Raw genomic sequence first — 67,259 nt, 5'->3', positions numbered from 1 at the left:
CACCTGCCGTCACCCTGTCCTTGCTGGGTCAGTGCCCAGGGAGCCAGACCAGCCCCGCTCCTGATGAGCGCCCTGGGCCCTGGGAAGCGGCTCGGCTGAGCCCGGCACACCCTCCCAAGGGCTGAATCCACCCTTGACCGGCCAGCGGGCCGTTACCTGGGACCACACCGTGCACACTCCCTCCTGGAAGTGTTGAGTTCCTCTGGTACTCCTGGCCCCCGCCGGGTGGGGCCTGTGGCCGACCTGGAGCCTCAGTCCTTCAGGAATGGCTCTGGTACCTGTGGCTTTCACTGCAAAGTGAAATTAAACAACCCCAGGCTGCCCTGCCAGCTGGCAAGGGCACTCTCATGGGGAGTAGCCTCTGGGTGCCAAAGGGCCCTCTGGTGCCAGGCTGCTGGGCTGGGCGCACCCCCTGCACGCTCCTCTACCCACTCACCTGCTGGCCACGCCCCTCGCCGCCGCACCTGTGGAGAACGCCGGGCCTGGCAGCCACACGCCGATCTTGCCCGAGGCCAGTACCAGGCAGCCTGCTTGGCTACTCTGCTTCCCTAACCAGCGCAGGAGCACGAGGTGGGGGGGCATGGGAAGGCTGACTGGGGCACCAGGTCAGGTGCGTCCAGGTCACAAGGCCATCCACTGCGTTGGCCACACCCGAAGCCCTGCCGGAGGCTGGCCTGGGTGGGGGCTGGGGGGCAGAGCCCTGCCCTCTGCCATCCGGGCATTAATTCCCAGGGCCCTGGGCTGTCACCAGCCTGCCTCTGCAGAAAGACCCAGGCGCCAGGTTCCCCTCTTACCACTCCCTGCCTCTAAAATGTCCTGCTTTTCCATAATTCAGGACTCACTAAGTCTGGCCAGTCTCCATCTACTCGCATATACATTGAGTGGGCACCTACTGTGTGCGGGGCTCCAGGTCTGCGAGCCCGTGACTGAAGAGGCTCCGTCCTGGCGCGGAGCAAAGGCTCTCGAGGGCAGAGCCCAGCCCACCCAGGCACAAGCAGACGTGTTTTCCTCAAGCCAGCCAGAAGCCCGAGCTGAGGGCCGCCTTCCCTGAGCCCTGGTGGCCTTGTCCCCACACTGCTCAGACACCTTACGGTGCAAATGTGTGGGGCAGGTGCCAACCCCGGGCCTTGTCACCTCAGACACTGACGTCACTGCCTGCTGGGGGCGGCAGGGGTCACTTCCCGGGGCCAGACAGGAAGTCTGCCCAGCGCAGGGAGGGAGGTGCCGCCAGGCCCATCTCCCCGCCGGCTCCATCCCCGGAACCGTGGTCAGTCCCCACCTGCTCCCTCCTGGTCTGCGGGCCAGCCTCAGGCAGCCGGTCCCCAAGTCATGGCCCTGAGGACAGCTGCCAGACCCACATGCTCTGTTGAGGCCCCAGGGTCCAGGATTTGAGGGGCAGGGGGTCTTGGGCCACAGGCCAGGAGTCCCCTTGGACGGCTTGTGGCCGCTGAATGGGGACTGGAGGTCAGGAGTCGGGGGCCGGTGACAAGGGGCTTCCAGCATTCCCCGTCCAAGGGGCAGGGTCACAGGATGGGGAGGACAGGGCTAGAAGAGCAGGCTGTGCAGATACAGGGGCCCGGCAGGAGGACCAGGAGGACCCGAGAGGCTGGCGGGGGTGCCTGGGGTCTCAGAGACGGGCTCAGGCCAGACTCAGAGCAGAGGACACCCCGCCCTGCAGACTCGGGGAGCGGAATCAGAGGCTTCCAGACGCCGCACACCAGAGGAGAGCCTTCTCCGGCAAAACGTCGCAGCAGAGGGTGCTTGGGGCTTGGAGCAGGGCTCCTGGGTTCACCATCTTCCCTCTGGGAACCTTCCCCTCTGACAGCACTCCCCTCCCCCCCTCCCCCCCTCGCAGAGCTGCTTCTGGCCAGCTGGCCCTCACACCCACTCTTCCAGGAGTGGTGAGGAACCCCTAGCCCCCGTGGGCTCCCAATCATGTTCAGTCTTTTGGCCTGGACCGGAAGACCCTCAGACTCCACTCACCACCCCCTCCCTCTCCAGCCACCATCACAACCGGTGCAGGCCTGGACATAAACTGCATGCCAGCTCCAGCCACGTCAGACTCCCTGCAAACCCGAAATGTCAGACAGGGCCTCCCTCTCACCTCTGTTCCTTCTGCCTGGAATGTCCTTCCTGCCTTCATGTGGCAGACTCCTATTCATCCTTCAAAACCCTATTCAAATGGGATGAGCGCTCAGTACAACAACCGTATAATTAACTGTCCCAACCACGATTCTTGAGAGTTAAGAGGGGGCCCATGAGTGCTTATGCTGGGACAATAGACATAAATTGGACTTGTGGCCACCTACCTACCATCCAAAGCTCTGTTTCTACCTCTAATCTGTGCAGATAGTTCCAGGGACTGGGGCACTGGCTGCTGGAGCCTGGGGCTACAAGATTCCTTTCCTGGAATGGACTCCCAGGAAACAGGGCCCCCGGCACAAGCATCTCCACGGACAGCCTTGGTGTTGCCATCCCAGCTTCTGCCCGGGACACTTTGAAACTGCTGAATCAGGAAGATTCCTGCTCCCCACTGACCCTCACAGAAGTCTCAGCAACTCATTGTAACAAAGAGCTGGCTAAGACCAGAGGAATGAGATGCTTTTTCAAGGTCATGCAGATCCAGGAGAGACCCTTCCCCACTGGGATCCTGGCCCCCTTGGTGCCCCATGTATGTTTCTGTCATCTGCATCATGGCAAATGGAAGGTCTTGACGGTACAGCGCCATGTCCCAGCCCTGGTCCCAGACATGACTCACCATAGTTCAAAATCTACAAGCCACAGACCCAAGGGACAAAGTGAGGCAGCATTTTACTTCTTGGCCAGGGAATTTATTCAAGATGTTTTCTTGGGAATGAGCTTCCAATTTTCAAACCAAGATGCTACAAAATTGTGATGCTACAAATTGGATGGGTGGATGGATTGATGGATGGATGGTGAATGGATGGTTAATGGATGGTGGTTGAGTGGTAGAGGGATGGATGGGTGGTTGGGTGTATGGATAGAGGGACGGATGGATGGATAGAGGGATGGATGGGAGGATGGATAAAGTTATAGTAGAGGGATGAGTGGATGGAAGGATGGATGGATGGTTGGATGGATAGATGGTGAGTAGATAGATGATGGATGGCGGATGGTGGAGGGATGGATGGGTGGGTGGAGAGAGGGATAGATGGGTGCATGGGTCAGTATAGGTGTGAGGACAGGTGTCGACATATGAATGACTAGGTGGGTGGATGAGGGGTTTGTGGGCACCTGGAAGGGTGGGTGGGCAGTTGAATGGAGGATTGAACGGATCCTTGATTAGCACTTTCTTTGCCTAAAGGGCTGTAAGTCTGAGTCATGGAGAGTGGCTGGAAAGGTACCCTCCACCCTGTGAGGCTGTGGCTCCGCGCCGCGACTCCCAGGGCCGTACATGCCATGCGGCTTCTCAATCCCCAAATAAGGTGGACAAAGTCCACTCTGGCCGCCCAGGGAGCAGGAAGCCCGGGTGGGGTGGGAGGCCCTGCTGCCGGGGCTGAAGTCAGTTCCTTCTTCTCTAAACAATGGGCCTGGCCTGATCCTTGCCCTCCGCCGCCCTGCCCCACCCAGGCCGCCTCCACCTCGATGGGGTGCTGGGGCCCTCGGAACTGGATGCCGGGGGGCTGGGCGTGGGGCAGAGAGCAGAGAAGCGTCCGGCTGTGGAAAAGGTGCCGTCCCTCCGGGCCGAGGGCCCTGGCCTGGCTCCTGCTGCCCTGGCTGTCCCCGGCTTTCTGCAGGTGTTGGAGGGGGTGCGGGGCTGCCTCCCCCGCCGCGTCCAGAACACCACTCGTTTTCTTCTCTGTGTCTTTTTCCCTCAAGTCACTCATTTCTCTCTCTCGTCCTCTTTCTGTGGCCGCCCCAGCTCCCGCCCCCCTGCCCCTCCCCCACCACGGCCAGTCTGGGCTGTGCCCCTCCCACAGACCACCAGTTGGCAGGAGAGGAGACTGGCCAGTTGAGTAGAGTTCAGGCCCCACCCAGATGCCAGAAGAGGGCGGAGGGCAGGGAGGGGGAAACTGAGTCAGCCCACTGTCCACGGCGTCTGACAGTGTCTCCTACGGTTTTATTACTCAGCTGGGAATCGCCTGGACCTGAGCCGGGGCTGGCAGGGCTGCCCCACCTCGCTGCCCAGGCCACTGCGCCCATGACCCCCAGGAGAGAGGGCCCTACCCCAGGACCCCCTGACCCCTGACCCCCCACTGTCCCTGACCCCCATCCCAATCCAGGCAGAGGCCAAGCCTCCGGTCGGGGTGGGGTCCCGGTGTTGACTAGGTCAGCTGGTCTGGGAGGGTCCAGGACAGGCAGAGTGAGGAGCCCAAGGGCTCCAGCCCCCTCGCTACCTGCCCAGCCCGGAGCGGGTGGGGGTCACAGTGGAGGTACCTTTTCAACCCACTGCTGCTCTGCCAATACTGCCGACCCACAGGCACAGACAGTGCTTCTGGACGGTTGTCAAATCAGTGAGTGAGTGAATGAGTGGATGGAGGATGGAGGACGGATGGATGGATGGTTGGAGGATGGATGATGGATGGACGGATGGATGGATGGAGGATGGAGGATGGATGGATGGATGGATGGAGGATGGAGGATGGATGGAGGATGGATGGATGGAGGATGGAGGATGGATGGATGGAGGATGGAGGATGGATGGATGGATGGATGGAGGATGGAGGACGGATGGATGGATGGATGGAGGATGGATGATGGATGGACGGATGGATGGATGGACGGATGGATGGATGGAGGATGGAGGATGGATGGATGGATGGATGGAGGATGGATGATGGATGGAGGATGGATGGATGGAGGATGGATGATGGGTGGAGGATGGGTGGAGGATGGATGGATGATGGATGGAGGATGGATGGAGGATGGAGGATGGATGGATGACGGATGATGGATGGAGGATGGATGATGGATGGAGGATGGATGGATGGAGGATGGATGATGGGTGGAGGATGGGTGGAGGATGGATGGATGATGGATGGAGGATGGATGGAGGATGGAGGATGGATGGATGACGGATGATGGATGGAGGATGGATGGACGTGTATGATTGGACAGCAGGGCAGACAGACAGAGGCACAGAGGAGCAGCACCCCATCTTTGCCTCCTACACTTGCGCTCTCACACACACACACACGCATGCGTGTGCAGTGGGCCTCCCTGGTCAAGGCCTCCAGAGCGGTCCTTCCTCAGGGCTTTAGTGATCGGGCAGACCCAGCGCCAGGGACCCTGAGCCCCGCCCAGTGGCCTCCGGGTGCCTCCTGCCCCCGGTAGGGAGCCACACGTCCCGCGCACATGGCCTCCCGCACCTGCTAATTCCCTCTGATCCTGGCAACGTCGAGGTGAGGCCGCGGGGACCCCAGGCAGCCCAGAGGGGAAGGGAACCCCAGGCAGGCCTCGCTCCCGGGGCGACTCCATCCAACGCCGGGACCCGGAGAGCCTGAGCTCTGCGGCGACCAGACCCCAAGCAGAAGGGTCTCGGGGTCTGCTCAGCAGCAACCCCAGCCGACATGCGGCTGCAGGCCCAGCCTGTTGCTAGGATTAGCGCTCAGATTAGCCCACCGAGTTTCCAGAACCCCGGGTGTCAGATTCACCAGTGCTATAGAAACCTGGCTGGGCTCGGTGGGCGGGACTGGATCCCGGGGGGCCTCCCCTCCAGGCCCAGCCGCAGCCCCCCTCCAGGAAAGGCAGGGCCCCGGGGCAGGGACCAGGGCTCCCTGGGCCTGAGTTCCCACCCCCAGCCCTGCTGGGCGCCCTCCTCCTCAGCGCTCCTTGCCCAGGGAAGTTTTAGGTTTCCAGAATCAGCTGTTTTCCAGATACTGGAATGAAAACTAATGACCGAATCGTTCTGTGCCTGCAGTGGAAACGCAGAGCACTTTCCTCCGGCCCCCCCCACCCCGACCCCCACTCCTTAATGCAGAAAATATCTGAGCCGATTTACCCTGTGGGCCAAAGTGTACCTTGGAACCTCACTTCCCAGGCCCAGCCCAGGGGCCCCTCCTCAGATCCCCTCTTCCCGCAGCCCCCCTCCCCGCCCGCCTCTGCTCTGGGCAGTGCGTGGGCCAGCCCGGCCGGCCAGGAGTCTGGGGCCTGGGGCCAGCCCTTGCTGGTGAGGCGGCCAGGACGCGGGGCCATCAAGGGGGGAGGCCCTGAGAGTTCCTGCAAACACGGCGAGGCTGGCCCGAAGGGGGTGCCCACACCAGGGCGGCGTGGGCAGAAACAGCAGCCAGGGCCCGACCCCTTCCCCAGGCCACCTGTCCGGGGCCCACACAGCGGCACCATATACCTACCGCCCCCTTTCACTGCCGTCCCAGCGTCTCAGAGGGGCCGGCTCCAGCCCCAAGCCCCTGTGCTGCAGCCCGGCCCTCTGCTCCGTGAGGGCAACCGCATTCCTCCAGGGGCTCGGGACAGGCCTGGGGCTCATCCGTCCTGGGCGCCTCCAGCCCCTCAGCAAATGCCCTCAGCTCCACCTCCGGCGCCCATCTGACCCCAGCCGCAATCACCTGCTCCTCAACACCCCCAGTGCCCCGGCCCCTTTGGTCGGTTGACTCAACATCCAGAGGGCCCTTTGACGCTGAAATCAGACCCTCCACTAGCCCCTGCCTCAGAGAAAAAGGCACATCATCTCAGAGCATTCCAGGCCCTCACCAGTTCCCCGGGGCCTCTGACAGTCTCTGAGCCACCCTCCCTGCCCATGTGGCCTCACCACTCTCCCCCTTCACCACCCCCCAGAGACAACGCGTCGCTGTCACGCAGGACCTTGTACCTGCGCTCCTGCCAGTGCTCAGTCTCTCCCCGGAAGCCCACCTGGGTATTTAGTTGTGGACGGACAGATGGATGGAGGCATGGAGGGAGAGATGGAGGGATGGAAGGAGCGGTGGAGGGGGCGGATGCACGGATGCCTCCTGTCCCAGCCTCTTGGCCCTGACCTCCCACGTCTGTCCTCTCCAGCTCCCTGCTTTTCGGCTGCGCACAACCCTCCCCCACCCCGCCCCGGCTTCTTAACCTCCAGAAGTTACCCACAGGTTGGGTACTTAGAATGTTCTCTTTAACCCCTTCACCCCCACCCACATGCATAGACCCAACCCTTCAAAAGACGCAGACCCACTCTGTCCTGCCGTTTCCCAAACCCTCCAATCCTCCCCCACCTGCACCCCGCGCTCTGCCCCTGCGGTAAAGACCCAGACCCTCATGGAGACGGGGCCTGCCCAGCTCCATGCTCCTGGAGCCCCTTCACCCTCCAAGCCCCACTGCAGGGCTTAGCACATGCTCTTCCCTCTGCCCCAACAGGTCCTAGTTGCCCCGGGCAACGCTGCATCTCCTTACCAGCTCAGGTAAATGGCCAGCGGGATCCTGGCCTGCCACAGGGCCAGGTCCCGGTCCCCTGCTCTCCAGTCTCTCGTTATCACCCGCCGACCCCCCACCCCTGGTTATACTGCAAGCTGCGTGAGCATGGAGTCCTGCTGGTCTCACCCCAGGCTGTGTCCAGCTTCGGAGAGAACCAGGCCTGTGTGGGGTCCACACCGGAGGAGACGGTGTGGATGAGATGGCGGAGGGCGATGCAGCGGGGTCTCCTGACACGTGGGGATCTCGCCTCCCCACGAGGCCAGGGCTCCTTGACTCCGCAGCCCTTTCCTTCCTTCCTTCCTTCCTTCCTCCCTCCCTTCCTTCCTTCCCAAGGAGCATCTCAACCCCTCCACTCTCCCCATCCTCCTGCCCCCGCGGCCCCATCCCCCTCCAGGTCCTGGCCTCCTGTCTCCCTCCCTGGCCCTTCCCGCCCCCAGGCTGAGCCCTCACTCCCCAGCCCAAGCCCACTGCATCCCCTCTGTCCTCCATTGCCTCTCCACCTCCACTGACGCCCCTTCCCCCTCTGCCTCTGTCCAGAGACAGGCTCAGATCTCCCCTACTTGGGAGGAGCCCAAGCCCAGTGCCGGGAGCAGAGTATGCCAGGAGCTCTGTTAGGGAGGCTGTGAGGGTTCTGGGGTGCCCCTGCCCGCTGCGCCCCTCCCTGCTGTCTTGGCCGAGAGGTCCCCCCCTGGTGCCGCCCCTGCTGAGGGCCGTCGAGGCCTTCCCCTCCGGGGCCCACCTGCCATTCGAGGGCCCTTCTCCCCGCGCTGACCGTGGCGTGGGAAGGGTCAGAGCGCTGCTGGGCCCTGCTGACCAGGCAGCCGGACGGAGTGGGCTGCTTCCCTGGCCTCGCTGCCCAGCCTTCCCAGCACTGAGCCAGTCCCGGGCTCCACCGCCCTCCCCGGAGCCCCTGGCCCGGCGCTGCCTGTTGGGCAGAGCGCTTACAAGTGACGCCCGTTATGCAGGGAACGTCATAGGGCCCTGGGGCCAGAGCCGAGCGGGGTCACTTTTTTTATTCAAAAGCAAAACCTAAACCAAGAAAACAAAGTGATTAAGTTTCTCCTCGGAGCGACGGGCCTCGCGAGGACGGGGCCGCCCAGCTCCCTGGCGCTCGACCCTCCGCCACCACCGCGGGAAACGACCGGATTCTGCACACAAACAGGAAGCAGCTGGTTTTCCCCAAACGTGAGGCCTGGGCTGGGTCCCCAGGGCGCGCGCTGCGGAGACGGGGGGCCGGAGCCAGGAGCTGAGCTGGGTGGGCTGCCCACGTCCTCGAGGGAACCGTCAGGAGGGACCCCCTGGGCTCGGTCCTGGGCCAGGGAGACAGGAGGGGGAGGAGGGGGCTCCCGCACGCGTCCCGCCACCACCGCGGGGCTCAGTCACCCCTCGTGAGCCGCCCGAGGGCACGTGAGGTTAAGCGGGGCTCCGTGGGGGCCGGCCGGGGGCAGGGAGGCTGGGCAGATGCTGGACATACCCCGGGAAGGCCTCCTGCGAGCCGGCAGGGGTCCACCCCGACACCCTCGTCCTGCCTGCTGCTCCAAGGCTGGATTCGATCCTGGGCCAGGAAGAGGGGGATCTCCCCCTCCCAGCCCTGGGGTCCTCCCAGGGCCTCTCTGTGGAGTTCTGCTGAGATGAAAAACTGGGAGCGGCCCGAGCAGAAATGTGTGCAGCTGGGAGCACGTGGGCTCGGCCCAGCCCCGAAGGGCGCCACCCCGAGGGAGGCCCCCACCTGATTTGAGGGGGACACCGGGGTGTCCCAGGAGGAAAGCCAGGGTCAGGGGCTGGCAGGCGACTGTCAGCCTTGGGCAGTAGTGAGTTTCCTGTCACGGGAGTATGTAAAGAGAAGTTCACACAGGGAGGCCCCAGGCAGAGTGGACAAAGCAGGCCAGGGTCTGCATGGACCCCCCCGAGAAGCTCCATGGAGACACAGGCTGGGGGCGCCCATGGCGGGGACAACATCGCCGGGACACCTTGCTCACCGTGCAGCGCTCAGAGGGCACTCAGGGGCGGAGGCCGAGGTGGTTCTGATCCGGCCCCTCGTGGGGAGAGGTTCTGAGTGTGGATCAGGGGCCGGTTGCATGGGACTGTGGGCGGTCAGACACACGTCCATGTGTCTGTTACACTTCACCCGAAACTTACAACAAAAAAGACTGCTCAGTCGAGGGATTCGGCCTGAAGGCTCTGGCCGGTCCTGCCGGGACCCGAGAGCCAGTGTCTCATCCAGTGGGCTCTTCCCCAGACAGAGCGAGCTCCTGGGGTGGCCAGGAAGCCCTGAGCTGGGGAGTGGGCTCCCCACTTTTCCTAGCGGGCCAAGGGGCACGACGGCCCCCCCGCCCATGGCTGCACCCCAGCCTGACTCCGCATCTCAGGGTCAGCACGGGGCGGGTCCTCCACACCCTCCCTGGGCCGGAGACCCTGACCCCACCGTGGTGATACTGCGGGGTAAAGGAGGTCCCTCTGAGCCAGGTTTGGGAGACAAGTGTCTTTAAAACAGGGTTAAAGAAGAGGCCAATTTTTCAGGAATGTTCTCAGATAGCAGGGCAGAGCGGGCTTTAGCCCGGCAAGACGTGAGAACACGTCCCAGGGAAACCATAGTTGGGACAGTGCGCCACTGACACCAGGATGGAACCGTCACCCGGTGGGGACAGAACGGATCTGGTGATAGACCCAACTGTTTATACAGGGAGCATTAAAAGCACAGAGAAAAAGAACACCGCAAAGTTACAACGGCATACGACCCACCAAGCCCTTCCGACAAGGGGCCAAAGAGGAATTACCTTCAAAATTGTCTTGCGGTAACTCCCTAGTAATTTGAAGTGAGATTAGATTAAAGAGAAAACCTATATTTATAGGAAAACCTGCACACGGATGTTTACGGCATCTTTTTGCAGAACCGCCAAAACTTGGAAGCAAATAAGATCCCCTTCTGTAGGTGAATTAGATGAATAAAGTGTGGACCATCCAGACGATGGAATATTATTCAGTGATAGAAAGGAGCTATCAGGCCATGAAGAGACACGGAAGAAACGTAAATATATACGACTGAGGGAAAGAAGCCAGTCTGAAAAGGCCACATACTGTATGATTCCAACCACATGACATTCCGGAAAAGGCAGGACTATGGAGGACATTAAAAGGATCAGTGGTTGCCAAGGTTTAGGAGGAGGTGAGGGATGAACAGGCAGAGCACAGAGGGTTTTCAGGGCAGTGAAGCTATTCTGTGTGTTACCGTGATACTGTCACGGTGGGTACATGCCCCTATACATCTGTCTAAACCCATAGAGTGCACGACCCCAAGAGTGAACCCTAATGTGAAGTGTGGACGTCATCACCAATAATGTCTCAAAATTGCTTCATTAATTTTGACCAATGTCCCACCCTAGAGCAAGGTGTGAATGACGGGGCCACTTTGTGTGTGGTGGGGGTGAAGTGGTAAGGGTAACTCCCTGTACATTCTGCAAAATTTTCCCATAACCCTCAACTGGTTCTGTCCTCGTCCGAGGGCTTTCTGTCACCGATCTTTGATACCACTGGCTTCATGGAGCACAGACTGTTCACACGGCCCACCTGTGTGAGCCCTTTGCTCCTATGGTCTCTGTCTTGTGCACAGGGAAACTGAGACATGGCAGGTTTGAACCCAGAGCTGCTCCCCAGCCCAGGCCCTGTGAACTCTGTTCCCCCTTATTCTCTCCTCGGGACCCCTTTATATTCCTAAACATTCTGGAGGATGGCAAAGAGATTTAGTTGATGTAGGGTTGCACCTGCTGAGATTTGCTGTATTAGAAGATCAAACTAACGCATGAAAATGTTCTGAAATATTTACATTTTTAGAAATTTTTAAAAAATTCTAAGTGAATTAAAAGTCACAACAAGAGGGACTTCCCTGGCGGTCCAGTGGTTAAGACTCCACACTCCCACTGCAGGGAACACGGGTTCGATCTTTGGTTGGGGAACTAAGATCCCGCATGCTGCAAGGTGTGGCCAAAAAAAAAAAAAAAAAGTCACAAGATTCTCCATATTAACATAAAGTATATTTTTTAAAAAAAGTAACTAAGCTTTTCTAATCAAAACACATTTAGTGGGAAGAGTGGCATTGTTTCAGGCTTCGAAAATCTCTGCGGCTATGGGGAGAGGAGGGCTGTCACGCGGGCATCTTCATGCGGTCCATCGCAACACAATGTGGTGTTTGGGAAGAAGGAGAGTCATTTGATGGACTTCTCAGATGTGCCTGGGTTTCCTTTATGATACTACACCCAAACTTGACAAGAGGTGGGTTCTTAAAAGTGAGATGCACTGTGGGGTCTGAAACCCCGTCAATGATCTCTCCAGACGCTGTTATGTGAAAACCCATCCATCTAGGAGGCGAAGGAGATGGATAAACAAACGTATCTTGGCACCTGGATTGGGAACCAAAGGAGGATGGGGGTCGGAAACATGGGTGAAATCCAGGTGAAGCCTGGAGCTGGATCAGGGACCTTCGCCGTCTCTTACTTGACACATGTGTAGGGCGATTCGGGAACTCTACCACCTTTGCAATTTGTCTGTTAATCTAAAATTGTTCCAAAATAAAGTTTCTTGGAGGTAAAAACCCACTGGTCTGTCCTGCACGCTCAGAGGACGTTTTCCCGTGCGTGGTCACTGGGAAACGCCAATCTCCGGATTAGGCAGATCTTCCAAGGTCCACGCTCTCCACTGTCGTGAACAAAAACTCACGTTCATGACCATCACCGCCTGGCTCCTCAGGGGCCTTTCAGGATTGCAAGGCTGTCCAGTTCAACGTGGCAGGTGCACGCTTCCCAAAGTTCTGCTTTCTGCTTGAAAGTTCAAATGCGATCACCAACAACAAACGCCACGGGCTGTTTTCCTTGAGGCGACAGGATGGTCCTTCTTCTCCGACAAAGCAGCCAGCACAGGAGTGCCGGTGGCCAGCTGAGTTTGTAACTCAGACCGCCACACAAGGGCCGCTCCTGGATAAGCCGGGTCCTTCCTTGAGCGGCACCACGGCACAGCAGAATATTAAGACACACTCCAGGGTCCAGCTTAGTGGGATTCATCAAGTTGACTGCTTCACCAAGTGCTGCCAGCCTAGGTGCCTCCTCTGACGCTGCCTCTCGGACTGGAGCTCCCCGTGCTGGGAGCCCCTCGCTCCAGCCCCACCCCGGCCCCCAATCCAGGCAAACGTCCCTCTTGTAAAGATTCCTGGTGGAAGAGCAGCCCCGAACCCACCCTCCACCCACCTTCCCCGACTCTCCTTCCTCCCAATTCAATTCTCCTCGGCCTTCAAGGCTTTCTCTGAGCCTCTCCTCTTCCAAGGAGCCCTCCCTGACCGGCCCCACCTAGAGGAACACACTTCCTGGAGCTCCCACGGCCCATCCTTCTCCCCAGTGTGTTCCTGGCTCCCCCCACGTCGGGTGTGGACTTCTCGGGGGCAGAATCCCCCACTCCCCGACGTATCTACCTCCCCCTTGTCCACCCTGAGGTTCCCCGCCCCGCACGCCCGTCGCTGCCCCGTGAGCCCCGACTGCAGGCCTGGCAGCGGCCGGACGCCTTTGGTTCTGGGAATTCTTTTGACCCCCCGGTGAACCGCTGAGAGCAAACACTGGCCTCTGTGCTAATTACAAGCAGAGCGTGGAGGGAGCGTGTGACCCTTGCTGAACAGCCCTGCCCCGCGTCCCTCGGCCCGCGCAACTTCCTAGGATGTCACAGGGAATTAGGCCTGAAATCCCCGCGCGCTGGGAGGGGTTTCCGTGGAACTCATGGTGGGCAGGAGTGACCAGGATTAAGGGGCCTGAGCCCCCTCAGGCTTCCTCTCCCGGGAACCCCCAAGGTCGGGCGGGATGGGTGTCGAGTGCTCCAGGGGCCCTGCCCGAAAGCGGCCCCTCTTCTTCGGCTGTGCCTGGAAACATCTCTTGCCAGCAGGGCCCCGTCGCCCACAGGACGGGGTTCCTAGCCCTCGACACTGAGCTCAGGGCATCTCCCAGACACCCCCGGCCTGCAGGACCCCGCCTGTACGATGCCTCCGGGTCGGGGTACTGGCCCTGGTGGGAGGGCCCTGGTCCAGCTGAGAGAACAGACTTGGCGCTGACCTGGCCCACTCCTTCTTCCAGGCCCAGTGGAGGAGACCTGCCTGTCCCGTGACCCAGGGAAGGGACCCTGGACACAGGGACACGTGCCTCCTTCCCTCTGGGCCCCTCCTCCAAGCTCCTGGAAGTGTTTCTTGGGCCCTGGATCTGGGAGATGTCTGGAGGGACTCCAGGGCACAGAGTGGCTTCCCTAGGCAACCTTGAGTGACCTTGACTTTCCTCACCATCTCCATCTTGTCACCTGGACGACAGGGCTGGTGACCACAGAGTCTGCCTTCCGGGGGTGTTGAGAGGATGCAGGAGGGTGTGTACAGACAGCCCAAGAGCAGCCCTGGCCCCGTGAGCTTTGGAAACATGCCGATAATTCTCACTCTTCACGTGAGGGGTCCAGGAGAGTCTGGGGGTATCCGCAGCAGGTTCTCTTCACCTCTGCACCTGTGGCGGAGACAGTTACTCAGAGCTGGAAGTGAGGCTGCACCCAGCAGGGGCTGGAGATCAGACCCCACACCCCAGCCACACTGGCCCCCAGCTTGCCCTGGGGTGGCGGGGAGACAGCAGCGGGGTCCAGAGCGCTGAAGCAAGCTGAGTCTGGGACTGTCCAGGAGAGACTGGCCCACAAGCGTGTCTTGCCTCAGCCTAAGGAAGCGAGAGGACCTGGGCCTGCCCCTCGGCCTCGGGAGGGAGCCTGGGGACAGTGGGATTGCCAAGACCATGAGCCCCCTTATTCTCCAAAGCCCGTCATCATGTAATCAGCTCATTAAACACCTTGCTAGTTGTCCAGCTCTCCCTCCAGGTGGTGAGCTCCCAGGAGCCAGCCCACCAGTCTACATGGCAATGGCCAGCCTAGGGCCTGACGTTGGGCACTCAGGAACTATCGATGACCATTGACGAGTCTTGACGTTTCTCGGGAGACCATCTGCAAAATGGGGGGAATGCGCTCCACTTTGAGGATTAAATGATAGCACAGATGTACACGGGTGCAGGAAGTTTCCCCAGTTGGTGGAAACTTCCAGGTGAAGGCTGACTTGTAAGTAGTAATTCCGGCCAGAAAAAAGTCACCGCAGGTGTGCAAGGTGAGAGAGATGGGAGTTGCCAGCACCCAGAATGCTGGCTTGGGCAGCTGAGTGGCTGGGACAGCCATTCCCTGAGATGGAGAACCCAGAAGGAAGGCCACATGTGGAACGTGAAGAATTTCGGATGCTACTGGGTAAATGAGCAGACACTGGATCCATGGTCCTGACCTTGGGCAAGTGGAACCAGGATCCATGGTTGAGGGTCTTCAGGATGTATGTGATCACTGAGGCTGTGGGAAGATGCCCTCCCCGAAGGGGAGAAGTCCAAGGAAGGAGAGGAGAAAATGTGCTAAGGTCAGGACAAGGCAACCAACACTTAAGGAAAGGGGGACCGAAAAACCCCCAAAAGATGGACAGGGAAATGACCCCACAGCCACAGCAGCCAAGAGGAAACCATGTCTGAAGCCTTGAAAATATGGTTCCATTGTCTGCTGGCCTCCATGGTTTCTGTTGAGAAGTCTGTCACCTTCAACACATTGTTCTCGGTTATGTAATATGTCCTCCTTTCAAATCCGTCTTTTTGAATTTTCATTTTCATCAGTTGGACTTCAATGAGCCCAGGCATGATTTTCTTCAAATTGATCCTATTTGGGGTTTGCTGAACTTCATGAATCTGTAAGTTTATATTTTTAGTCAATTTGGGCAGGTTTTAGCCATTATTTCTTCAATATTTTTCTCCCCCATTCTCTTGCTTCTCCCCTTCTGGGACCTTAATTACCCATGTGTTAGACATTTTAATACTACTCATGTGACCTTGAGTCTCTGTTCTTTTTTTTAAAAAAAATTTTCTTCTCTTCTTCTTTGCATTGGATAACTTCTATTGACCCATCTTCAAGTCCACAGACTCTTTCTTTTGTCATCTCCATTCTGCCACTAATATCATCCAGTATTTTTTTTTTTAATTTCAGAGGTTGTATTTTTCTGTCTTAAGCATCCACTTAGATATTTTTAATATTTTCTATTTGCTGAAATTTTCTATCTTTTCGTTCATGTGAATGTGTTTTCCTTTATCTTCACTGGCATAGTTATCATAGCTCTTTTAAAGTCCTTATCTGATCATTCCAGTATCTGAGTGACCTCAGAGTTGGTCTCGGTTAATTGTCTTTCCCCTTGAGAGGAAAACACATGTTCCTAGCCCTCAGGCATGTCATGTAATTTTGGATTGTATCATCGACTTTGCGACTGTTATGTTGCAGAGGCTCCCCAAGCCAGGAACGTGAGCAGAGTTTATACATAAAATTTGTAATGTCCCCTCTCTGGCTCCTTTTGGGACTCCCATCTCACTCACCGACAACCTTGATTGCCCCAGGCACCTTCTCCTGGTTCCTCCAGCCAGAAAGATTGGGATTTTAGATGCCTGAACGGTACTGTGACTGCCCTTCCAAAATGACCTGCTTTTGCTAACTAACTTGCTAGAGCCCTTGGGTAGTTTTTTGTTTGTTTGATTGTTGTCCAGGTTTATGATTGTTATGTTCAGGACGGCTTGTTTGTTAGAAACTTACTAGTCCATACAGGAAGGGTAACCAAGAGAAGTTTCAGGATGGGGGTGGGGGTAGGCGTCAGCAGCAGCAAATGCTCCTGAGAGGCCATGTCTTATAAAGAAAAAAGTGTCCATTGAATTTGGCTGTAGGGATGTTGGTGGTGCTGATGAAGAGAGTCATGCCAAGGGTGGTGGGATAGCAGCGTGGGATAGATATGGCAGGGTGAGTCATAAATATCCTCTCTTGTGTTAAGGAAATTTCTTTTTATTCCTAGCCTAGTAAACATGTTTTATAACTGGTAGTGCAGGGGACTTCCCTGGTGGTCCAGTGGGTAAGACTCCACGCTCCCAATGCAGGGGGCCCGGGTTCGATCCCTGGTCAGGGAACTAGATCCCACATGCTGCAACGAAGACCCAACGCAGCCAAGATAAATAAATAAATAATAAAATAAAATATTTCGGGGCTTCCCTGGTGGCACAGTGGCTAAGAATCCATCTGCCAATGCAGGGGACACGGGTTTGAGCCCTGGTCCAGGAAGGTCCCACATGCCGCGGAGCAACTAAGCCCATGCGCCACAACTACTGAGCCCACAAGCCACAACTACTGAGCCCATGAGCCACAACTACTGGGCCCGTGGGCCACAACTACTGGAGCCCATGCATCTAGAGCCCGTGCTCCACAACAAGAGAGACCACCACAATGAGAAGCCCATGCACCGCATCGAAGAGTAGCCCCTACTTGCTGCAACTAGAGAAAGCCTGCGAACAGCAACGAAGACCCAACGCAGCCAAAAATAAATTAATTAATTAATTAATTAATTAATTTAAAAAAGACACTATACACTGTAAAAAAAGAAAAGCTACACATATAACTGGGAGTGCACTTTAAATTTTATGGAACATGTTTGGGCACTTATCTATATTACTATATGGCTTTTCTTCTCTTTTCTATCATACGGCCTATTAACGTGATGATATTAATGGATTTCTTAATGTTGAGTCATTTTTGAATTCCTGGAAGTAAACTCTACTTGGTCATGGTGTATTATTACTCTAATTCAATACACTGCTGGATTTAATTTGCTCATTCTTTTATTTATAATTTTTGTGTCTATCTTCACATGTGAACTTGGCCTGTGGTTTTTCCTTTTTTTGTACTCTCCTGATTGGGCTTTGGTATCAGGGTTACGTGAACACAGAAAATGAATCAGAATTTTGTTCATCTTCTGTGCTTGAAGCATTTTGTATAGTACAGGAATGATCTTGAACATTGAAAAAAAGAACTTACCCATAAAACTCTCTGGGCCCTGTGCCTTTTTCTAGGGTAGGATTTTATAGCTTTCAGTTGGCAACCTGTTTATTGACAGGTTTAGATATTCTAGGTCCTTAAGACAATTTCCAGATACATATTCAGTTAAACGAGACCTTTAAATTCCATTTAATCAACAAATATGTTTCAATTCCTATTATGTTCCAGACTCTAAAGGTAGATATATTTCAAACTGAATCAGCATGTAGAATGTCTGTGAGGATAGACATTCAGTAAATTTCAGTCTCTTTGCTTTCCTCCCTCCTCCCCGACTAGGGATGTCACAAATGACAACACAGTAGATATCCGTTGACCTGCACTTGCCTTATACACAGCCACATGTCAATTCATACATATATCTATCCCTGTACCTACCTATTCATCCATCCATCTATCCACCCACCCATCTACCCACACATACATACATACATTCATTTGTACATACATATACACATACATACATCTACCCGTCCACCCACTCACCCATCTGTCCATTCAGGGCAACCACACTGAGTCTTTACTCTGCAACAGATACTGGTCTAGGTATTGGGGTCCATGGAGATATAAGCTAAGTGCTTAAGTGCTGGAAGACCAAATAAAGGATCAAAATGGCCCCAGGAGGCTACAATATGAATAGAACTGAACAAGATAAGATGCTGTGCTAGGATCCAGGGAACCAGGGGTCCAGAGTGGCAGACTTGAGTGACTGAATTCGAGGTGGGCCACCCCACCTGAGCAGGGTGGGTAGTTTTCAGCTCCTGCTTGGAGGAGGCAGCCTGGAGAAGGAGAGGTCCAGGGTCCCAGGTGAGAAGCCCCCTGGGGGGTAACTGCCCCCGACCTGGGCATGCCCTCAGCTCTGCTGTCCCTGTTACCCTTGAGTTGACACACCAGGTTCCTCCTTCACTACGATTGTCTTGAGGGCAGGAATGGAACCTTATCCGTCCGTGCTCCGGGGCCTTGCTCAGAGCCCGGCACCAACGTTTACTGGATAAAAGATGAGGGAAAGGAGGACCAATGGCTGGGAGGCAGTGCGCGCTCACGCGGTGCTGTAGAGAGCTGGGTAGGGCACTGCCTCTGCATGGGTCTGGGTTTCTTCCCCTCCCACTGAAGCTCCGCACCCAGGTCCCCGGCGGTGGGAGATGCCCCCACAGCCTCAGCTCCCACCTGCTGGAACACCTCAGCCCACGAGAGGCCTGGAGAGCCTTTCTTCCCCACAGCTGCCCAGCAGGGGCGAGACCCTGGCTGGGGGGCATCCCAGGCCCCTGGGCTCCAGGAAGGTGGGGGTGGGAGCGCTTGTTCTCACTCCTCCCCCTCACCGGCTCCGCTGAGAACCAAATCGCCTTATCAGAAACTCCCTCGAGTGACTGGTTAACCAAATAGCTAGAATTCCTGCTCAGAGGCACATCTGTTCCTGATCGAGGGGAGGCCAGGGATGACAAGGAGGGGAGGGGGGAGCTGAGGTACAAGGCCAGGCCTTCCCCAAATGATGCTCGGGCCAGACCACGGGGAGTGGGGTGCCAGCCTGGCAGAAGCGGACCGGATTGTCTCCAGGGCTGGGGGCAGGACAAGCCCCCTGCCTGCACCACCCGCCAACAGTGGGGAGCTGGGACCTGCCCACCAGGGTGGGAGGGAGAGGGATGGGAACCCCCCCCCCCCCCCCCCCCCCCGTGCACTGGCTCAGGGATGCTGGGCCACACCGAGCTCTTCCCAGTGGGCGTGCCTCCCCTCGGGGCTCTGCCCCCTCCACCCCCTAACGCACCCCCAACCCTCAGGCTCCAGCTGGTCCCACGCTTAGACCATCCCTAGAACGGCACCTGAGCGGCTTTGCTCGTGAAGACCCCAGGTCGTTCCGAAGCCGCCCATGCTCTTCCCTCTGCCCAGAATGCCCTTCCAGCCTCAGCGCCCGGCCAACTCCTCTGTGCCTTCGGTAGCAGGGTCTCCCCATCCAGGTGGTCCTCCTCGGGTACAGGGGTTCCCAGGGCGCCTCTGCCTCGCCCGCGCTGGTGAGACTGTGGGTCTGCCCCATGACACCCGAGCCCTCCGCCCAGGAATTCCTTCTTCGTAGGCTCTGGCCCCCCGGCCCCCAGCGCAGAGCACGAGATAACGGAAGGATGAGAGAGGCCTCGCAGGGAGAAGGCAGAGGAGGAGGAGACAGGCTGAGGCCGGAACAGAGGAAGGGGTGAAGAGGGAGGCTGTGAGGGGGAACTGCACACAGCCGTCAGAGTGGGACGGGCCAGTCCCTCCTCCTGGCCGGAGCACCTCGAGGCCTGCCTGGCACCCACCTCTGGGCTCCAGCGTGGGCCTGGCCCCGCCAGGGCTTGGGAGGAGCCCTGCCTTGCTGTCCCCCAGTCTGGGCTGGGACCGCCAAGCTCTACACCTGCCACTTCACGGACACTAGCCTGCCTGGGTGCCCGCCCCCAGGGCAGAGAATGTGCCCCCCACCGCGGGCTCCACGCTGAGCCGGGTGAGGGGACATGGGCCCTGGGCGTTAGGGCAGGGAGGAGCGGGGAGGAGGGGGTGCCGCGCAGGGCAGGCGGGTGATGGACCAAGTCCGGTCACCCCGCGGCTCTGTGCGAAGGGGTGGGAGCTGGCGGGCTGACAGCAGACTCCGGTGGGGGCTTCCTTGGAGGGGAGCCGCTGGGGGCAGCATCTGCCCCCCTCCCCCTCTGGGCAGGCTTGTGCGGCGTCCCCAGTCCAGCTGGACGGAGGGGCGCCTCCAGCCCCCAGCGGCTCCCTGTCACCGACACCCCGGAAGAGGCAGCGTCCCCTCACCCCAGCCTGAGGAGCCCCCCACCTCGGCCAGGCCCCGCGCCCCTTCTGCGCGGCCGCCCATCGCGGAGGGCCCGGCCTAGGGCGAGGGCCAGTGTAAACAGATCGTTTCTGTCTGCCTGGGGGGTGGGGGTGGGGGAGCTGTCTTGAGCTTTGTTATGTTCTGAAAAAAAAGGCAAAAAATGTGGGTCACAAACCACAAACTGTTTTGCTTTCGGCATAACTGGCACAAACAGGCATTTTCTCTGTGGTTTCTGGCCGCTGAGGCCTGGGCTGTCTGGGGCTGGGGCGGGAGAGGCTGGAGGCTGCGCTAATGAGGCCAGAGGGGGCTGGGCAGGTAGGGGCCAGGCCTCCCGGGGTGGCCTGTTGGCCTGTGGCCCCCCGGGGCGGCCACACCTGTGCAGGAGTGCCAGCTGGGTGCCAGGCCCAGGCAGCCGGGAAGAGCGGGGACCCCGCGAGCCAGGACCAGCCAGGCAGGTGGACACAGGTTGCTGGGGGTGAGGCCTGGGGCCCAGGGCCACATGCGCGCTTGCCGAGGCAAGGAGGCCTGCCTCCGGGCAGGCGGGGTTCTCCCCTGAAGACCGAGCGCAGACGGGGCTGCGTGGCGAGGGGTCCTCAGGGGTTGGTATGATGGGGTCCCTCCCCACACCCTCCGGGGCCTTCTCCCCGGCTGGCTCTGCGCTGGGGGCTTTGCCGAGAGCTCCGGACAGCTTGGGAGGACCTGACAGCAGGCGAGATGATGCACCTGTGGTTACGGCATGTCTGGGGGTCACAGGCAGGGGCTGCATATGCCAGGCCGCTGTCTACACGGGAGGGGCAGCTCTGGACCCCAGAGACCCAGGAGCGGGGTGAGCCAGGACAGCACAGAATGATGGAGAGGGCATGGGGTGGGGGGGTTAGGGGGCCCAGGAGAGAGCAGCCAGCCTGTGTGAAGCCTGAGGGGTGAGAGGGTGGGGACCGAGACACGACCCACCGAGAAACCGGAGGGTGCCAGGTGCTTAAGATCCCAGGAAAGCTGGCCTGGGGTTTGCACTCTACCTAGTGGCCCACGGGAGCCATGGAGGGTCCTAAGGGGAGAGCAGCAAGCTATGGGCCTGCAGAGCAAGCTTGCTTAGTCGCACATGGAGAGTGTCTGGAGCAGAGACTGGAAGCAGCGTCCAGCTTCCAGTGGGCCTTGGCGACCGACTGAATGTGGCGGGAGGGGGCAGAGGACCCTGGAGCAGGTGTGGGGTGGTGGCCATGAGCGTGCTCTGGTCAAGGGTCTGCAGCACATTGAGGCAGCCGAACAGGCCCCAGCAGGTGCCATGCTGCAGCTCAGGTGAAAACACCAGGTGGAGACACACATGGGGTCAGCAGCGGGGAAGCAAGTCCAGTGCCTCCAGCTTAGCAAACTCAGTCTCCTCCCATGGCTCACGGTCAAGCCTTGGTGTCCTCCCGCCCTCCCCCTGTCCTCTTCACTCAGCAAGTGGTCGGGGGACCGGAACACACGGATTGCTCCTGAGAGGGTGCGCAGGGCAGGCCTCCCCGAGGGGGTTGCAGTTCAGCACCGGGTGATGAGGGCAGGGCCCAGGTGGATGCCGGCAGGGAAAGGGGTCCAGACAGAGGCAGCCCGTGCAAAGGCCCTGAGGCAGGAACATGCACGTGTGTTCAACCAGCCCAGCGGTGGGTGGGCCAGGGTGGCCTTGCAAGTCATCGCGAGGACTCGGTTTGTCTCCAGGGAAGCCAAGAGCAGAGGTGGGACCTGGTCTGATGTTTTTTTTAATGTTATTTATTTATTTAATTTGGTTGCACCGGGTCTTATTTGTGGCAGGTGGGCTCCTTAGTTGTGGCATGCAAACTCTTAGTTGCGGCATGCATGTGGGATCTAGTTCCCTGACCAGGGATCGAACCCAGGCCCCCTGCATTGGGAGCTCGCAGTTTAACCACTGCACCACCAGGGAAGTCCCTGGTCTGATGTTTTAAAAGACCACCTGGGCTCCGCTTGGAGGTCAGAAGTGGAGACGGGAAGGGACCATGCTGAGGGGAGGTGCGGGCGTGGCCACCTGCTGGGTTCACTGCAGTGCCCTCGGCCTCTGGAACAGGGCCAGGCAGAGGAGGTGTGCCCTCGTGTAACTCGTTTCCTCAGCGACCACAAGCTGGGTGGCTTAAAACTATAGAAATTCATTCTTTCTCAGTCCTGGAGGCCAGAGGTCTGAAATCAGTTTCACTGGACTCAACTCGAGGCGTCCAGGGCCAGGGTCCTTCCAGAGGCTCTAGCGGAGGGTCCTTCCTGCCTCATCCGGCTTCTGGGGGCTCCTGGCTTGTGGCCGCATCCCCCCAATCTCTGCTCTGTCTTCACACGGCCCCTCCTCTGTGTCCTTTCTCCTCTCTGCCATGGTAGGAACCCCTGTCCCTGGATCTGGGCCCTCCCTAAATCCAGGATGGTCTCACCTCCAGATCCTTCACTTCGTCACATCTGCAAAGACCCTTTTTCCAAATCAGGTCCCATTCGCAGGGGTTTAGAACGTGGACACGTCTTTTGGGGGAGGACACCTTTCAGCCCACCCCCGTGGGTGCCCATAAATATTCCTTGAATGAATGACAATAGCCTCTGACCTCATCTCCCACACTCCCCCCGCGCCCCCCACGGCAGCCCCATCCCCAGCCCCGGACCCCCCAGGTCCTGCTTCACCCCTCCTCCCAGGAGACCCCACCCCCACCCTCACCTCCTGAGTCACTTTCTCCACGAGGTCTAGCCGCTGGAAAAAGCACCCCAATAATTCCCTCCGTGACACCCAGCCTGGGGTGCCCTGCACGTGGGTGCCCATCCACACGTGTGAATGAGTGGATGAGTGAATGGATGAATGGAGCCCCGGGGTAAGCTGAGAGCTTGCAGAGCGGGTGGAGAGACTGGGCAGATCCAGGGCACCTGGGACACGGCTGGGCCAAGCAGAGCGGAGTGGGGCCAGTGATGGCAGTGGGGAAGACTTGGGGCTAACTCAGGAGCGCCGCGGGAGGGCTGGCTGTGCCCTGGTCATGGCGGTCTTGGGGAAAGCAGGGTGGGGGCAGAGGCACGGGGGAATGCGCTGCAGTGAGGGTGAGCAGGCTGGGTGATGGGCCAGCTGGGAAGGGCAGGGGCTGCCCAGAGCTGGAGGAAGGGACACCCTGGCCCAGCATCCCAAGGGTCTCGGGAGGGGCCCCGGCCAGGGCTGCAGTGGACCTTTCGGGGGTGGGTCCTACCTGGGGTTGGCAGGAGACAGACTCCAACCTGGTCTGGGGGGTGGGCAGGGCTGGGCAGAGGGTCCCGAGCTGGGTCCACACCCCAACCCCCCGGGAGTGTCTCAGCACCTCCCTGGTGGGGGGGCCCTGTGCCCCTCCCTGGCCCCCAGCCTCCCCTGAAGGGCCCTGGCTGCCCAGAGGGCCGGTGCCCCCCCCCCCCCCCAGCTCGCTCTTTCCCACTCTCCCCGCCCTCCTCATTCTTGATCCCGCCTCCTCCAGGCAGCTCCCCCCACCCCCTGGCTGAGTCCTCAGGGAGCGTGGGGAGCATGCCTGCCCCTGGGGACGCCATCCAGACCCCAGAGGCCACAGCCCAGCACCAGGCCGGCAATAAGTACCAGAGATGGAGTGAGCGGATTCAGGTGCAAGGCCTCCCCCAGCCCAGACAGAGGCTGAGAGCCCTGGGCGCCCACTGAAGGCTGCCCAGCCCCCGGGCACAGCCCACCGCCCTCTCCCCACTGGGCACACCTGCTGGCCGAGGGCTTGGGGACAGGTGGGGTGAGGGGAGGGCCCGGGTAGGCCTCGAGCATCTTGGATGCCAGCCTCACTGCCTTCTGAGGAGCACGAGGGTCCTAAAGGTCAGTGGTCAGGGTGGTCTGGGCGGTGGAACAGGGCTGAGCAGGGGAGGGGTTTCCAGTGCCCTCTGACGCGGCCTCCATCTTGGGGGCACGGGGAGCCCCTCTGCGTGTGCAGGTGGGCACACAGGTGACATGAGTCCCCAGGTGTGGGTAGCCCCGAGTCCCCATCTGTAGCAACAGCTACAGTTTCCGGAACCTTTCAGAACCTGGCCCACGCCCTTCCCCCTGTCCCCCGAGGCTGGGAAAATTCCCTGGGGTTGACAAACAGCGAAGGCATTTTAGTCCTCATCCGTGGGCTCTTGGAAAAGCCCCCCGGGCCCCCCCCCCCCCCATAGCCTGGAACCCTGTCTTTGAGGATTTGGTCCCTGAGATGGTCCCAGAGCCTCCCGAGATCCACGAGAGTGGTGGCACCACTGGTGAGAGCTGCGGGCCTTCGGGCTGTTCTCCCTGCACCCCATCACTATTCCATGAGCCCTTTACACTGCCTTCACTTTTTCTCTATTTTGTTTTCCTCTTGCTTCTCTGATCGAATGAATTCTGCTGCCCTGTCTTTGAGTTCACAGATTTTTTTCTTCTGCTTTATCTAGTCTGCTGTTGAACCTCTATATTGAATCCCACAGGGGCCCAGAGGAGGTGTCCCCACCTCCAGGGTCTTCCTGCCCCCCCTTCCCACCTACCCTGCCCCCTCCCCAGGGCTCAGACCTCCCCTCCCTCCCTCCACCAGGTACCCAAGTGAAAAAGCAGAGGACTCAGAAGAAAATAAATTTAAATGCTTTATTGGGATTGCGAGCGTTAAAAGTTAAAGACAAAACCCAAGCTGTGGATTCTGCCAGAAATAGCATGTTAGGGGCAAGTGGAGGCGAACGCGGCCGCGGGATAGACCGGGCGGCAGGTGACACTCGGTGTTCTGCGCGTGGGGGTCCTCAGATGGTGGCGTAGAGACCCAAGAGGGGGTCCTGCTGAAGACAGCTGGGGGGGACTCGGGGAAGAGACACGATGGAGGGCCACAACCAGGGCATGGAGGTCAGAAGGGGCCCGGGTCGGGATGGCGCTGACCCACAGAGAGCTGCTCACTGGGGGACACAGAGGAGCCTCGGCAGACGCCCCCAGAGCCCCCACCCGATCGAGGCAAACGGAACCCTGGGTGGGTGGCGTCTGGCTGAGTGGGCAGGTAATTTGGGGTGCCTCGAAGACAATTTGGATCTCAGGCCAATCTGTCTGGCTTCTCCGATTAAGACAATTTGGCTCTTTGGGCTTCTGTCCAATGGTCCAAATGGCCCACTCCCTGGGCGCTTGCCGGGGGACCCTCTGTGCCTTGGGTGGGCTGGCACGGACCGCCCCCTGGGTCGTGCCAGCCCCGTCACCGGGGCCCAGAAGCTTCGGGCCTCTAGACTGCTAGTCGGGCTGCCGTGCAGGGGGGCCGCACTGGGGGCAGAGGCGGGGGTGAGGTAAACCTCCCAGCCGCCCGGGTCCCTGCCGCAGCCCTAGGCGCTGAGATGGTGGCTGGGTCGGTACCGCCAGACCCAAGGGCCTCGGGGCCCAAGCGACCCCAGCTGTCCGACACACTCGCAGCTCTCCTGCTCTGCGGGGCTCGTGCCCTCCGGACCTCTCCTACTGCCCGGCATCACCCCACCTGGTCACCAGGAAGCCCCGCGGAGCTCCAAGCTTCCTGGGGCCAAGACGGGGCACTGAGGAGGCGGGCAAGCTGTCACCGAGGGGTGCGGGGAGGGCTCCCCAGGTGCGCGGAAGGCGGCCACCTGCTCCCGCCCGATGGAGCCCCTGGCTCACACATCTGTAGCCCCTTCCCCCCCGGCCGGCTGGGCCAGCCGGGGGCCCCACCTTGGTGGCCTCCGAGCACCTTCCTGACACCTGAAGAGACGCCTCCCTGACCCCTCCTCCGCCCCTCAGGACCCCCGGGGACCAGCCACCGTCCCCGGGGGCCAGGCCAGGCAGCGGCCGTCTCCATTCCCCTCTGACTTCTCGGGGGGCACAGTGGCCAGCACCCCCGCGGAGGCTCCACTCTCCACTCAACCCAAGCGACAGGGACAGGCAAAAATCAAACCAAGGGTGATAAATGGCGGAGGGCAGGACGGCGGCGGGCGCCGCGCAGGTGACGGGTGGTTGGCTTCATGCGTTCCTTGTCCTTGGTCACTGCCCCCCTGTTACACGGGGAGGGGAGTAAGTTTAATTTGGTACATGAGCGCATAAAAAGCTAAGGAGGGAATCAAAAAAAAAAAAAAAAAAAAGGAAAAAAAGCCCCAGGAGAAGCCAATTAAAGGGGGGAAATAGATCAATTGGCGTCAATTTGGGTTCCTGATTCGATCTGTAATTCTGCACGTCTCCTCGTCAATCCTTCCTCCTGACCGTGTTGTCCAAACCTTTGCTGGACCACTTCCTACCCCAGAGCATCCCCCCCCCAGCCCCCACTGCCCCCCCACCCACCCCACCAACCTCCAGACTTCCCACACTCCCCATCACCTTTGCCAGCCTCCAGGGGGCCCTCGTTTCTGACAGGCTCCCCCAGGAGGCTGGCAAAGATGACCCCTAGGTGTGCTGGGGGGGTCCCCAGATCTCGCAGGAGCACACCTAGGGGGTCAGGCGACGTGGCAGGGCATGTCTTGCTCGGCCACAGCCATCTCCAGTCCGGCCAAACCCGTTCCTCGCTCGGCACGATAGTAGGTGCGTGGATGCCAGTGGGGTCTGGGGGCATCGGGACTCTCACTGCAGGTGCCGTGGGGTCAGGACGGGTGCCGAGAAGGAGGGGGGATCTTCCTCATCTCGGAAAGATGGAACCACCCGCGCCTGAGCCTGGGACACACACCCTCCCACCCTAGGGCGCATCCCAGGGGACCGGAGGGGAGCACAGGACGTGAAAACCTCATTGCAGGGCAGCTTAGAGAAGAATTTGGGATGGAATGCGGTCTCATCTGCACGATGCTGGGTTTGGGTATCCCACGTATCTGGGTCTGTGTGCGTGTGTGTGTATGGATGCACGTGAGGGTTGTGGATGTGTGAGAGCTTGTGTGGATGCGTGTGTGTGAGGGTGCGTGTGTGCGAGGGAGTGTGTGTGTGTGTGTGTGCCCATGCAGGGTTGCGTGTGGGTGCGTGTGCTTTCAAAGGTGAGGATTCAGACGTAAGATTTTGGAGTATGTGGGCGTTTATGCCAATTAAGTTTTATCTGCGCGAATTCGGGTTTTCTGTTCCGTGCACTGCTCCTCGGGTCTTGCTGGGCCCCCCCACAGCTCCACAGCGGTCTCAGTGATGGAAACGAGGGGGAGGAACAGGTTTGGGTCTTTGGTGTCACACTGCCAGAGCCCAGCGAGGGTTTGGTGAAGGAGGGAGATGGCTGGCGAGCAGTGACAAGCCTACCTGCAAATTTGGTGCCTTCCTTTCTCTTGGATGGTCAGCTCACAGCCAATTGAAGTCCAGGTCCGAAAGGAACGAGAAGGAAGGGTGGGGGCCAAATTCTTTTATTTTGCCAATTGTTCTGAAGCCAATTTATTTTTAGTATTTTTTTTCAGCTAATTGATTTTTTTTTTTAGGGTTTTCTGGAAAGCTAGTTAGCTTTTCCGGTGTTGCTAAGAAGCCAATTCATTTCAAGGGGGCCGACACGTTTGTGATTGCAATTTTGGTTGTGTAATTTGGGGGTAATTTGGGGGTGACAATTTGGAAGAGAGAGCTAAAGCCAATTGGTTTTGTACATTTTTAAAGATTTTGTTGTGATTCCCTTAGCCCGATGGAGGGGGCCGAGGAGAGACCAGCCTGACGTGGGGAGGTTGGGGCAAGGGGGCCAGGTCGGGGGAGCCCGCAGACAGGACGGTACAGAGGTTTCAGAGGTGGGACCTGATGGAAAGGTCCCGGTCAAGAGGAGGTCACGAGTGGATGGTGCCACTTTGCAGAATTACGACAATTTGGCTCACTTCCGATGGCCGGACGCCTCAAGAGAGGCGCCCCCGTGGGCGGCGGGGTCCTGGGTGGGCAGGGCGATCAGGGGACGGTGACGCTTGGCCTCTCTGAACACCTCCAGCTCCTTGGCGAGCGTGCGACCCCGGCGGGCTCGCAGGAGGGCAGGCAGGCCCCTGCGCAGGCGTTGGGCGGACTGCTTCCAGGTGTCATATTGGAAGAATTTGCCCACGGGGTATCTGGGGAAGTTGTCCTGAGAGGGGAAGGGCCGGTCAAGGGGTGCCTGGCCCCCAGCCCCTGGCCCCAAGCCACCCAGGCCCCGGGGGGACATCTGGGCAACCTGCTGGGGGCTGTCCCTAAACCTTCCATCGTGCCTGACGTGTGACAGGTCAGTAACTCCCCCAGCTTCTGGCCAACGCCACCACGGGGGTGGGGGGCACGTGGCAAACATGTAAAGGACTCCCTAGCCGCGCTTCCAGCTAAGGAGCTGCCACGCCCTGGTCCCCTGGCTTAGAGGTAACAGCCTTGACGGGCTCCACAGAGAGGGGAGGGTCCCGGAGACCCCGGTTTCCCTCACAGGGGCCGGGCCGTCCATGGGCTCAGAGCTGGGGGCCGCCCACGGGCCCAGAGCTGGGGGGCCGTCCACGGGCCCGAGCTGGGGGGGCCGCCTTACCGGAAGCACGGTCGGAGGGGTCGACACGTCCCTCTCGGACTTGGCGGGGGTGGCGCAGTAGGTCTCCAGCAGGGCCAGGTCGCAGCTGCGGAAGCAGCACTCTTCCACGATGCCACGGCTGCGGCGGTTCACGCGGCTTGCCGGCCTGCCTGGAAGTCCCACAGGAGGAAGGAAAGGGCACGTCAGCACCAGTGCCCCAGGGGGCTCCCCAGGGTTCCTCCAGCCAGCCCCCCACCCCTGCCCTTGGGACAGGATGCCGGTCACCTTGCAGGGACAGCCAGCCTCGGCCTGGAGGGGAAGAAGAAAGCGAGAGGGGGGCGCGCAGGGGCCCCAGAAAGGAGAGAAGGGACAGCGGGTGAGCGCGCTCCAGGACCAGCCCCCTGGCCTCTCGGTGCCTCCCTCGTCGTATGTAAAGTGGGCACGGCCTCCTGGTCCACCACCAGGGGCTGTTTGGAAAATGCACGGGGCCCGGCCCCACATCCTGGGATCCCAGGGTCCTGACCCAAAGGCCGACTGGGACCCAAGTGCCGTCCCCGAACCAACCAGGAGCCTGGGTGCCTGCGGCCCTAGAGACGCCGCCGCGACAGGTAGGAATGGGAGGAAGAAGGAGAAGACGGGAGGAGAGGAGTGAGGACCTGCAAAAACCACGCCCTCCTTTCTTCCCGTCCTCCCCCTCCCCTCCGCGCACAGGCTCCACACTCAGCTGCAAGGAATCCGCCATCGCTGGGGGGGGGAGGGGAGCCCCTAGTAAGGGGTCCAGGTGCAGGGTCAAAAGGGCTGGGGGCTCAGCCCAGCCCTCCTTCCAGGGAAACCTGGTGCCAGGGGGCCACTCCCCGGGCAAGGGCCAGCCAGCACCAGACCGTACAGTGCCATCTCCTGCCCCCAAACGTGGCAGGAGAGAGAGGCCACAGGAGAAGCCAGGGCAGGCAGGGGCCTCAGAAGCGTCAAGAAGCAGGAAGGCTTTTTAAAGAGAAGCTTTGACATGCCAAGACGGGCATTTACGGCCCATTTCAGAGGGTGGGTAAGTAAAGGCTGCAGAAGAAGATGCCTTGTGGTGGGTGACGGGCTGGTTACGACGAGCCTTACGGCCATTGCCTGCTTGCCCCGGCCATGTCCCCACCCACACCCAGCCCTGAGCGGTGTCTGGCTGAGCCCAGGGGGAGCACACACTCCCTCCCCGCTTGAGGGTCAAGAAACTGCCCCCCAGTTTCTCCTGTCATCCAGATGGACACTCTCCGGAACTCCCCTGACCCGTCCTACAGTTAAAGAAACTGAGGCCCAGATTGCTGGGAAGCGAGGGCAAGAGCCCACACCCCGAAGGAGAGGTCACCTCCAACGGGGGACCCGCCCTGCCACACCGGGCACAGGGGCAAGGGAAAGCGGAGGTCTCCATGTGCCCAGCCAGCTCCCGCAGGTCGGGAATCAGAGAGGAGGGCGAGGAACAGCCAAAGCACTCGGGCCAGCAGGCGGGCACCCTGCATTGTGCCCTGCCCCTCGGGTGCGGATCCCACCCAGCCCTGGGGGCCCCGGCGGTCCCCTCCTGTGGATGGAGCCCAGCGTCCCCCCAGCACGTGGGGCATGCACACTCACGCCACCAGCAACATGTGCTTTTATTCTTACTGGTTTTCAACCCATTTGATTCCATTTGAAATCTAACCATCCATGGGTATCTGCCCGTTGCCAAGATGTGGGCAAAACGTGCGGGGAAACCAGTGCCCACAGCCCTGCCCGTGGGCAGGTCAGGGAGAAGCCGGAGGGAAAGGGCTGCCTCCCTGCGGGGAAGCCCGGCCTCCAGCCCACTCTGCACCCCACCCGCACCTGCCACTTAAGGTCTGGTCCCCCTGTAGATACCACCGTCCACTCTCCCTCCCACCTTGAGTCATGTTGCAAGAAATCAGGGAGTGCGGGCACCGCCCAGGCACACTGTAAGTGCCTAATAAATGTGGACTGCAAGGGCGTGACCGCGCTCTCAAAGTCTCAGAGCAAGGGCCCCGGGCTCATTCACCTCCGAGGGGCCTCCCTGGGCCCGACCCCCAGGCCAGGTATCCTGAAAGACCTGCAGAGGTGTCTGGCATGCGGTAAGGAGGACGCCAGCATCTATCGAGCACCAGCTGTGTACACCCCTCCGCCCTTGCCCCGCTGAGCTACTTACTGAAGTAGAAGCCGCGGTCCCCGCAGACAAACTGGAGGGTGTCCACCAGCTCCCCGCCGCACAGAGTCTCACTGGGGCGGTAAGCAGCATAGCAGCACGAGGCGAAGGCCAAGAAGGCGAGCAGCACCAGCATCGACTTTCCCACTCGGATCCCCATTGGTGTCTGCGGGTGGAGACAAGAGGCGTGAGCCCGCCGCCCCGCCACGGCCAGGTCCAGGCCTCTGCCACTGCCCGCCAGCCACGGTGTCCCGAAGTGCTGGCCCCGCCAGGGGGTGAGGGCCTGCTCCCTTTGGGGACACTAAGCCCAGCCATCTCCTAATTTAAAGTCCAGTTACAGTTTTAAAGCATGGCTTTCTCCTTAATCTTAATTGTTTTAACTACAGAAGAACAGGCGCTTTCACTGCTGAGGCAGGCAGGATGCAGAACTGCCCCGCGCGAAGGGCTGTGTGTGGAGCACATCTTTGAGGGGCACCAAGTGCTAGTCGGTAATTTCACGTGGGGATCGCTGCCCCCATCGTTACTACTGCAGGGGCCCAGCCACACCCAGAGCTGCAGGGGCCAGTGCTGGACACTGGACCTGGCCTCCATCCTATGATGTCATGGGGGCGGGGCCGGCACAGGGCAGCGGCCACTCCTCGGGCCTCCCAGCGCCAGCCAAGATGGCAGACGGCCCCACCCCAGCACAGAACATGTGCATCCCAGAGGACCAGCTAAGCAAGGGTGCCAGGAGGACCAGCCTCCCTCCCAAAGCAACAGGGGGCTTCTGCTGGGCCAGCACCACCCTTCTCCTTCCCGCACTGCCTTTCCCGCCCTCTCAGTCTGCGGCTGAGCAAAGCCTGGGTCAAGGGTCCGACGGTCAGCACGGCGGTGCCAGCCACGCTCCCAGGAGCCTCCTTCTCCTACATCACTTAGTCCCTCGACTCCAGTCTGCCCCGGGCACCCCAAACACACATAAAAGCCAAAAGCCTCCTTTCCAGGCCTCGCATCACACTACCCAGGGCCAGGGACCTCAAAGTCCCTCCAGGACCACCAGACCCTCTCCCCATTTGGGGTACCAAACCCTATCCCAGGAGCTGGAGAGAACAGGCCGGGCCACCTGGAGGCCAGACCCTAGCTCCCTCAGGGTACCATCTAGAAGGAGAGGCACGTCTCAAGACACACCCCTTCGCAAGGCTGTGTGGCTGCAGACCTGGGGCAAGGGTTAACCAGGTCCCCTAAGGAGTCAGGGGGCTTGAAAGGGACCTTGACTCCTCTTTAGACACAGCAAGCCACCCCCGCCCCTCCAAAAGGTGGAAGCCCCCCAGGCAGGCAGCCCCAGCCTGCCCTCTGCAGGCCCAGGTATGAGCCCCCTCTGGGGGGACAGTCACGGCCGGGTGCTCCTGAGCCCCGTGGCACCCGCAGGCTACCCTAGTAAGGGCCTGGGTGGAGCTGCCCACGTGTGTCCCTCTTAGGCTGTGCACCCAGTGAGCACAGAGGCGCCGAGCAGCGCGCCCCTCGCCAGCCTGGAGCAAGGCTGCTGCATGCTGGGCCCAGGGGAATTTTGATGCAATAAATCGTGTAGGAAATGAGGGACTGAGGAGGAAGCAGTCTCGCTCAAGCTCCTGACGAGCAGGGCCAGCTCCACGGAAGGTCGAAAGCGCCGCCTCGCTCAGCCCACCTCCTCCTCCCTGCACCAGACCCCAGCCTGTCTCCCGCCACCCCAGGGCCGCACCCCCCTCCGAATTCTAAGAACAAATTTGGCCAGCTAGGGAGTCGGTGCCGTCCGAGCGGCAGCTCCATCCTTCTGCAAGCCCAGCCGCTTAGTGTGGGGTCCAGTGCAGGGCACCAGCAGACAGCAGAAGACCAGACGAGAGGCACGCAGCTGTGCGGGCCAGGTGAGCAAGCGGGCAGAGGAGGGAGGGCAGGGGTGAGAGGGCAGAGGCAGAGAGGCGGGACGAAGGGCCTGAGTGAGAGGCAGCGGGCAGGGGCCAAGGGGCTGAGGCCGGAGGCGCTCAGCAGCCGGCAGGCCGGAGCGGGAGGGCAGCGGGGTCCTCGCTCAACAGCCCTGGTTACCTGCAGCTGGACAGGAGGCTCGCTGGGGCTGGAGGAGGAGGAGGATGAGGAGGAGGAGGAGGAGGAGGAGGAGGAGGAGGAGGAGGAGGAGGAGGAGGAGGAGGAGGAGGAGGCTGGAAGGCTGCCTCGGAGGAGAAGCTAACGTCCAGTTTGCAGGCTGGTCAGTGCCTCAGCTTTTATGTCTGAGACGGCTCCTCCCAGCCCCGGCTCCACCCTACCCCCACCCCTCTCCCTGCTGACCACTCCCCCCGCCCCCTTTGCTCCCGCCCCCTCCCTCCTTCCAGCCATTCCCTTCTCTGCGGCACCCCCAGCCGCCTTCCCCACCATCTCTTAGCAAAGAACGGCGGCTGGGGGGCTCATCCTGCACCCCCAGCCCATCTTGGCACCGGGAAATGGGGGGGGGGGTGCAGGGAGGGGGGCTGCTTTCCACCTCCTTGTATGGAAACTTCCATCTGCCCACTGGGGCAGGGGCAGTTACCCTCTCTGGGTTGTCCACTCCTGCCCTTTTGAGCCCTGCACCAGGCCCTCTCTCCAGATTCCTGGCTGACAATGTTGGGGACAGAGAAAGGGAGGCTATAGGGGGGTGCGCTGCGAATGCGGTGTCTGGCAGGACTCTTTTGCCAACTCGGCCCCCCTCGCTCCATCCTGGCCCCGCCCACCCAGTTTTCCTCTCTCGGTCTTGCTGGCACTGAGTCAACATACCAGGGTGGGTTTCTGAGATTTGTGCCCGTCCTCGTTGCACTGCCCCCCGCCCCCGCCCCCGCGGCACAAATCACAAACTTTCAGCAACACCCCCTGCACCCGCAAAACGACCAGGAAGTCGCCTTGCAGACAGCTCACACCTCCCTTGGCACTTCCCAAGTCCCCACCCCCGCCCCCCCACCCCTCGCCCCCTCCTCCGCGGCACAGGGCAGAGCGCGGGGTTTGCGACGCGGAACGTGACCGACAGCCCCCCACCCCGTCTGCCCCGGGCCCAGCCGCCCCGCCCGGCCCGGCCCGGCCCGGCCCGGCCCGCACGCAGCTTACCTGGAAGCCGGCGCAGGGGCCGCCCACCTCCCTGCTGCGTATTGCAAACCGAACAGCGGGCGTTGGCCCTCCTGCCGGGCACTCCTCTGCCAGCGCCGCTCTGGCCGAGTCGCGGGGGCCGAATGTGCGACGGGGCAGAACGGGGGGATGGCTTTTTTGGGGGGGTGGGAAACTCGTCTGATTGTTTGGGGAGGACGGGCTGTCTGCGGGCTGGGGCGGGCCAGATGTTGTACTTTTAGGGGGGGAAAGGGTATCGGGAAATGAGGTCAGCTGTTGTATCAAGGATAGAGAGGGGCAGAGATAGTGAGAGAGACAGAGTGAACGTGAAAAGGGGGGGGGCCGAAGAGAGGGCGAGAGAGAGAGAGAGGACAGCGAGAGACGGGCAGGCGCACAGCGGGAGAGAACAGCGGAGAGAGAAACAGAAAGCGTATAATTAATCCACTTTGGGACGGCGAAGGCGAGAGGGCGGGCGTGGAAGGGGAGGGAGTTGGAGGCAAGGAGCTGGGGGGGGGGGGCGGGAGGGAGCAAAGGGAAGGCTGCGGAAGAAGAGAGGGGGCCGGGACCAGAGGCCGGAGAGGGGACGGGGAGCGCAGAGAAGCGAGGAAAGGGCGCAACGTCGGGGGCCGGGGAAGGTGCTGAGGGGGGCGGAGCGGAGGCGTCACCCGGGCCGCGGGCGCCCAGCTCGGTTTGGGCCGACGGAGCCCTCGGCCGTCGCGAGCCCGGGCCTCGGGGGGGCGGCGGTGGCGGCGCCGGGGCCGCTCGGGACGCAGCGAGGAGGGGGAGCGGCCGGGCTGCGCGCCGGGGAGGGCCGGGAGGGAGCGCGGGGGATGACAACGCCGGCGGCCTGCGAGCCGGACTGCCTGCGGGGGGGACCGCCTCCTCGGGCGAAGCGGGACGGGCGTTGAGGTAGATGAGGAGGAGGCGGCGGGGGATCCGCAGGCCGGCGGAGCGCGACCCCGCCGACGGCGCCCGAGATGGGAGTCAGCAGCGTGGCGGCGGACGGCGTCGACGCGGGGCCGCCAGCCGGGTGGAGGCGCTGGCGGGCCGAGCGCGGGCGGGCGTGGGCCAGGAGGCGGGGGCGGCCGGAAGGGGGGGGCCGGGGGCCGGCCTGGCCTCACGCAGCTCCGCCGGAGAGCAGGCGAACTCCGGGCGCCAACGCCCGGCTCTTATAGCCGCGCCACCCCGCGGCTCGGCGCCCGCTCGGGCCCCGCTGGCCGTGCGCCCGCGCCAATGGGCGCCCGCGGGGCCCTCGCCCCGCCCCCGGACCGCCCTCGCAACTCGAGCCAAGGGCGGGGGGCGGGCTTGGGGTCCCGGGGGGCGGCGGTCGGGGGGGGGGGGCTGTGGGGTGCGCGGGGGCGAGATTGGATTGGGGGCAGGGATCGGCAGAGTTCGAAAGAAATCCCGAATCGCCATTCTAAAGCGTTTGGGGGCCCCGTCTTAGGTTCCGGGGTGCCAAGGTCCCCGCATTAGTGCACGGGGGACGCGAGGCGACCAGGGTGGGCGGCGTCACATGCCCTAGCGACGGCCGGGTCCCCGCGCCCGGCCAGGGGGCTACGCGGCGAGGGTGCCCTGTCGGAAGGCGGGCGCAGGTGGCTCGACACTGGGTCGGGGGTCCCCGAGTGCCGCTGGGATGTGCAGGGGAAGTGGGGAGTCCCTGGGCGCGGGCGGGGCGCGCCGCCGCCACCTGCCCGAGCAGGCGCAGCACCTCGAGCCGCAGCCGGAGCCCGAGCGCCCCCCGGTGCCGCGCGGGAACCGGGGAGTAGCCTCGGCGGCCGCCAGGTGCGGTACGTGGGGAGGGCCGGCCGGGCCAGGACCGAATCTGGGCCAGGCATGGGGCCGGCCCGGGCTGCGCCTGCCGGGAGAGAAACGAGCAGGGCGGGAAACATCGCTCAAATCCTACCTGCATGACCGGGCTCACCGGGGTGTATCTAAGCAGCTCGCCTTTGGGGCCCACCCAAAATATCCGGATAATAGTTCCCCCGTCCTCAGTGCGTTGGACTTGCGTAGACTCGGGTTCAGCCCCAGGGGCCACCACGATAATTTGGGGGTCTGGGGAAACCATCTCCTGGAGAGTTTGGACGATGTAAGAAGTCGTTGTGATTTTTACCAAGTCAAAAACCACGCACAAGCCCCCGCGCCCCGCCCGCCCCCAGGAGCCCCGGCCGCCAGCGCCCCTCCGAGGGGAAGGGGCCGCCGGCGGCGGAAGCCCGCGCCCGGCTCGCCCCCTCGCTCCGCCATCAATCACGTCGCCCGCGCTCGGCGCGCGCCTCCCGGAGTCCTCCGCCCGGCGGCTGGAGGCGCCGCGCCGCCCGAGCCGGGTGCGCCTCTCCTCCGCGTCCCTCCTACACTGCGCCCTGCCTGCCCCGCTGGGGGGCCGCCGAGGCGCTTTCCCCACGACCGTGATCTTTGCAGAGAGCAAACGAAAGCGGCGCGGGTTTCAGGGCGCCCGGCCCAGCGAGCGCGGCCGCCGAGGGGCTAGCCCGCCGCAGGCTCCCGCGCCCCGCGCCGGTGTCCCCGGCAGCCGCTCGGGACGGCGGGACGGCGGCGGGTGGGTTTGGGAGCCGGGCCGGGACGCGAGGCGGCGGGGAGCTCACCGCGAGGCTGGAGGCCGGAGGCTGCGTCCGCGGGCGCGCTAGGAGCCGAGGCAGAGAGCGAGCGCTCTGCAACGGGCGGTGGACGCGCTGAAGGTGAGCGAGACCCCGGGGGCAGTCCCCAGTGTCCGGGGGCAACGCCCAGTCCGTTGGAAGACCCGGGGACAATGCCCAAATTTGGGGGAAACTGGGGGCAATGCCCAGTCGTTTTCCTGGACGCGGGAGAAGCACTGCCTACGTCCTGGAGGACACGCTGCCGGGCCAAGTGTGTTTGGGGAACACAAGAGAAATTTTCCAACTCCGAGGAGCTCCGGGGACTTCGTAGGAGACGCAGAGAGGCCCAGAACCAGTGCCCGTGGTACGCGGGATTGGGGAAGCTGCAGAGACTGCGGCGGGGCCGGGAACAATGCCCAAAGGCCGGGAACGCAAGTCAGAGCCGCCTGATTTGCGGGCGAGAGAACGAGTGTCCTGAAGTGGGGACCCAAGGGAGGTTGCGTCCGTGTGGGGAACTTCGATTCATGTCTAAATTCGAGACTCCAGAAAAAGAGTCCGAATCTGAGGACCGGGGAGATGTCTCCCTGCAACTGGGGGACAAGGGAGCCGCGTCTAAAATGTGGGGACCCCAGCATCTGGGTCAGCACGCTTGTGGGGGTCCCACTTTGTGGGGAAGTAGGTTTGGGGATGACCCGAGGAAAATGCTCAGCGTGAAACTTGGGAGAACCCCAGAGGCGTACTGTCTAAAACTGGGGGAAGAAAAACAATGGACACATTTTGGGGATCTAGGCAAATCGTCCGTGCGGTGGAGAAGAGTGGAGATTAATTTCCACAACTTAGAAATTCAAGTTAGTGGCCTGGACGCTTGCAGCACCCAAGGAAAGTAACTTGCATAATTGCTGTGGCTTTTGAGAAAATTCTCAATGTCCTTTAGAGAATCAAGAAACACGATCTAAATTCGGGGCAACCTGGGGTGTGATCAGGACATTTGAAGAATGCAGAAAATCAATGTCCTTTTATATGTTAATTTTTACATTGGTTTTAATTAGTTTATTTTTGGTGAACAGGAAAAAAATATATTTTCCTGGGCACTGCCTGCATTTGGGGAACCCTAGTAAGACGTGGCCCAAGTTTGGGGGATCCATGAAAATTGTTCAGTAGAGATTGGTACCTAAATTTCAGGGAACCTGGTTAGTAGCAAGGAAGCTTGTAGGACGCGGCCTATAATACCTGGGATTTCCAGGACCCGGGGGATATTTTTCGGTATCTGGGCAATTTCACGTTGGGAGGCCTGTGGAAAATTGCCTAAATTTAGGGGGACTCGGGGCAAGGATCATAAAGTCAGGGGACCCGTAAATCAATTTCAAAAAAAGTTCAATTCTTTTGTGGAGGGGGAAAAAAAATCTCAGTTTATTTTGGAGGGCTGGCAGACAGTATCTCAATCTGGAGGCCCCAGAAAAATCATTTTTGAATCTGGGAATCCAAAGAAGTTCTTCAAAGTCCTCAGGAGAATTGAGGGTCAGTATCTAAGTTTTAGGGGGAAAGGATTAAGAGTTCCTAAGTGGTGGGGCCTGAAGAATCAGTGCCTGAAGCTGGTTATCTACAGGGGGTTTGCAGTGTCTGGGAGACCCAGAAAATGTCGACTAAATTTGGGGTGACTCAGTGGGTGCCTGGGATGCTTTGGAGCCCAAGAAATCAGTGCCTTTCTGTGACAGAAGTGTAACATTGAATGTGTTTGGGGGGCCTGGAGGGCAATGCCTAATGTTGAGAGCCCAGCGTGTCCAAATAGAGGAAAGGGTCCAGTGTTGGTTGGCCTGGGATTTGGGATCAGTTCTGAGTTTTAGAAAACCTGGATTCTTGTCAGTAAGCTCGTGGGGCCCAGGGAATTTTTTAATATTCAGAATGTTATGAGGCGGAGAAAATATTCAGAATATTTGGTTACTGGGACACTCAAAAGAGCTTGGTATAACAAGATATAGGCTCTGTGAAAGAGTTTGTTTTGTGCGTGGTTTGACCCAGGGGGACCTGGGAGATTTGTGATTTGGAGGAATCTGCCTGTTCCACGATCACAATTGAGCACACCTTGGATAACTGCTCCGTGTGCTTTCGGGGCCTGGGTAACAGTGTCTAAATTTTAAGGAACCTGATTAGTGGCAAGGAAGCTTGGAGATCCCCGGAAATGAACGCCCCATATCTTCATGGCCCACCAAAAAAAAAAAAAAAAAAAAAAAAACTGGGGGGGGGGGACCAGAAATCAATGCGTTTTGGGGACCAGAAATCATCCTCTCAATTTTGTGGAACTCAGGAGATCAGAGCGCAGACTGTTTATGATTCAGAAAGGGGATCGGCGTGCTTTGGGTGTAATGCCTAAATTTTGGTGGAGGTATGGGAAGCAGCGTTCAGACTCTGAGGGTCCCGGGGAAATGGCTTAGTGTGTTGCGGAGGTGGGGGGGGGGGGGTGCCTAGGATTCTTTGTGGAAAATTTGGGGAACCCAGGGTGAGGCCAATACATTTGTGGAACTCAGCAGATAATGCCCCGAACTCTGGTGAACCAGGGGAACAGGGCTTCAGTGTGGGGGGCCCAGAACAGGGGTGGTAAGCTTGGGAGCCCCTGTCGTCCAAAATTACGGGGACACAGGAAGAGAGCTCCACTTGTTTGGGAATGATGCCTAAATGCCAGAAAAACGCTGTGCACATTCTGGGGAGACAGGCGAATTGGTCAGCCTGACCACAGGACCCAGGGTTAATGTTTAAATCTTCCTGAATAGGGTTTGCCACTGTGTAACTCTGCAGAACCTGGGGGTGGGGCTGGGGGTATATAAAATTGTGAAGAGCCTGGGAGAAAGCACCCAGTGAGTTTGGGGACCCAGGCCAGTAGTGTAAACCTGGGAAAGCCAGTGGGGGTTATGCGTTTTCGGATCCCCAGAAATTAATGTCCAAAAAACCCCAAAACAAAACAAAACAAAACCCCTTGTGACCTGGAGAAATGTTTAATGTATTGGGGGGACCTGAGCAAGGCTTAAATTTGGAAGAGACCAGAAAATATAATGTCTGCGATCCGGAGGAGCGGGGAAGGTGCTGGGTGGGTTGGGACCCTGGGAATGGAGGGCTGCGTTTGAGAGGTTGAGCTCCGGGGCCCGGGGAAGCACCCGCCGCTGGGGATCCGCCGCCCCCGGGACTCGCGCGGAGCAGTGGCGCCCTCCCCGGGGGACGCGAGCGCGGGTTGCGCGGCGGCGGCGGCGGCAGCTCCGGGGCTGGTGCGCGGGATTGCCAGGGGCGCCCTCCACCCCGGCTGGCACATCGCTTCTCCCGCTTTTGCCTCCTCGCCCCTGAGAGCGCTTCCTTGCAGAAGCCCGGCCGGGCGGGCGTCGGGGTGGAAGGGAGAAACCCGAGAGCCGCGGGGGAGCGATGGGGCGCTGCTCCCCCGGCGCTCCCGGGACTCGGGGCTCCCCGCTCAGCCGCCTGCGAGGAGGCCCGCGGGCTCCCCGCCGCCGCCGCCGCGCCCCACGCGCTCCCGCGCTGCGAGCCTAGGCGAAGCCGCGGCCGGGCTGCCGCCGCGGGCAGGCTCGTCCCCGGCTCGGTTTGGGGGCCCGGGAGCACCCCCGGCGGCCACCCCCTGCTCGCCCCGGCGCTCCGCGAGCGCCGTCCGGGCCTTCCCCAGCCCCCAAACGAGAGCGAACCCAATTTTGTTTTGGTAATGCGGGAGAGTAGAAGGGCTGGGGAAGAGGAGGAGAAAGTGGGGGGAAGAGATGGGGGGCAGGTCTGCACGGTGGCTGGGGGTCAGGGGTCTCCTTTCGTTTTTCTCTAAGAGAATTTTCATGAAAAGCCTCCCTCTCCGGGCTGTGAAAGCCTAGTTCCTTGAAGACAAACCCTGAACCCTACCCAGCCCCAAGGCCCTGGCGGGAACTGGGTCACCCCCTCGGAACTGGGCAATGTGGGAGGTGGGGGACAGCCACCCCAGGGGCATCTGTGGGTTGGGGGCGCTGCCAGAGAGGGGGTGCTGCTGGGGGCAGCAGAATGACGGGGCCCCGGGACCGGTACGCCGGCCGTCGCTTGTCCCCGCTGTCACCCCACAGAGGGACCCCAGCTAGAAGGGGGGGCACCTCAAAGCCTGACACTCTGGAAAGGCAGGGGTTAATGCCATTGGACAGGTGTGGGGACTGGGCAGGGCTGAGGCAGCCCTTTCACAGGAGCTTGGCAGGACAGGGAGGACACCCCCCCACCTATGAAAAAAAACAGCCCATTTTCCACCCAGAGCCCAAGGCACGTGGGGAATGTTCCCCCTTCAAATTCCAGTCCGTATCAATCACCCCCGTGTCCATTCCAAGAACATCTGGCCTGTCTCGCCCCCCCCCCCGCCCATCACTGCCCCCCTTCCCCCCTCCACCAGCCTTCTGCAGTCCCCAGCGTCCCTGGCTTTCAGGCCTATGCCTATAGGAGGGAGGGCGAGGACGGAGCCTCCAGAAGGGAAGCCTGGCGTCGTAGCTCCCTGTTCTGTGGCAACTTGTAAATTTGGGGGCGAGGAGTATTTTTAAGTGCCTGTCTGCGGACCCGGCTGCCTGGGATCCCAGAGCAGATTTCAAGTCCTGGATGAGGGCCTCTGCTGCCCTTGGCCCTTCTCTGGGCTCCCCACCTCTCCTCCAGGCCTGCCTCCCAGGCTGGGGGTGGCAGAAGGCTGGGACGTGTGTCAGTGGGGCCGCCTGGGCGCACCCCTGCCAGTGGCCCTTTGGTGAGCCCCTCCCCTGCTTTGTGCCCTGAGCAGGCGCCAGCCCTGGAGAAGCTGCCGCTGGTGCTTGCAGACCTGGACCTTGGAGGTAAGACGGCTGAGGCCACCTTGGGGTGCCAGGCTGGGCCATCAGGGCGAGGGGGAGGGGGGCAGAGATGCACTTCCTCCCCGTGAGGGGCTGCCTGCTGAACCCTCGCCTTATTTAGTCACGAGTTCGGCTAAAGGGGCAGGGTTGTCGGGGGCAGATCCGGGTCACCGCGGGGCTCAAAAAGGGCACTGGCCGCCCCCAGCCAGGACCAGCCGCCCAGGTCGCCCCGACTTCCGGCCCCCCACGGTAGGAAGGGACCTGTCAGCAAGCCTGGCACGTCGTGGGGCTGGGGTCTCCCCCAGCACAGGGCTTGGCTGGCAGGAACTTCAGCCCCAAGCGCCATTCCCCCCCACCCCTAACGACCGCCCCGCCTCCCACCGTAGTGCTCCAGCCCTGCAGCAGCCCTGGCCGCCCCTCTAGATCTGCAAACCATATCCCAAAGAGAATAATCATCCCCCCAAAGATTCGGACTCACCCCAGCAAGCCCAGCCCCTGCACCCAGGCCCGCGGCTCCGATGCTCCTGCTTTGCCGGTTCCCTCGCTCCCGCCCGCCCTGCAGCCGGCCTTTCCCACTCCCCGGTTTCCTCCCCCGGCTCTGGCTCCGAGCTGGCCGCCCCCCCCCCCCCACCTCCCTGGGACCAAGCCCAGCATTTTACAAACCCGGCTCGTTCTCCGGGAGTCCCCTGAGCGCCCCTCCTTCACCCCCCCACAGGGCACCCGCCACTGGGGGCAAGGACCCTGCCCTCCAATCTAGGAGGGACACCCGCTTCGGCCAGCCCAGCTGGAAGCAGGGGACCCAGGCCCCAGCTGGAACGCCAGGACCCGACGGCACAAGCCACCCAAGGCACAAGGCGCCACAAGCCACTGATCAATAAACCAAAAGTCAGAAGTACGTATGGGTCGGTGCGCGGGCACCAGGGGAGGGGACCAAGCAGGCGCTCTCGGGAAGGACCGAGGCGCTGCCACTATTGTACTCTTTTATGTAGTGTCTGAACTAAAGACACCTTTAAAAAACATTCTTGGTTTCTCTCTCGGGTGGGCAGACCAGCCTGCGAGGGGGCACCTGCTGGGCCCCCCGCTGCAGGCCCTGAAGAGTGGCCTCTGTCGCTTTGGGGTCAGGAGCAAGCACATGGACCCACCCACCTCCACCTCCAAAGCTCTCCGAGAGCCTGGAGCAAGCACCCCTCTGGGGCAGCTTAGCCCGGGCCCCCACCCCGGTACCTGCTGCGTGAACCCTGCGGCCACCACCACGGAGCTGGCTCCAGAAGTGTCCAAGGAGGCTCTGGCCCCTGGGCCTTTCTAGTCACCCCCCCCCCCGGCCCCCACTCACACACAGGAAGCCCCGCCGGACTGAACACAATGGAATCATGACAGCAGCACTCAGAGTGCCTCTCCCGGCCTCTGGTCATACCTCACTTGTGCCTCACAATTCTCAACAGCCAGGAGGGCTGCGCCTGTTGCCCACTTTGACAAACGGGGGCACAGAGAGGTCAAACCACTGGTGTGAGGACACACAGCCAGCAGCCCAGGGCAGGGAGGACTGGGTCTCACATGCCCCAGCTGAGCCCAGCTTTCCTGGAGTCCCCTATTCCTCCCCAGCGTATGAGTTTTTCCCCTGTGCCCTCCCCTCCTTCCCCCCTCCTCCAATTCTGTCCTCACCTTGACCCCCTCCCTGGCTTCTCCCCTAGGCTGCCCCCCTCCCCCTTCCTCTGTCCTTCTTCTACCAGGAGCTCCCCTCTGAGGACCATGCCGCTGCCCAGACTGCAGGGGGCCTGCTCTGCCCACACCTGAGCCCCCCAGGGACAGGGGCACCTGGAGCCGACCACCTGAATCCCAGATGGCAGCTGTGTGACTCTGAACACACCCCCAGGCCCTCTGAGCCTCCACTCCTTGTCAAAGGGGGGGATGGGAACTGAAACTGCCTGGGGGGCTCTGAGCACCAGAGGAGATCAGGCCCCTGTACAGAGCCTGCTGCACAGAGATCTGTACCAGGGGACGCTGGGTCCTGCCCTGGGAGTCTGGAATCACTCACCTCTGCGGGGCTGGAGCTGACGGCCGACTTCAGTTCTGAGCGGGTGGGGATCGCCTGGGCCACAGGCCGCAGCAGCTGACCTCCGGGCTGGGGCCTCGGGTGGCTCTGGCCTGCTGCAGCTCAGGCCGGGGGACAGCCTGGGCAGGGAGCTGACCCGGAGGAGATGTGGGGCCTTGGGGCTGGGAGCCGGAGTCCACCTCCTCTTCCTCAAGCTCAGTGGTGACTCTTCGGCCCCTGGGGAGAAGCAAAAGGGTGTTCCTAAGATGACCGCTTTTAAAACAAATCCACCCCCCCCCCCCAAGCCAGGGCCCTGGTCCCCTGCCCCTCCCCTGGCTGTTGGGTGGAGAGGCCTGCAGGTCACCTTGTCAGGGTTTGGGCGGTGGCTCCCCTTCCGGTCCCTCTGGCTGCCCCGCTCTCCCTTTCTTAAAGCACTAGGGAAGGAGGAAAGTACCCACAGTTCACCCAGAGCTGGACTTCCCAGCAGCCAAGCCTGCAGAGGTGCCCATGGAGGACACCCTCTTGTTGGACAAGCTGCCCCTTCCTGGGGTGGACTTCTGCCTGGGCATGGGGGCTGGGGGCTGCACACAAACTACCTGTCTTGGGGGATCACAGCACGCGATATCAAAATTCTCCCCTCTACTCCCCAACATTCCCACCTTGAATGGAAGCAAGGAGGGAGCCGGGCACAAACCAAAGGACACAGCTCTGCCTCGGGAAGGCAGCTGAGAGTGGGGGGAAACTGGGCTTCTCTGGGGAAATGAACCCCTTCCCCACAAACACCACCCTGGGTGGACGGAGGCGTCTGGGACCCTGGGTGGTGGGGAGAAACACGTCATGCACAAAATAATGCACTCCTGGAGAAACTACCCAGGGCAGGGGAGGCTGGGAGGGGGCCCAGGGGAACACTGTCTGGAGGAGAGAAGCTTTACTTTTTAAATCCTGCTGTGGGGTCCCAAGGGGCATTGCCCCTTCATTGTCCTTCTCACTCTCCAATGACATAGTGGGATTCTTGGGGGGGGGGGGTGTTGTAGGGAGTGGGTAGAGAGGGAAGCTTTACTTTTTAAGTGGCATCAAAAAACCAAAAGACAGCTCCAAAATCTCAGGGCCCTGGCCCCTCTGCACCGTGTGCCATTTGTCTCTGGTTGCCGTCGGGGAGGGTGGGGTGCAGCAAGAGAGAATTTCTCACACAGAAAAACCCTGCCTTTTACATTTGCAAAAACAGCTGTGCCTTCCTGCTGAAAAGAGCAGCCCTACCCTCCGCCTCTGCCCCTCCCATTTTGCAGATGAATGAAGGAAAACTTACTTTCCTTGCAAAAGACTCAACGGCTCTGGGCAGCTCTACCGAAGAGTCCCCCCTCCAGCTGTCCTTCCTCTCCCCTCCGAAGTCGAAGCTTGCCTGGGTCCTCTGGCGCAGAGGTCTCTCTGCTCCTGTTAACTGCCCCAGCCCCAAGCCCCCAGCCCACCCACACCTGAATGCTCAGAATGCAGCTTTTCTCACACAAAGGGGAGGGAGGGAAGGCCAGTCACCTGTACTCTAGTCGCTGCGTAGTCCCCGAAGCTCCCGGGCGGTGAATAAAGAGGACTGGGGAGTCGCTGGTGCCCCAGGCTCTCTGCCGAAACTGCCCGGCTGATGATCCGCTGGCCGGGCCAATATTAGCAGTCGCCGCCAAAGCAGGGGGTGCTCTGGCTGTGCTGCCCAGACCCTCCAGCCGGCTTGACGCAGAGGTGGAGGAGGAGGGGGACGAGGCTGAGGCTGGAGAGACGATGAAGGGCACTTTCAAAGTGTGCATTATAACAGGCCCTGAGAAGCAGGGGAGCCTCGCCGCCACTGAACACGGCACCTGCTCAAATGCCAACTGAAACTATAGTTTTGCCCCTCACCTCCTCGTCCCCTCCACGCCTTTCCTCAAGCCCCTCCAAATTTGGGTAGCTTTGTGCCAACTTGGTGGTGCTGGGGCAGCTGGCTCAGGCACCTTCCCACGCGAGGGCACAGCGCATTAGGGGGTGGAGATCTGACCCACCCCTAGCCTGGCAGAAAGGCGTTTGTGGGCGTGGGCATTAGCCGGAAGCACTCCCTGCCAGCTGGAAGGTGGGACTCTTTGGAGGGGGTGGAGAGTGGGTAGGGCCTCACTAGATTGACACTTGGCAGTCACTTGACACCCTGGCACGCCGGTGGGCGTGGCACGGGTAAAATGGGGGCGGGGCCTAATGGGGAAAAGGCCAGGGTTCGAGAATGGTCAGAAAAATCTTTCTTCATGGGCTCCCAACACAGCTGCAACACAATGCGGCCATGTCCATCCTTCTTCCAGAGGCAGAGGACTCACCTGGGAGTTTTCTCCCTTCCCTAGTGGCATCTGATACTACCCCCTACACCCTATGTGTGGTGCTGGGCACCAAGGATGCTGAAGCAAATGGCAGGCAGCAGGTAGCAAGCAGCAGTGTCCTGCTCACAGGTACCCCTGGGTGGGATGACTGGGGTTCGCAACCCTTTGAGCTTGGCTGAAACTCCAGGTGAGGCATAGACTCAGAGGCGTCAGAAGCTGGTGGTGGTGGTGGGAAGGGGGGGACCCAGATAGAAGTGCTGCCTGATTAGACTTAAGTCTCACTGGGAACTTAAACTTTCCTGAGCCTGCAGGTAGAGCAGGAGGCAGATCAAAGACTCACTAAGAGGCAAAGACATGTGCCGTTCCCAGAAGACCACCAGTCCACACCCTCCCTGTGCCCCTGCACCCCAGCTTACCAGCCTGTGTTGGGGTTTAATTCTCCCCTCTCCCTTTGTCTTTCAAGCCCTCACCTGGACTTCCTTCCTTAGCTGGAGGTATAGGTCATCTGGTGGGAGGACAGGGCTTTCAGTGGGGAAGAGAGTCAGACTTGGGGGGACTCAAATCTGGTGGGGGTGTCCTAAACAAAATGCAGACGCCCCAGAGCCATACCATCCTCTGGGAGGAGGGCAGGTGGGCCTCCTCACTGGTCTCTTGGGTGGGGAGGGATGCAGGGATGCTAAAGGTCCTGAATCAGGTCCAGGGCACAGAGAGGGGACTCAGTGTGAAGCAGCCCACAATTTGGGGGGTGCAGCAGTCACTTGCTCATGCTGGCTCTGCTTTGGGTTCTGTGGCTTGGAGTCTTCACAGCCTGTGCCACACACCTATGCCCGCCCCCCCCCCGACCCCGGTGTCCGCTGCCAGATGCCCAGATGCCACAAGGAGCTACTTGCAGGTCCCTACAGAGAAACTTAGCTGGGACTTCCCAAGCCTCAGGTGGGGCTAGGAAGGGTGAAGGGCTGACCCCACGTCAGATAATGGGGTTCCATGGAAGGCCCACCAAAGGGGGTGTCTTCAAATTGAGAAGGTGGGCAGCTAAGGGGTTGAAAGGGGAGCAGCATTTCAAACCCACAGATCAAACTCTTGGAAATGTGGAACTTCCCACCCCTAAAACAGTGTATTGAATCTGAGCTCTGCCCTAGTGTGAATCCCCATTTCTGGCACAGCCCCAAAGGGGATCACACCAACGCAGGGCTATTTTATTCCATCAGAACCTTGAAGCCCAGAGCGTTTAAGCAAAGGAAGGGGAGCGGAGAAAGGGGTTCAGGGTGGGGAGGACCCATGGGGGACCAGCTAAGCCATGGTGCCACTGAGTCAGGACTAGAAGTATTGTGGGTGTGAGGGCTGTGACCCTCAACATCTTATTCCATTTACTGTCCATGGTGGGAACACATGGCCTATAGGGGATACAGGGTAGTGGGAGAGAAGGGACAAATTTGGGGTGCACCTCACAACATAAACCTCACTGCCCCACTTCCTCTTGGGCCTGAGAGAGGGTTATCCCATCCTGGGCTTCTGGTCAGATCCTATTTATGCAGGAGAGACTTGAAGGACCCTAAGAAATTCCCAAGTTTCCTCCACTTGGTTGCTTAAGTGGCCTCATGCTGACACCTGGTGGCCACTTCTAGAGTTACAGTGCACAGCTCAAAAGTTCTTCGGAGCGGCAATCTGGGGCACCCTGGGGAGAGGGCTGGGGGCAAAGTGACAACATTCTTCCTGCAAGGGGGAGACCCCCTGCAGTGTCAGGGTACTGGTGGGCTCTGCACCTTTGCACTTGGATCTGAGGCTCTCCTCTGCCCCCGCCCTGGCATTACAGAACTGACGGTGGAAGGAGGCCCAGGGGAATTCCTCTCTGGAGGTTCCGATCCCAGGGGTGCGGCGAGGCAGTGCCTAGAGCACAGGTTAAACCCGGGACGCCTTCCCAAAACATCCGCTGTGTTCTGAGAATTAGAGAAAACTGTATTATGTTTATATCAGAATAAAATCAGATTCATTACTGAGAGGCTCTGCAGCAGAATGTTTGGGACCCCCATCCTGAGGCAGGGTCCCCGAGACCAGATTCAGGGGCTGAATCTTGCGCCCGCGACCCCCAATCCCCGCAGGGCTTTCCAAATCTGACCCGAGCCTGGCACCTTGTGGCCACATCGAGAAATGCAACCGCAGCCTCAGAAAGCACCTGGCTGTCCTAGAAATCAGTATTGCCATGAGGATCACAGAAGAGCCACTTTACCAAACCTGAGAGCCGAGAGAAGAGGGGGAGGAAACGGAACCCCCATGCTGAACTCACCAGTTGTCCCGAGAGCCCCGCACCACTGGGACCCGTCTGACCCAGCCACCTCTGTGCAGGCAGCCGGAGAGGCCAGGGTGAGGCCACCCCAGGGCAGCAAGGCTACAGTGGGAGGGCCGAGGGTTCATGCTGTACAGCTCACACCGCGGTGTATCCAGAAGGGGAGAGGAATGGGCAGGAGGAGGCCTGGAGGCTGACCCGGCTCAAATCCCTGCTCTGCTGAAGGACCCGGGCGAGCCCGGTCACCCCTGGGCTGCCACGTCCCTCTGACCTCACAGGCTTGACATGCTGGTGCTTGAAAGCCCTTAGGTCAGCGTCCAGCACAGACCACATACTAATACGTGTTTGTTATTGTTCATCATTATACTCTCTCAATGCAAAGGTATGTTTGCCCCTGACTCCCCTGACCGACGGCACTAGAACCTTCTTTCCTGGGTGTTGGTAGCTGAGTCATGGCCCCGGCTGGTCCTGGGTGAAAGTGGCCACCTGAGAGGACTCTGGAGTTTGGGGAGAGGGGGACTGGCCAAGCAGGGAGTCGTGCCCTGTCCCCGGGCACAAGGGAGCCCCAGATCCCCTGGGCCATGCACACCCCTTCCCTCATCCTGCTTTTGGCCTCATTCAAGACGTGTGAGCCCTCCACGACCCCAGCCCTGGGCCTCCTCCCTCGGGGAGCTGGTCTTCCTGGCAAGCCCCACCCAGCACCCCGACATGCCCACGGGCCACCCCTGGTAGTGAGGAGCCTTCTCCTTTCCCGTGGAAGACGCATCAGCTGCCTTTTGCCTTTGCTGCCTGGAGGGGCAGCAGGCTTGTGGAGCACTAAGGCCCAGAGAGGGGAAGTAACTTGCTGGAGATGCAGAGCGAGAAGCCGCAAGAAGTGCCCTGGGCCCGTAGTCCTCCCTCAGCCTTCCTCACCTACACGCCTGGCTCACAGAGGACAGCACAGTGCATGCCGGGCGCGTGGAGGAAGCCTGAGACCGCGGCCTGTCCTACGGGGGAAGGAGCTGAGAATACAATTCAGAGGACCTGCTGACACCATGGCAACGGGCCTGGGGGGCTCCCCACTCACACACATCGCCCCACTGGACCCTCACCACCAAGGCGGGGAGAGTCTCCTTGGGTTCCCTTTTGATGGATGAGGAAACTGAGGCTCAGAGATGTTATGTAACTTTCCCAAGGCCACACAGCCATGGGCAGCAGAGCAAGGATTTAATCCCCAGTTGCCTGGTCCACCAGCTCTCACCCTTCAGCCCTACACTGGCCCGAGTGGACCCTCCTGCTGACCCCAACATGCTGAGGGCGTTCGGGAGGTGAGGCGTCCACAGGACTTGACCCACTGTGTCCTCCAGACCTCAACCTGCACCTTCTTTTTGGCCAGGGCCTGGAGGACGACATCTCTGTGTGCACGCGGCTCCCAGTGTGGCTCCAGGGAGGGTGGCACGGGCTGTATTTGCCCCACGGCAATCCCTGGGCTCGGTCTGCACCCTCGGCGGTGACAGCCAGATGGGGACACAATCTTAAGGTCTAGGCACCTGAATGCGGACACAGGACTCTTCCTCCAGGAAGCCTCCCAGCCTGCCTGTTCTGACCTCCTCTGATCTGTGCAGCTGGAGTTTGGGGGGCCCCCCTCAGCCCTCCCCTCTCCTGTTTTTCCTCTAGCTCTTCCTCCCACCCGGAGTCTGGCCCCTTTGCCCTCTCCATTCCCACAGCTGGACCCGGGTCCAGGAAGCAACCCCAGCAGGTGACCAAGAGCAGAGCCATCATGTAGGCCTCAAGGGAGGAAACCCATCTTCCATCCTCTCCCTCTCCCTGACCCTTGGAGGGTTTCTTGGGCAGGCTGAGCTTGTTGGACCACAGGTGGGTGCCAGGGAAGGTCAGGGAGACCACGGAGGGCTATGGAGGACCAGAGAAAGCCAAAAAAGGTCATGGAGGGCCAGAGAGGGCCAGGAAGGACCATGAAGGGCCAGAGAGGGCCAGTGAGAGCCAGGAAGGGTTAGGAAGGGACAGAGCCTCGGGTTCAGAGCCGGGGCCCCCATGTGCACCTCCTCCCAGTCCTGTTCGGCTGCCCGCTGAGCTACCACGCAGACCTGACCCACAGCGCAGAACCTGAGGCCCAGAGAGGGAAGGGGATTTCCAAGGTCCCCCAGCAAGTGGGCCATGGGTGTGGGAGGGGCAGGCAGGGTGCCCCCAGGGAGGCCAGGCTGGAAGAGGGCCAAGTTCTGAAGTGAGGATGGACTTTGAAGAAGAAAATCGTGTGCTTTGAGACGCAGTGTGAACGGCCGCAGGCTGCAGGGCTGCCGGGGCGCCGGCTCTGTTTTCCAAAAACACAGATGGACTGGGCAGGGGGTCAGAGTGAGGCTGGCGGAATGCGCTCCTTGCCCCCCTCCGCCCCCCCACCTCCCACGCCCGCCCCGCGAGGTTCTGATGGGCCAGCCACCTGGTCCACATGGGGCTGCAGAAGGTGGGCCACCCGGAGCTCACAGGCTCTGGACCCCCAGGCTGGGGACTTGGGGGCCCACCTTCATCCCTGGCAAAGCACAGAGCCAGGCTCGGCTGGGAACGACCCTGTGACCTTGACCCTGGGTCTACGTCTCTGAGCATCTCTGGGTGAAGGGAGCCTGGGAGGCAACACCCACTTGCACCCCCGCCTCCTGAGGCTCCAGGGGTGCCCCCAAGATCCCATATCTCAGCCCAGTGCCTTGGAGGGTGGGGATTGTGGAGTGACGGACCCAGGCCCAGCTTCTGGGGACAGCCTCAGGGACCCATCTGTGGGCTCCTGGAGACTTTCCCAGGGGTCTCCGGGTCAGACCCCCGACAGCAGCAGGTGGCAGGCAGTGGGAGGTTTGAGCCGAGGTGGCGTGGGGCTGGCGGGCTGCCTGGGGAGGGGGCTGAGCTGAGGACCCGGGGGTGGGGGGCTGGTGCTTGGCTGGGGAGTGGTAGGGAACCACCTCCGCTGGTCTCCACTTTCGAGGACTCTGCCTCGCTGTTCCTGCACCAAGGCCAGAAACAACAGTGCCGGAGGGAGTGGGTGGGCCGGTGCCCCACCACCCTGCTTGTCTGTTTGTTATCTCCACGGCTCCCAGGCCCATGACCACCCCCTACCCCCAAACATTCTTTCTGGAACTGACCTCTCTCTCCTCCCAGCACCAGGAGGGGGAGATGGGGATGGACATGGGAAAGAACTAACCCTGACCCAGCTGGACCCCCGCCAGAGGCCTCCTGGGTCCAGGGTTCCTGGCCCCGAAGCCCCTGCCTCACGTGAGCTTTCTGGCTCGAGTGGCCAAGGTGGCTACAAGCAGAGCGAGGAGCCGCCTGGCCTGACGGTGACAGCCACCCCCCAGCCCCCAGCCTCAACTCCCCCAGGCCCTGGAGACCCTCAGCCAAGGCTCCAGCTTGGCACGGGTGCCTGGCTTGCTCAGCCAGGATGGGGGCCCTGGAGGAGGTCAGCCCCAAGGACTTCCGGCCCCAGGTCTCTGATTCTAGAGGGTCAAACTCTCACTGGAGACGTTTCCAGAATGTTGGGGGCCCGGCACATTTGTCCAGCTGCTCCCCCAGGAAGCCTGGGCCCGTGAGGGGGGTGTGGGCTTGAACGGGGGGGCTGAGACCTCGGCACCCTCTCTCCTTCCTTAGCCTCATGGCCTCCAGGGCCCGGGCTGGCCAGCCTGTTGGGCATCCCGCGGAGCCCCTGTGCCTGCCGGCAGGGGGGAATGCGGGCGGCGTGGGCAGCAGACCCCTGCGGAGAGGACCACTATCCAGGACAGTAAGCCCAGCACAAAGTGGAGTGTGGCAAAAGTGAGGCTTTGGCGCCCTCTGCTGGTTCTGTCTGTGAATGACCGCCCTGACCGCCTTGCCTGGCATGGACGGGTGCCCACCTGGTAAAACCGCCCACGCAGGGGGCCCAACCCTGCCTGGGTCCCGGGGCAGGTTCCCCAAGGTGGGGACTTACAGCCTAACTGGACACAGACACCGGCCGGGGCTCTGCCTGGGCACTGCCAGGGGGCCTTTTCCAGGAGCTCAGGCCACTGGTTCCCGGTCTTGCTCCCTCTTCCCAGCCTGGCCCCCACCGAGCACCAGGCCCTCAAGGGCAGAGAGCGCACCCCAGCATCCCTGCGTCCACCTCCCATGGCCCTCAGGATCTGCTCAGGCCCGGAGAACAGCGAGGACAGTAAATATTTACTGCCAACAGGAGAAGGCAAATACAGCCCCAATGGCCAGGTGGAGCTGCCAGTTCGTCCGTGCCAGGAGCAGATGCAATCCGGGGAGCCAGCCTGGAGGCAGCCACACAGGCAGAGTGTCCTTAGTGGGTGGGCACCAGAGGGCCTGACCCCAGCCTCAGTCTCCCCATTAGCAACACAGGGGCAACAGCACACACGTGCCCCCCACGGCACGCGTGACAGTGCAACACGGAAGACGCAACAGTGAGGGAGTGGAACGTGTGGAGGGGCTGCACTCGGCACTTGGACCCCACCGCCCACGCGAGGGTTACACACGGGTCTGCACACCGCTGACGGCCACCGCCAGCCGCATGGGCCAGTGAAGCCTGGGTCCCAAGGGCAGGCCAGGTCTGCCCTCCAGTTCCCAGAAGGGGTGGAGCCTGGGCCTGGGTGGGGTGGCAGAGCCGAGGTCTGAGGGCCTGGCTTCCGTGGGGCGATGTGGGGGGTCCAGAAGCAGGGGCACCTGGGGTTCAGTGCCCAGGGCGGTGCCGAGCAGGACACTGGGTCTGATCCCGCCCTCGCCCCCGGGGCCCTGGCAGCCTGGGCGGCCACTTCTCCTTCCCTCCGTGACCCCGTCCCTGCGGGGTGTATGGAGGGCCCCCACCCCACCTGTTCGAAAACACATCCGCTGGTACCCAGGGGCTGGTGGGAGCGGCTGGGGCAGGGGTGGATCCTGGGTCTCAGAGCGGCAGCGGGTCTCAGGAGGGGAAAGGAAGACAGGCCCCAGCCCAGGCAGGGGGCCGAGGGCCACGTCACACCCTGACCCACCACCTTCCCCACCTGGTGGACTCCTCTCCCGAGCCCCCCCTGCACCACCCAGGACCAGCCGTGCTGCAAATCCTGCTGGCCGGGATGGCCTCCCTGCCCCGGGACCCCAAAGGCTTCCTCCCTCTCCACGGAGTCTGTTGGCACTTGAGGGGGAGGGAAAGCGTCCGAGTCGTCCCCAGGGTCTCACTGGCTGGCAGGGCCTTGAGGGCAGCCTGACTCCGACCAGCCCACTTCCCAGCCCCAGCTGCGTGCGGCCCGGCCTCGGGCACCCACATACCTCAACTCCTGCGGGGTGCCCCTGCCTGTACCCGTGCTAACGGGGCCGCCTGGGTGATCCCATGGGCAGCTCGCCGCTCACCCTGGCCACCCCCTCCCCCTCCTCTTCCGGGTCCAGTGTCCGGCCGTCCGCCTGCCTGCCCAGCCCTGGCCTCCACTCCAGGGGCGGGGCCTGCTGGGGGCCTGCAGCGTCTCCCCTGGGGGGTGTCAATGTGGCCCTGGGGTGGGGGGACCGGGGTGAGAGCCTCGGGGTCGCAGGGAGGGCCGCCCAGCCGGCTGGGTACCAGGCCGGCCTCTGAGTGGTCTGCAGCGACCGGGGCCCAGGCACCCAGCCCCAGCCTGGCCACCCCGAGCCCTGGCCCGGGTGGAGCCTTCAGGAAAGCTGCAGATTGATTTGGCCTGGGCGGCCGGCAGGCTGGCCGGGCCTTGGTACGGCCAGGTCACCCTCTGACCTCCCGGGCTGTGACCAGCCAAGGCACCCCTGGGCTCTTTGGCGTGACTGGCAGCGGCCTGGGCGGGTGCCCCGCGGAGCCACCGCATGCAGCAGTGGGGCGCTGAGGAGGGGGGTGTCAGGGCCCCCGAAGACAGGAGCTCACCGCCTTGGGGGGTACTGCCATGGGCCCTGGTGCCCGTCTGCCCGCATGCCTGTGGGCTCCCAGTGCGTGACGCAGAGAGAACAGAGAGGGGTCTGGGGCAGGACCCCCCGTCACCAGGGCCTGGGCAGGTGAGCCGGCCTTCCTCGCCCCCGCCCCCAGCAGCGCCTCAGCCCCCCAGGCCACACAGACGACAGCAGCAGGGCTCCTTCAGGGGGTTTATTGAGCATCCGGGGTGCGGGGAGCGCGGTGCTGGGCCGCCTGCCTGGAGGGGGCGTCCGGCCGGCGCTAGTTGCAGTAGTTCTCCAGCTGGTAGAGGGAGCAAATGCTGGTGCAGCACTGCTCCACGATGCCGCGCTTCTGCGGGGGCCCCTCCAGGCCCCGGGGCTGCAGGCCGCCGGCACCGGGGCCTCCCCCCAGCTCCACGGCCCCCACTGCGGGGAGAGACGGTCAGGCAGACGGCGCTCCCCTGCCCACCCTGCCCGGCCCTGGAGCGGGACCCCGAACAGGTACCCTGGCGCCCATCACGGGCCTGCCCCGCCCCCTTCCCCCCCCCCCCCCCCCCCGCCACGGCCCGCCCAGGACGCGGCCCTCTCCCAGGGTGACGGGGCGTCTCCCACAAGCACCCCCATCGCCGACACATCACCCCGAGACCATCGGCACCCAGGACTTGACTCACTTCAGACGATTCCTCCCTGGAGCTGCCCTCGGTGGGGAGGGGAGAGAATGGGACCGGGGCGCTGGGCGAGGCCGGGGCGAGAAGGGAGGGGGGGAGGGGCAAGCCCACCCTCAGGTGTCCTCCTGGCTCACCCCCAGGGAGCTGGTCACCTTTAGGATGTGACCACGAGAACATCATCTTCCTTTTTAAAATAATCCCTCCTGACCTCCCACCGGGTGCCGGCTGGAAGCAATGGGGCGGCGGGGCGGCGGGGCTCACCCTGCGGGCCCTCCACCTCCCGGCGGGCCTTGGGCGTGTAGAAGAAGCCGCGCTCCCCGCACACCAGGTACAGTGCCTCCACCAGGTGGGAGCCGCACAGGTGCTGGTTGACGAAGGCCCGGGCAGGGGTGGGCGCCCAGAGGGCCAGCAGGGCCAGCAGGGGCACGAGGCGCATCCACAGGGCCATGGTGGGGGCACGAGGACCTGGGGGACAGGCGGGGGTGAGGCCAGCGAGGGGGCGCCCGGGACCCCCAAACGCTCCAAGAGAGGAGCCCACGCCCTCCTGCCGCTCAGCAGAGCTCGTGCCGGGGGCCCCGACGCACCGGGCCCCAGCGGGGCCGGCCCAGACCCAGGCTGACGCAGAGCCCGCAGGGACAGACCTGCTGGCCGACGGCCTCGAGTGCAGCTGGTCCCGAGGGCTGGGGGCTGCTGGGCCCCGCCAGCTTTATAGCCCCTGACCCCTCCACCTGGCCCATTAGGGCCTCAAGTGGGTGGCAGATGGCCGGGGGCTGAGGCTGCAGTTTCTGGATCATTTCCCTGCTGCTGGGTCTGCAGGAACCTCTCCTTGGTCGTCAGCACCTCTTGGGGCCACGGGGTCATTAGAGTCTTAACGAGGGACCTAATGCCAAGCTGTCCCCGCTCACAGCTGGGGGCAAACACCTCCACGGGAGCTGAGCCCCACCCAGCCTTGCTTGGGTCCCATCTTCCATGTTGGTCCGGGGAGTGTGGGCAAGAGAGAGGACCCCTGCCCGCTGTCCCTGGGGCTGCCCTCGGGGCCCCAGAGGTGGTCCAAGGCCATGGGTGGGCAGTGAGGGAGCGTCTCCTTGGCTCAAGGCCCCATCCTCACCCACCCCAGCACTGCGGCCCGCTGAGACCCCCGGCTCCCTGGGGCACTGCCGAGCGGGCTGAACTCAGGGACCTGCAGCCATAAGGCCCCTGAGGCTGGCCCTTGTTCCTCATCTTCAATGTAGGCACCACAGGACACGTGGGTGGGGCCCCGCCACACCCCGCCCAGGCGGCCTCTCGGCCCCCAGCCCTCTTCCTAGAGCCCTGCACATCCCCCCCGTGTTGACCCCTTTCAGACCAGCCCCTCAGCCCCATTGCATCCTTTGGCTGTTATTTGGGCCGAGCCCCTGTGGTGCCCCCAACCCCCTGGACAGGCCCCTGGAGGGAGGCCCGGACCCTAGCAGCCCCCCACGCCGAGGAAGGGGCTGGACCCTGCCTTCCCAGGGCGCCATGATGTCCGGAGGCCCCTCTGCAGCCAGGGGAGATCTGGGGACCTCTTAGAGAGGGGTGTGCAAGGCGGAAGGCTGGATGACGGAAGTCCCAGGTGGGAGGGCAGAGCCCAGGGCCCAGGAGGGCAGGAGGGAGATGAGGCCGGCCGTTAGCCCTTCCCCAGGGCCTCAGTGGGGCTCACAACCACCAGAAGTGGCTCCATTTGACGCCTCACAGGCTAAAGGGACACAGGTACAGGAGGGCTAGTCACAGACAAGGTGCTTGAGGTGCAACTGATGGAAGGACAGACCACCAGGGAGGGCTGGGACGGAAGGCTTTGCCCAGGAGGGTCTTGACGGATGAGTAGGAGTTTACCAGGATTAACATCCTAAGAGCTTAGAGCCAGGGTCCTGGTGGTGGGAGGTGGAGGTAGGGGGAACCAGAGGGAAAGAGCAGGGCCTGGAAGATGGGCTGGTGTCTACCTCCTGCAGGAAGTAAGGAACCAGCCACCTCCCAGGAAGCCCCAGGCTGCTTGCTCCAAGGGCCAGGGCCAGGATGGGAAAGGGGGCACCCTGGGCTGGGCCAAACCTGGAGGATTCTGGGGGCTCTAGCTGGAGGGCCAGGTCCAGACCTGTCGAGTAAAGAAATCCCAGAATCCAGCCCCCCGCCCACCTTGCTGGGGAGACTGAGGCCCAGAGAGGTTACCTAGGGGCCAGCTGAACGCTCCATCAGCACACATTGCCGGGGGGGGGGGGGGGTGTGTGGGAGGGGGCGCGTTCCCAGGTCCTGCTCTGGGTGGGGTGGGGCACGGGGATCAGAGGCAGCTGTGCCCTGGGCCCCCCGTTCCTCTGCTTGCTCTCACAGGCTGGCCCCTGGAGCCCGTCCTCCTCCTAGTGGGGACCTCGGGCTTGCGGGGAGGGCCCAGCCTGCAGCCCTGCCTAGGAGACCATGGCTGTGAGCCCTGCCCCCGCAAACCCAGGCCAGGCCCCCACCTCCATGCTGCCACCCCACAGAGATGGGACAGCTCAGCCAGGACCCCCTCAGCCCTCTGGAGCTGCTGGTGGCTCAGCACAGGCTGGGGGTCCCCTGGGCGAGCAGGTGACCCCGGGGCTGCCTGGAGGAGGGGGCAGGCAGTGGAGGAGCCTCTGAGCAGGGATGGGGCAGAGTGTGAGGGGCGCAGGGCTGGGGGCTGAGCTCGGTGCACAGACACAGACACAGAAGGCAGCCGGGTGGGCACGCAGAGGGATTCTTTCTTTTATTGAGACTGGGAGCAGGTGGCACACGGCACACAGGCAGCACACAGCACAAAGTCACCTGCAGGCAGAGCTGGCAAGCGGTGGGTGGGGCAGCAGGGTGCCCTCCAGCAGGGGGATCTCTGGTGGGTTCTCAGGGTGCCCTGTGAGCCCGCCCTTCACGTGGGCGGGGCCGGGGCCGGCGGGGGGAAGACCAGGAGACCTGGGCCCGGCCTACGGGGGCCTGCGGGGTGGCGCCCGCGTCTAGCTGATGGCACTCAGGGCGTGGGTGAGGGTGTGCAGCTCGTCCCGGACACCATCCAGGGCGCGTCGGATGGCGTGGGGACTGTCCAGCACATCGATGGCCAGCGTGTATGGGTCGAACTTCACGGAGAAGGGGCGCTGGATGCGGGAGGCATAGCTCCTGGTAGGGGAGCCGGCAGGGACCCTCAGTCACCCAGTGGGGAGGAGCCGGAGGGCTGGGGCCCGGGTCTCCGTCACAGCAGGCTCAGAGCTCCCAGGACTTTTCTGAGCCGCCTGGGCCCCCAGAGCTCATTCTGTCCAACCAGCCAGACAAGATGGGGGACTGAGGCCTCCTCCAAGGGCTGGGGGCTGTTTACGGCAGGGAGGGACGGGCCTTTTCCAAGCGAGCCTCTGTGAGGCACTCCATCCCTCCCTGCTCCTTCCCGAGGCCCCGCTCAGCCAGGCCTCCTCCCTCAGGAAGGTTTCCAGACCGTGCGCCCTGCAGGGTCCATGACATCCCTGTCCCGAAGCTTGGGTGTGGGACCCAACCCCCGCCCCCCCACTGCAGGCACATAGATCCTGGGCTTCAGTCTCCCCGGTGACAACAGGAGCCTGGCTGGAAAAGAGGCCCCTTCCGAGGGCGAACGAGTGGGCCGTGTCGGGCTCTGCCCTCCTCCCCTGGGGAATGCTGGTCACTGCACCTGCAGCCCTGGAAACTCCCCGCTACCCCCAGGCTCCCCACCCAGCCCTCAGTCACCCCGGCCCTTGTCCTCTGTCCCCACCACGGCCCCAGCTGCTCAGAGGGCAGGGGACTGGGAAGGACCCCACACATCCATCTTACAAAGTCAAACTTCACCTCCTCAGAGCCTGGCCTTGGCCTGGCCTTGACGTGGCCACCAGCCCCGCAGGTCTCCCCTCCCCAGACTTTTCGGGGGTCCTGCTGCGGGAGGGGTGCTGTAACCGAGGTGTGCACTGTTTTCTCCACTGTGAAATGGGTTCGCGGGCCCGGCCTGCTGGCTGGCTCTCCCAGTTTGGGGGGCACGGTGGGGGTCTCGGCCTACCTGAGCTTGTCCTTGGCATCGCTGAAACTCTCAGACACGAAGTAGACAGGCTGATAAGTCTGGTCCTGGTAGGGCTGCACAGCCGCTGCGTCGGGGTCGAAGGCCCGGATCTCGGGGCCCTCAGACAGGGAGTGCTGGCGGGAGGCCGGGAGTTGGGGGGGAGGGGATCTCAGGGCCCCGAGGGAATTGGAGCCCCTTGGCCTGACTCCGCGGTGGGCTCTGGGTGTGGATTCACACCCGCCCCTCTCCACTGGGCGTCCTCCCGAGGCCTGGGGACAGTGCGGGTGGGACGGGGCAGGGACAAGGTTTCTTGGCCCCCCTAAGAGGGCAGCCCCAGCCTCCTGGGAGGCCCGAATCCAGAAGGCACAGCCAAGGTCACCCTCCCCGTGGGGACCCGGGCTCCAGCCCCTTCCTGGGGGGGCGGGGGGGGAGCGTCTCACCAGGAGCTCCCCATAGGAGGACAGCAGCCCCGCTCCGTAGGCCTTCACCTCGCCGTTCTGCTTGCACAGCCCAAACTCCACGGTGAACCAGTACAGCTGGTGGGGGCAGTTGGCAGGGTCAGCCGAGAGACCACAGCACAGCATTCCCCACCGACCATGGCCCCAGGCACCCACCACCCAGGCAGAGGCGAGCCAGGCTCCGGGCGGTCACGGCGTGAGAAGCGGAGACCTCAGCCTGGACAGGAGAGCCCGGCCCGGACCCAGCGTCCTGCAGGGGGAAGGACCCACCGTGGACAGCTTCTCAATTTCTTCGTCCGATGCCCCCAGGGATGCGAGGCCGATGTCCTGTGGGGGAGGGAGAGCTGAGGGGGGAGAGGCTCAGCCCACCATGGCTTGGGCGCCTGTGTGAGGGGAGGGTGCTGGGGCTGTCTGCAGCCCCTCCAGGGGCCTCCTGGACACTGCCAGGGTACAGAGACCCTCCCAGGGTGCAGGGACCCTCCTGGGATGCAGGGACGCTCCCAGGATCCATCAAGGGCCCAGGACCGCTCTCTGCCGTTCCTGGGAGAGCCAGCAGGTGGCAGCACAAGCCGCGGCACTCTGCCCCCAGCTTGTCCTCTGGGCACCGTGATCCGCTGACCCTCGGGAAAGGATTCTTCCCCGTCTTTGTTCTAAGGTGGTCTTCTCAGAACGGCCCGCCCGCCCCTCTCTTCCAGGACGATGCAGTCTCTCTGAAGTCTCATGACCCAGGTGTGGGCGGCGTCCAGCCCTGGGGGTGGGGAGGGGCAGGCAGCACCCGTCGCTGCAGGTGCCGCCCCCCAGCCCCTCGGCTGACGCCCAGCTCCTGAGGCCTCGAGGACGCACCTGGGAGAACTGGGCGAAGGTCCGGTCGGCCAGCATGGGCACGTGCCCCAGCAGCTCGTGGCAGCAGTCCCTGTGTTGGGGGCGGACAGCGGGTGGGGCCGGGGGCCGGGGCCGCAGCCTGCCCCCTCCCCCAGCAGCACGCGCCGGCCCCCGTCCTCCGCAGGCCCGGTGGCGGGCTGGGCTGGGCACTCACGGCTCGGGGGAGTGCATGGGTGAGGAGGCGTGGCGGATATACTGCGTGCACTGGAACACGCGGAAGGCCAGGCTGGCCAGGAAGTCCCGGGCAGACAGCAGGCCGGCCACGGGCCGCAGCTGGAAGCCGGTCCGCTCTGCAAGGGCGGCGGGCGGGCGGTCAGCGCGGGTGGGGCCGCCGGCTGCCCACCCCAGGCCCTCCCGCCGGGACCTCCACAGCGTCGCACCCTTCAGGAAGCGGGAGACGTCCTCCAGCTGGGGGATGCTGTCCTCCCGGTACCCGCAGAAGTGCTCCAGCAGCTCGAAAGCCTCCAGGTGTTCCCGGCACGCGTGGGTGGCATACAGGCCCCTCAGCGTGGTGTAGACCTCCTTCCTGTGGGCGGCGGGGGGGGGCTCAGCCTGGCCGGGTGCCCCCCACTCCCAACCTGGACCCCCGCCGCCAGCTCCAGACCCCTCCCCGCATCCAGCAGCCCCTCCTGTGGGCGCTCTGCTCTGCCCCCTGCAGACCCCAGGCAGCCTCACACTGCAGGCCTCTCACTGGCCCCAAAGACACTGGCCACTGGGAGTGGACGTCTCCCACCTGCAGCTTTGGGGGGTTTCAGGGGACCGTGGGAGGCCTCGGGAAGTCCCTCCTCCACCCGGACTTAGTCTGTCCTCTGGAGGCCACCACTAGCCACGCAGGGATTCTGGGGGTCTTTCCAGGCCCTCCTCATTCCCCACCCCACCCCTCCCCAGCTGCCATCACGGGGTCTCACCAGGTGGCAGTCTCCTCGGCCGTGTACTCCACGTGGGGAATAGGGTCACCTCTGGGGAGGGGGTCAGCGGTTAGTCCAGGCCCCCTTGGGGAGGGCGTGTATTGGGGGGACAGGAAGGGCCTGGGCTGAGCGAGCCCGGCTGTGTGGCCGCAGCAAGTTGCTTAACTGCTCTGTGCCTCCGTTTCTTCGGCTGTGACTTGGGGACCCCAAATCGGTGACCATGGTGACAGTGAAGGTGATGGCATTGGTGACAAAGACATCCCTCCCTTCCCCCCGCCCAGGTCTAGTGTGAGGCCGCAGGACGGGGTCTGGGTCTCAGAGAATGAGGCCCCGAGGGGGGGTCCTTACTGCTTGTACTGGAAGGCGATCTCAGCAATCAGCTTCCTGCGCTGGCGGTACACCTGGTCCGAGAAACCCTGACGGCAGAGTGGACACCATCAGCCGCCGCGGCCCACCAGCCCTCCCCACGCCCCCAGCCCAGACGCGGCCTGAGATACCGGCGGGCGCCTGGCAGCTGCACCCAGCCAGACCTCAGGGTTCCACCAGGAGCCGGCGGCAAACAGACACCCCGTCCCAAGCCGGGGTCCACGCCCACCGCCCCAGCCATGAGTACGGGGACAGGTCGGGGCCCCGGCTCACCGGATGGTCCAAGTCCAGGTCAGGGTCAAACTTGGTGACCAGGTGGTGACACTTGTCCAGCTCAGAAACTTTCCTTGGGAACCAGAGGACTTCACGCAGGAAGGAGGGTAGAAGGACCGGATTGGGTGTTGGGCTGTGGTGGGAGGGCCCCCCCCTGGAAGCAGCCTCCCGCTTGCGACTGGGGGGCTGGAGGTGACCCAGGCCCGGACACAGACGAGGAGGAAGGGGGAGGGCCGGAGCCAGCAGGGAGGGAGCCCCCAGGCCGTGCACGCGGTCACTGGGGTTCCCCGTGGGACCCCTTGCACCCCGATGTCTCGAGGTCACGTGGTCGCACTCCAGGGCGTAGGGGCAGCCTCACCCTTGTTCTCCCCGGCGCCCCGCACGTCTTCGGCCACACGGCGAAGGGAGCTGAGCAGGGTGGGCAGGGCGGCGCTGGGTACCTCACAGCGCAGGAAATACTCCAGGTGCGGGCCCCCTGCCCGCGGCTTCTGGGCGGGCCGGGTCTCCAGGTGGTGGATTTGGGCTTCAAATGACTTAGGAGCAAAAGCAGGGAGAAAGAGGGAGGGAGAGATGGAGAGACAGAGGCAGACAGGGGGGGAGGCGAGGGAGCTGGGCAGCAGGCACCGGGGTCGGCCCGCCCTGCCCTGCCCTGGATGCCGGCAGCCAGCAGCCCACAAGACCGCCTTCCAGACTCAGGGCCGCCGCTGGGCAGGTTTCAGCTGGGAAAATGGCTCTTGTCTAGTTGGTCTAACAGGGGCTGTCACAGGGTCCCCCAGACCCAGCGTTCCGGGTGGGGCCTTCTCCCAGGCAGCCTGATTTCCATCCCTGGTGGCCTCGTCCGAGACCTCTAGACACCCGGGGCTGGGGGTGGGCCCTGACCCCACTGTGGGCAGGTCGGGAGGCTCAGGCCCCCACCAAGCACCACTGAGTGCGGGGGGGCGGGGTGGGTGCGCTCCCCTGCCAGCTCCCATCACCCAGCAACGGGCGGAGCCTCAGTCCTCACGGCCCTCGGGCCACACGGCCACCGCTGGAGCTTGAGAGGAGTCGGCTGTAATGTCACTGGGGTGCGTGTGCCCGGATCCAGCAGCGAGAGCCATCAGCTGTCACATGAGCCCGGCCCCGCCAGGGCCAGGCGGGCATGGGGGGCCCTGCTTCCCCGGCTGCCCTGGGGGACCCGCACCCACCTGCCCCCAGGGTGAGGTGGTGGGCACGGGGGAGGGCTGGGGGCCGGGCTCAGGGAGCTGCTGAGCACAGAAGGGTGTGGCAAGGGGCTGTGAGCCCCCTCCCCGCGTGGCCCCCGGTGCGCCCTCACCTCAAACACCTTCACGGCCCGCGACAGCGCGGGGGGCTTGGTGGCCCGCAGGGTGAAGAGGAGGTTCACCACGGCCTTCCCGTCCCTCTCCTCCAGGGCCTCCCCAGGCTCCGCGGCTGCGGCTGCGGCCTCCGCCTTCTCTCGCTCCTTGCGGGCGTCCTGGATGAGGCTCTGCCGTCTCCCGACGAAGCGCGGGGACTGTGGGGACAGACGCGCCAGCTCCCCCCGCCCTCAGCCGGACCCACAGAACCTGGGACCCAGCTCCAGCATCGTGCCTGCCGGGGGCCGCAGGGGCGGGGGCGGGGAGGCGGCTGGGAGCCACAGCTGAGGGTGGCCTGGGGGAAATGCTGCGTGGCCTGTGCCCCCAGGCCACATCTAACCGGGTTAGGGGACCGGAGGGGTGAGTCGGGAGCTGCCCTGCTGCCCCCGGGCTGGGCAGGGCCAGGGGACACGGTGTCTGGCCCCATGGAATGACCTCTCCTCACGGCCCCATGCCCAGCCCTGCCTCACAGCCCAGGGCCCCTGGCCACACCTTGTCCACAGTCGTTCCCGAGACCGTGAGCCCCCGGGGTCTGTGTGTCTGCCCCGCCCCCCGGCCTGAGTAGAGAAGAAGCCCCCTGTCTGGGGCTCATCATTTGGAGCTGAACTTCCAAGAAGCTTCTGGTGCCCTTGGGTCTTGGAACATGGCAGGGGGCCGCGGGGGAGCCCTCCCCAGATCTCCCACTCTGCGGTGGGCGAGGTGTGGACAGAGCCAGGGGCCTGGGGTGAACACTCTCTACCCCACAGCCAGTCCCCTGAGATGGTGCCTGCAAATTAAATTTCCAGAACCCAGCCCGTGTTTTCATTAAAGCTCTATAAACAAGAGCCGTTTTAAACCTGCAGGGAGCCGATTATTCCAGGCCACCCCTGAGGACGAACTGGAGACCCCTCTTCCAGGCCAAGAAGCCCCCAGTTTTCCAGTCTCAGAGAGGGGGTGGCCCAGCGGGTCTTCCCAGCACAGCCTCCCTTGAATTCGGGGGCTCCCAAGTGGTGGGCCAGGCCTTGGGGGCCATCCCTGGTGGTCAGGGAGGCCCAGGGTTGCCGGGCAGGGAAACAGGGGAGGTGGGTTTCAAGACAGGAGATCCCATGTGGGACATGGAACGCGTGGCAGGTGGATGGGTGAATGACGGATGGACAGCTGGACGGACGGATGGACGGACGGATGGATGGACAGCTGGACAGACGGACGGATGGATGGATGGATGGTGGATGAACAGGTGAATGGGCGGGTGATGGATGGGAATCACCCTGGAGCTCAGACCTCCCTTCAGCTCAGCAGAACTGGGGCCTGCACCCCTGTTTGCCCAGTGCCCCCCACCACCTTGAGCTGCTGCAGGGCCTGGGACACTGTTGCACACACACTGGGTCCAGCAGGACCCACCCACAGAGATTCAAACACCCGGGCACAGGGGTTGCCCACAGAGTCCGGGCAGGGGAGGTTCTTGCGGCCAGGACTGGACGCCAGGCCTGGGTCCAGGGCGTCCATGTGGACCCTGAGCCTGGAGCCTCCCGCCAACCTTCAGGGGACACCCCTGGGCTTCTGGTTCGTGCCGGCCCACGGGCACCAGCCTGCCTCTTACCATGATGGCCTCGGCCTGCTTGGCGTCCAGCTCGGAGACGGCCCTGCGGAAGCCCTTGGCCTGCGGCGAGGCGGCGTTGGGGGTGGGCATGATGCCGGCGAGGTCCGGGCTCCGTCTCCACAGCCCTCTGCCAGGCGGCCTCTTATAGGCTGAGCTGACGTCAAAGCCCCTCTGGGTCCTCCACCTCCCACCTCCCACCTCCTCCGCGTCCCCCTCCTGCTGCCGCCTGAGGGAGGTGGGGTGGGCGAGGAGCACGGAGACGCAGGAGAAAGGGCTCTGTCCCATTAAATCTAATTGCATCCACCGTCACAGGCACCCAGGCGGGCGGCCGGCCCTTCCTCTGAATCATCCGGGCTCCGGCAGGCGTGCTCTGCAGGGCTGGGTGCAGCCGGGCCCCTCGGCCCACACCCAAGCCGGGTGATGGGCGGGTACACGGGGAGGTGGAGTTCTGGACACCCCACGGTGTTCGTTACACAAAACCCTGACTTTTGGTGGCCATTGGTCCAGAAAGCCAGGCTCAGACCTCAGATGTCAGGAGGCAATTTGCTTTTCCAGAAGATTCTTCACTTCACCAAATTTCCCAACAGGGTCCAGAGGCATGTTCCTGTTAGATGTCCTCAGCGGGAATGTTATCTGCCCCCTGCACCAGGCACATCCAGCAGGGCCCAGAATGTTCCAGAAGGGCACATCCTCCAGTGTGCAGGAGAATGAGGGATGCGGGAGTCAGGGAAGTCTCTAACAATTGTCCCACTGACTCCTGCATGGCCGTCTCGCCCCCTCTCCTGGCCCGCCCCTACCCCCCAGCGTCCCCCAAGGCCCTCTTACCACTTATCCCTGGGGTGTCACCACCTCGGGGATGTGCCCATCCCTGAGCACTGAGGCCCAGCCCCTGTGGCCCAACCCTTCTTCACGTGGTCCCTGGCATCATGTGGGTCCCGGGACAACCCCAGCCCAGAGTTTCTCCTGAGTTCCATGCACGATGTTCCTCTGGTGGTGCCCCCACCCCGGAGACCAGGGGACCGGAGGGGACCCCCCCTTGGCACCAGGCAGACGTGAGTCCTGCCCTGTCTATCGCGCCCCCTGGCCCATCCCCACGTTCAGGCACAGCTTTGGGAAAGGTGTGAGGCCCCCGGCAGCTCCAGCTGGTCACCATGTTGTCTCAGTCGACCCCCCCCGACACCCCTCATGCCCCGAAGAAGCACCCACTCTTCATCACAGCGGCCATCCGCACCCCTCTCCTCCCGGACCTTCCCCAAGTGTGGTCTGACCATGCCATTCCCTCACTCCACAATCCTCTGTGGCTCCCCATTGCTCCCTGGAAGCAGCCTGAGTGACCCCCTCCCCTCACCCACCCCTATTGATCTCACCCCCAACCATCCCCATGTCCTACTAAAGGAGGGTTTGGACTTCATGACACCCAGCTTGAAATAATGCTCCTCACCCTTTTCTTCTCCTGGCAAACTCCTATGCATCCCACAAAACCAGCTCAGCTACCATTCACTCTGCAGTGCCTACCCCTTCTTGCCCCTGATATTAACCTCCCCCTCCTCTGCTCTCTGAAAGCAGGAACCCTGCTGGCTTGGCCCACGGCTGTGTTCCCGTGCCTGGCCTGTCTCATCTCCTAGACGCTGGGCTCCTGGAGAACATGTCTCAGTGGCCCCTGCCCCCAGGGCCCAGCCCAGAGGAGGTTCCACAGGGCTGTGAGCCCTAAATGGTGCTAAAAGGATCTGCCCAAGACCCCAGCGGGGAAGGCGGGGGTGGCTCTGCCCTCGTGGGCCGACGTGGAGGGCAGTGGGCTTCCGCTGCCCCAGGCCGCATCTGCCCTGCCTGCGTGCCCAGTGGTCCCCAGGGGTGGCCAGCCTCCACGCCCAGCACCAGGCCTGCTGCAGCTGGACAGGTTCCCGGCTCCTCCTGGAAGCCCCCTGGGGCTCTCATGTGTCTCCTTCTGGGAGGGCTGCTGGGGACCCCTTGGTGACATGGGTCCAGCCCTTCGGTGGCCGGCTCATGTGCTCAGAGGGGGCCCCGTGCAGGGGGGTGACATATCCACTAAATACTGCACAGGAGGAACGCGAGGCTCTACCACCGGCTGTGGATTTAACCTTTCTGCAAATATCTCCGCTGATAACAAATATTGTTTCTAATCCCTTTGCTTCCCTGAGCCGGTGCCGGTGCCTGCGTCGAAGCGGTGTGGAGCCAGTTTTCTGAGTCTGCCCTGGGGCCAGGCGACCCCCAAGTGAGACCCCAGGCAAAAGCTGAAGGCGGGAAGCTGGTGGACACGCTTCAGTGACCAGCGCGGCCCCCTCCTGACCACGCGTCCATCTGCCCATCCATCCTGGGAAGACTTTCCCACACCCCTGCCCCTCCAGGGCTGGCTGGAGTGGGCCCAACTCTGGGGCCCCCAGAGCACAGAAGTGCTCCCTTTTCCTTTAGCCGCGCCCTCCCCCACTGTGCGTTGCACCCTCTTCCACCCCAGATGGTGAGGGGACCCAGGGCACCCCAAGCCCACTAACATCCTCTCCCCTGGTTCTGCACCCTGGTCTCCTTCCCGCCGACAGTCCGCTCTGGCCTGGGACTCCCAGGTGATCGCAGTATCTGCCTTCAGACGGGCTTCATAGACCCATTCCGCAGATAGGAAGACTGAGGTGAGTGGTTTCTCTGGGTCACGCAGCGAGTCTTGAGCCCAGGTTTCCCATCTCCCGAGACATGGCTCTTTCAAGGACCCACTGGTGTCCGTCCCAGGGGCTGAGGGGGCTCAGGGCCCCAGACCCCAAGGGGAGAAATCTAACAGACCCACGCCAGGCAGGCAGACACCCCCGAGGAGGGCAGGGCTGGAAGGGGGCCCACGGGGGAAGGTCAGGCATGAGAGAGCCCTGTGGCCTGGACACAGTCCACAGGGGAGGAAGGGGCCGAGCACCGAGGGCTGGGTTCGGGGGCGAATTGGGAGGAGGGGCCGGGCACGGAGGTGAGAGGACAAGGGATGTGGCGTGAGGCCAGGGCTCCGACAGCCCCTGCCGTCCTTCCACCTGCTCTGGGCCTCAGCCCTCGCTGCCCGCACCCCTCCCCTGGGCAGTCCCCTCTGCCACAGTCACGCTGAGTAATTACAGCCGCCTTGCCAGGCAATTAGGAGGTGCTGAGCTGGCGTGTT

The 67,259-nt window shown here is 62.2% G+C and overlaps 4 protein-coding genes across 10 annotated transcripts; 1 reads left to right on the top strand and 3 right to left on the bottom strand.

Moving 5' to 3' along the window:
- Nucleotides 1-27,369: 27,369 nt before the first annotated feature.
- Nucleotides 27,370-42,404, bottom strand: IGF2 (insulin like growth factor 2). 7 transcript variants are annotated; one of them, XM_059932327.1, is made up of 5 exons: nucleotides 36,316-36,515; nucleotides 35,622-35,786; nucleotides 30,644-30,806; nucleotides 28,492-28,649; nucleotides 27,370-28,071 (listed from the first exon to the last, which is right to left on the bottom strand). In XM_059932327.1, the coding sequence occupies exons 2-5, from the start codon at nucleotides 35,781-35,783 to the stop codon at nucleotides 27,832-27,834; spliced, it is 723 nt and encodes a 240-aa protein (XP_059788310.1). In that variant the 5' UTR covers nucleotides 35,784-35,786; nucleotides 36,316-36,515; the 3' UTR covers nucleotides 27,370-27,831. The 7 variants fall into 7 exon arrangements, with proteins under 7 accessions (XP_059788310.1, XP_059788311.1, XP_059788314.1 ...); XM_059932328.1 differs by having other exon boundaries at nucleotides 28,492-28,640; nucleotides 36,316-36,428; XM_059932331.1 differs by lacking the exons at nucleotides 35,622-35,786; nucleotides 36,316-36,515 and adding an exon at nucleotides 42,342-42,404.
- On the top strand, nucleotides 35,962-42,936 carry LOC132370254 (putative insulin-like growth factor 2 antisense gene protein; the record flags this gene model as incomplete). Its single annotated transcript, XM_059929979.1, is given in 4 exon segments — nucleotides 35,962-36,408; nucleotides 41,069-41,120; nucleotides 41,833-42,009; nucleotides 42,848-42,936. Coding segments are annotated over 4 exon segments (690 nt in total), but the record flags the coding sequence as incomplete, so codon positions are not given.
- A 245-nt stretch (nucleotides 42,937-43,181) lies between these two features.
- Nucleotides 43,182-54,732, bottom strand: INS (insulin). The gene is made up of 3 exons (XM_059929867.1): nucleotides 54,546-54,732; nucleotides 44,680-44,905; nucleotides 43,182-43,386 (listed from the first exon to the last, which is right to left on the bottom strand). The coding sequence occupies exons 1-3, from the start codon at nucleotides 54,730-54,732 to the stop codon at nucleotides 43,182-43,184; spliced, it is 618 nt and encodes a 205-aa protein (XP_059785850.1).
- A 2,310-nt stretch (nucleotides 54,733-57,042) lies between these two features.
- On the bottom strand, nucleotides 57,043-64,204 carry TH (tyrosine hydroxylase). Its single transcript, XM_059929866.1, has 13 exons — nucleotides 64,115-64,204; nucleotides 62,496-62,693; nucleotides 61,542-61,716; nucleotides 61,184-61,272; nucleotides 60,893-60,960; nucleotides 60,545-60,595; nucleotides 60,017-60,162; nucleotides 59,791-59,926; nucleotides 59,598-59,667; nucleotides 59,025-59,081; nucleotides 58,737-58,832; nucleotides 58,297-58,430; nucleotides 57,043-57,416 (listed from the first exon to the last, which is right to left on the bottom strand). The coding sequence occupies exons 1-13, from the start codon at nucleotides 64,202-64,204 to the stop codon at nucleotides 57,257-57,259; spliced, it is 1,470 nt and encodes a 489-aa protein (XP_059785849.1). The 3' UTR covers nucleotides 57,043-57,256.
- Nucleotides 64,205-67,259: the final 3,055 nt, after the last annotated feature.

The sequence above is a fragment of the Balaenoptera ricei genome, chromosome 8, assembly GCF_028023285.1.
Source record: "Balaenoptera ricei isolate mBalRic1 chromosome 8, mBalRic1.hap2, whole genome shotgun sequence".
In the NCBI taxonomy this organism is placed as follows: domain Eukaryota; kingdom Metazoa; phylum Chordata; class Mammalia; order Artiodactyla; family Balaenopteridae; genus Balaenoptera; species Balaenoptera ricei.
Note: the sequence above shows the minus strand (reverse complement) of the source record. Positions and strands in the feature narration are given on the sequence as shown.

Coding starts and splice junctions, on each gene's coding strand:
- IGF2 (XM_059932327.1), bottom strand. CDS start 35,783: ATGGTTTCCCCAGACCCCCAAATTATCGTGGTGGCCCCTGGGGCTGAA. Junction 30,807..35,621: donor CGGTGAGCCCGGTCATGCAG/GTAGGATTTGAG, acceptor CTCCACCCGCAG/ACACCAATGGGGATCCGAGT. Junction 28,650..30,643: donor GGACCGCGGCTTCTACTTCA/GTAAGTAGCTCA, acceptor TTCCTCCTGTGG/GACTTCCAGGCAGGCCGGCA.
- INS (XM_059929867.1), bottom strand. CDS start 54,732: ATGGCCCTGTGGATGCGCCTCGTGCCCCTGCTGGCCCTGCTGGCCCTC. Junction 44,906..54,545: donor GGAGGTGGAGGGCCCGCAGG/GTGAGCCCCGCC, acceptor TCGTCTCTCCAG/CCTCAGCCTCGTCCCCCTCC. Junction 43,387..44,679: donor ACGCAGCGACTAGAGTACAG/GTGACTGGCCTT, acceptor GCTTCTCCCCAG/GGGCCGAAGAGTCACCACTG.
- TH (XM_059929866.1), bottom strand. CDS start 64,204: ATGCCCACCCCCAACGCCGCCTCGCCGCAGGCCAAGGGCTTCCGCAGG. Junction 59,082..59,597: donor CCTTCGCCCAGTTCTCCCAG/GTGCGTCCTCGA, acceptor CCTCCCCCACAG/GACATCGGCCTCGCATCCCT. Junction 58,431..58,736: donor CCTCCTATGGGGAGCTCCTG/GTGAGACGCTCC, acceptor GCCTCCCGCCAG/CACTCCCTGTCTGAGGGCCC.